Source organism: Glossina fuscipes, unplaced genomic scaffold (assembly GCF_014805625.2).
Source record: "Glossina fuscipes isolate IAEA_lab_2018 unplaced genomic scaffold, Yale_Gfus_2 155, whole genome shotgun sequence".
Taxonomy (NCBI): Eukaryota; Metazoa; Arthropoda; class Insecta; order Diptera; family Glossinidae; genus Glossina; species Glossina fuscipes.
This window is the reverse complement of record NW_023998498.1, coordinates 455054-526796: the sequence shown is the minus strand read 5'-3', so window position 1 is coordinate 526796 and position 71743 is coordinate 455054. Positions and strand designations below refer to the sequence as shown.

The window sequence follows — 71743 nt, the reverse complement described above, 5'->3', positions numbered from 1 at the left end:
AAAATTCTTTTGCAAAAAATTCTTTGACAAAATTTTTGGAAAAATTCACCACGCCTACGCAACATTTTACTGCATCAAAATTTGATTTCTTTTTTAAAAACTCCACAAAACATATATTTTATCGGCCACTTACCGATTCAGTATACACTTAAGGATACGTGTGTCTGTCTGCCCAACTATGTAGTATGCGTGGTACACATTCTCCCGTTCGTAAAAGTAACGACATCGCCTACAAATTCGTAAAAGGGTTGTACAATGGGTCGGATAACGGTTCATGGTTATAAAAATTCCATCGCAACCGAAGACAATTTTCTTATTTGTTTTTTTCTTACACATATTTGTTTAAGCGTGTGTCTCACATATGTCGTTGGTAGTCTCCAACCATGATACGATTATTGAACTTTTCGATAAGCATTCAAATTAGTCTGCCCGCACCCGCAATTAAGCGCATGTTTCTTTTATTAAATGTTTATAACTGTTCAATTTTTAAAGCCAATCTAAATCAGAAAGTGTAAAGCTGCAGATAAACTTTCAAAAAAACAAACGAATTGTTTGCATAATTCGTACTGTAATGTTCTGTTCATGGGTTCAAATGCTGATATAAATCATTTATCTGCCGTCCTCTGCATCTATTGCTATCTAGGCTTATTTTCATCAATTTTTTATTTTTTTTATTTTTTGCTTAGCCCTATGGCATATTTTCAGGTTAAGCCTGAATAGACAAATGAATGCATGAATTATTCAAATCATGTCTGCTGAAATGATTGTCTAAAATCACATTAAAACACAATGGCAGTTCTATTTGAAATATGTTTTCGCTCTAGAAAATAAAACGTAAATTACAAGTCGCTTATATTACAATATCAAAACAGTAATCAAACCAAAATTTAAATTATTTACTTTGGTATCCCTATTGTAAGAATAAGAAGTTAGCAAGAATTCTGTAAAAGCTGTAATACAGCGCATATGAAAAGTAAAATATTTAAAAAAAACAAGTAAGAATGGGATAGTCGGGCAGACGATTAGAAAGACAGCATCACTTCACCTAGTACAGTTGAACGTGGTCCAAGAAATTTATTTATTGATTTAGTCAAAAATGATTAATAAAATAAAGCTTAGAAAATTTCCTAATATCATTTCGAAAGGCCTTGGTACGCAATTTAGTAAATCGTTCACTTCAAGACCTATTACATAGCAAGTTCACAAAAGTCATCCGATCCGAGCCATCTTGAAGAGCCTTCGTTCTTGAATCGAAGCACGCCAGCAATCGAGAGAAATTACGCTCTTTCATTCTTGCATATGAAGTTCAATCGTTTAAACATAACCTGAATTTGTTCGCCGCAGGATTGAGGACGATTTATTTTAAACCACGGTATTCCCAAGAGGGAATAAATAAAGAGGCAGCACACATACCATCACCGAGAATTATCTTTTCTGCTGCAGAAACTTTTTGGGTTGGTAGTGAAGAAACCATCGATTGGCAACGGCAATGCACAAGACTACGCACAGCTGGCACCAAAAGTTGAGTTGTCGAGTTTTGCAACCTTTATCCAAGCAAACTCTGCAGATTACTTATAATACTCCTGTTACCATATACCACAAGTGTTGTAGGATGTAAAGATTGTCAAATTTATTTATTTAAATAAAGTTTAGAAAATTTTCTAATATCACTTCGGAAGGGCTTGATGCGCACCTTAGTAAGTCATTTATTGTTGATTCTCTTCCTCGCTTAAGAAGAAAAGAACAAAGTGAAAGCGATATTTGACCATGTGATCGAATTCCCATTTACCCATTTCCATTCCCATTATTCCATAAATTCCTTTTCGCTACTTTAGTAGATAGATTGCAACGAAAACAGAGAGAGAAATATGCGATGCAATATTACACAAAGGGCCGAATTGTCACTATGCAAGATAATGCTTTGTACTTGCAGGGATTGAAAGAGAACCGTGCATTTTGATTTATTCGCCAGCTAACCGATTGATTGCGCTCTCTACCGTCTTGCACCCGCTTGAATGGAAACATCAACAATTGTTCGAAAAGAAACGGGTCGTTTTTCATCAGAACAATTCAAGACCACGCATGCACGGATGCATGCATCGTATAACCTGGATGTCGCGACATCTGATTACCATCTACTTCACTCTCTGCAGAATAATTTTAGGGATGTAACGCTAGCTTTAAAAGAGCCCTTCGTGCGTCTAGTTCAGTTTTTGATTTAGAAATCTATACCAATTCCGTAATAGGATAATGGTTTTGTGGATGGATCCAATATTGACTGCATAAGGGACTTTTCATCAAACTTCGGTAACATTAGCGTTAACCATTTTTCTACTTTAATAATCTGTGCTTACGATAATAATTTTTTCTTGACACTTTTGAAAGCTTGAAACACCTACAGGTCAATTTCTACAAATTTGGGTTATCGCTCGACACCTGTATAGTCGATGTTAGAGCTGGTTATTGTAGGTGCTTAAGACGTCATTAAGATTTTAGACCATGTCGACTTTTCATTCATGTCATGAAACAAAAACTTCCGGTTCGTCAGGTGTACGCATTAAGTTATGCAACACAAAGCATTTAAGCAGACGGTGTGTAGCATAATAATACCAAATAAAACAACATCATTGTAAGACCATAAGCAACTAGATTGAGAAGAAAACACGAAATACAAACACATAGACAAGACATATACATAGATATAATTATGTATCGTTACCAGAGATCCAACTGTCGCTTAACCCAGTAGGAAACTATTCTCTTGGAAGATATACATTTTATTCCCATATCCAGTATTTGTTTTGGATAACATATGCGAAAATTTATGGTACTCTATTCATTTGCGGCCACTTCTTAAGTCACATGCACGCGTAAAAAGTTAATTATTAATATTCTGTCCAAATAATACAGTTTCCTTAACATCTGTATACTTTTATACTCTCTGGGAATTGAGAGCAATTTACCTGGCTAAATTGAAATTTCAGCTTTCCTGTTTAACCAGCTATCGAACGTCGAAAGTTTTTGTGTCAAGCATGCAAAATGAAGCATGGTTTTGTAGAAATCACATGCCAGTAAAATTCAAATTTTTCGATTTGTCAAGAAAATAGTTGACTAATATATTGGTCGCCCCTATTTGATCTCTTGAGAGTGGCTCTCATCGCTTGGTATAATGGACTCCGTTTTCTCAAAGGAATTTTTCTTTAAGCTTTAAAATGATTGAAAACGTCATAGCGAATCGGTAGTGCCTGGTATGTAAATAAGAAACCGGAATTTCAACTTACATGATCCTAATACTGCGTAGAAAGGGTATATGTGTCTGAAGTTGTATTTTACTTGCACATCTACGATATCGGTAAGCATACATTTTCTAATAACGAAAGTGGCGCCGATAACATCTGTTCTTCGCCCGAATGATACAAAAGAAAGTCTTTTTTGCATCATATTCCAGCTGCGGCTGACCAGTGGATCCCAAGCATAAGAAGTCATAGGTAGACATAGTCGCATCATTCTTAGCGACGGCAAAACTGAAATTTTTTATTCTGTGTTTGATGGGACAAGAACATTGTGGTCTATGATTAGCCTTTAAAATACAGAAAGAAGGTGTATACCAAGCACTACTAAAAGGCAACACAAGATGCTTTTATATGACATATGTCCATCCATTCTTACAACAAATTAACTTCGCTTGGAAGCACTCAACTGGAACCTACGTGAACCTATGCATTAAACTCGAGTTCTTCCGACTAGCACTTGTTTGCATCGATGGGACATGTACTTGCTTAACAGCGTTTCACATCTTGTGAAAATGTAAAAAAACGACTCGATGACTGGTTTGCCTCCGAAGAGCAAAGAGAAGCGCGACTTCCGTTGTTTAGAAACAGGGAGAAGTCAGGTGAACCCGTTGCTGCAAAACACAATACTTCTTCGCTTAATGCCTTTACCTTTAGAGTTTAGAGTTAAAGCTCTTGCACACTGTGATGACTTTTTGTTAGGCTGGTGCATTATCGTGATATTATGAATGGGCTTAAAGTATTTACTTAATAGCTTAATTTCTCGACGTTATCTTTGTTATGATACCACGTAACGCAAGCAGCTCAACCAAACCGATACAAGGAAGGTCGTCCTGTCTATATTTATACCATACGATTGAATTTTCGATATACGTAGCATGAATACTTTACAACATTTACAGAGATTTGCAATAAAAATCGAAGGAGAGGACAAGCTGAGAAAAATGGACTCTGGTAAACGAAATATGGGTCATTTTAATCCTTTAACTTTTTTTTTAGATAAAGCTCTTATGCTTTAGATGTGAAAATTTTAGTGCGCAACTAAAAACAATTGATTTTCGCAGGCTCCTTTCGAAGACATTAGGAAGCAAACGGCATGAAACCTCTCCAGTGAAACTTCTTTAATTTTCGCCGCATGATTAACGATATGTTTGTTCGATCTGGTATCGTTTAGTAGAAGATAAAGTGTTTTTTGTTAACCACCCCTACACGCTTTACCTTAATGTAGTTCTTCAATAGCATTAATTAATAGCAGAGAGTGAAGGCAATACTATTTCCAGATTTGGGCAGCTCCCGATGATCGGCTCTCTCATAGTAGCTTCAAACACGCAACATTACTCTCCGGCGGCTTCGAACCAGGTCTCACCATCGCTCACTTAGCTTCGTCCACTTTGAATCTAGGTATTCTTCCCACACTGTTGTTCTATCAAACCCATTCTTCACCGTGTGTTACCAATCCCTTCAAAAATGCAGCTATTTCATTTCCGTTCAGCAGCGACCATTAGATGACCAGACTCAGTTTCAAAATCCATTTGCTTTCAATTGAATTAGCAAATGTAGCAACGTTTTTTTTTTTAATTATCTCTCACGTAGCCTACAATATGGCTCAATAGGGTTAATATTGACAAAGTTAATCTTCGAAGAAGGTTTTTCGAACTTTTTCATTAATATTAAAACTGCTTTGCATACTGACCGCATTTGTTTAGTAGCCTGAAAAAATAAATTCAGAAGATAAAATAAAAGTGTGTTTAAGAATTAAAAGCATCGTTAGAGACATAAAATGCCTTTTATCATAAAAAAAAAGAGGAACGTGTACTTTATCTCCATTTTTTTAATCGTAAACATGATAAAAACGGACAGAAGATTCACAGAGTACATACATTGTATGGAGTATTCATTATGCGTTAGAAAGTCAAATACAATTCTAGCGTTGCCTTTTCGAAGTCAAGAAAACAAAAAAGCATTTGTTTATTATAACTTACGCATCGATATAAAACGTATTAGCAAAATTTATTTTATACATCGGTAATAATATGCGTACCAAAGTGAACGGATTAACGGACACATGTGATTTTATTGAAAATCTACTCGTAAGCATACAGGTCTTGTTAGCGTATATCTACGAGTTCACATGCACATTTGTGCATACATGAATAGACAACAACACGAGACCTTCAATTAATAAATACGCAGACAATTGCATTCCGTTATGCAACAAGGTTGCTAAACTCCAAAATGCATCTCTTTCACAAATTGTGAATAATGAATAGCGAGTAATGAATTTTGAAATTTTAATTACCTTAAAAATCTGGAAAATTTTTAGATTTTAAACTTCTGATAATTGTTCTCCAGTTATAAGTTTTAAAGAAAAGTGATCATAGTTCGAAGGGCAACTTATCAATAAAAATACCCAAACCAAGATCGCTTGAAAGGACCAAAGTCATCACAAAAGCAGCCGTCACAATTCTAGCGCAAGCTCTAACGGAAATTAGGTTAAAGATAGGTTAGATACATTTAGCAAGGTAACGCATAATACTCTGAAAGGCAATGATCAATGACAGAACATTGGCCAAGAATAGAGCTTTTTATTCGTTGAACCGTAGATAAGCTGCTTGGTCAGTACGCGTGCACGTTGAGTACTTGCTAAATAATAATGTCCTCTACAGACTTTAATATATTTTTCTTCCTTTCAAATTAACGGCGTGCAACTGTTTTCTTTACTTAACAAACGAACTTCATTTCTTTGCTTACTTCCTTTATCCAGAAACATTTCACTTAACTATTCTTTAACTTTCACTCTATTTTACATAATTCTTTAAAAAGCCAGAGTAATTCGTTCGTAATTATCAGTCTTCACGGTTAACATAGCAGTTACATCTAACCTTAACATAGCAGTTACGTCTGACCCCATTCTAAAATATTGAATATAGTGAAACATAAAATAATAAAATATTCTAAAATGACTGATAGCCATTTCTTACATAGCCGGGTAATTATTTTTTTGTAATCTAAACTTTGTCTATCCTTATCAAGATTTATTGCCTTGTCCTTTCTTCGTTCTATGCCACAACATGCTGCGCTTCGCTATTTGTATTGTACCATTAGGAATGTTAGACAGTGTTTTTACTGATTGAAGAGAGTTCGACCGAAATATTCTAAGAACAAAACCAGACCTTTAAAACGTTTTACGTGCAAGTTCCTGTAAATAGTTTTTAAATAGATCTTCCTAAGAATTGGAAATATTATAATGAAAATTACCATTCAGTGATACGAACTTAATCCGAAAAAGTAGTCACATGCAACCATAAAACATAAATGCTAGTTACAATAAAATAATGTGAAGTATCATTGCAAACAACGACTGGATGATTTTGACGTTTTTCTACATAAAATAACAGTGCTCCATTTAATATTATTGAGTTATTATTGAGAAATCTGCTGCTCATCAAACACTTTTAGCTTGTAGCTTCGGAAAGACGTCCTGACGGACCAAATCAGTTCGAAAACAATGAAATGCAAGATTTATTGGACGGATATCCAGCCTAAACTGTCAAACTTTACCACCAGTGGCATGTGATGGGAAAGATCCAGAACGAGGGAAAGTAGCTTCCGTACGAATTGACTGAAAATGCCATTTGGAAACATTTCAACATCGCGGTTTCATTGTTTGCGATGCAAAAAAAATACTCTTTCTGAGGCACATTGTGACTGGCAATGAAAGGAGCGTCCACTCTAGCCGCAAAAAGCCATCCTTGAATCTAGAAGAGGCACCGACGTCGAAACCGATGTGAAATATTCGTTGCCATAAAGTTTGGCTGTGCATAAGGTGAGATCAATAAACTGGCTTGTGTTACGAGCTGCGAATGAAACTGTTACTGCAAATGTCTATCGACGCCAGTTGAAAAGAATGGAACGATTTCTCGTTGCAAAAAGGTGCAACAATAGCTGTTTACAAACGCGGAGTCATCCTCTTGCATGAGAACGCTTGGGCACACCTTGTAAGAGTTATCAAGGAAACACTATTGTAGCTCGAATAGGGGGTTCTGCCACACAGAGCGTACTCACCAAATGTAGCGTCCTCTATTTACCACTTGTTCAAATCGATGCAGCATGGCTTGGCTGACACGCGGTTTCAAAATGCTGAAGAATGCTGTGAGAACTGGTCGACGATTGAACCACCGACAAACAAATAACGTTCTTTCGACAACGTACCAGCAAGTTGGCAGTAGATCAAAATGTTTTGATTAATGTACATTGTACCAATTTTTCTCAATTAAGACAATGATCCATTAGTTATCACTCATCAGCAAGAGCAAAGTTTCCCGCAAATGACGCACAGAGCTACACCCATCCATATCAAGTATGGAAACGTATAACTTAAAACCACTATTTTCAACAGATGAAGCCGCAATTTCATTCACTACTTACAACAATACTGCTTACAGTCTCTCTTTGAAAACGAACCCAACTATTTCATAGTACCAAGAAATGTAGAAGAATGAACAAGCATTTTAGATGCAATAAACAAAAATTTCTCTTAGGCTAACGATTATAACTGCATAAGGCCTTGCAGTAAGTTCCACCTTTGACACGTAAACATTGCTTACGACTGTAAGCACTTTATTGTCTCTATACTTTGTTTGGTTTTTTTCTCTTATCCTTTCGATCAGAGTAATATTGCGTTGTATTCGCTACATGTGTTATGCCAAGCACATAATTATTTTGTGCACACCTTCAGTTTCCATTTAATTAATTATTTTGTAATGATACGTTTTTTACGTCAACTAGCAATTGAAAAGCCATTGAGAATGAAAGCTAGTCATTACAATAACTTCAAAATGAATAGTAGCACCGTATTCAATGCACAAGTACCACCTCTAAGATTTCATAAAGAATTTGAACATTTTCAAAGAGGTAAACAATCATTTCATCAGGTTTCGTCGAAATTAAATGCAGATAATACGAATAAATACCGGACTTTGAATAATCATCTTAAATGGAATGTAATTAAAAGACAATTTCGCAAGATTCATCGTCATGATCACCATCAACGTGATCGCAATCGTCGCAATCATCAACAAGATATTGAAAAGGTCTCTGAGAATAAACACGTACAGCAAGCATTATTGTCACGAGATAAAATGTTGAAAATTATAAACAGTGCAATGATGGTGAGCTTGAAACTGCAGAATAATTGACAAACCGAAGTAAGATGTTTAATAACTCTTTTTGTTTTTACTTTTTTTTTTTTTTTTTGGCTCTAATCAAATCTACGCGTGCATGTATAAACGTGGGATAAAAATCAATAGATTGAATATTGGTTAATAAAACTGGTTCAGGACGTAATTAAATATCAACAATGCCAACTGCTATGCATATTCTTTCTAAGCACGTTGACGATAATATTTAATGCGTATAACTTGGTAGTCCTTCTATTAAAAACGTTTTATGCACCGAATCAAGTTGAGTTTAGTCCGCTCAAGTTGCTATTCTTTTATGGATATAACATTATGTGTGGTTTTGTTGATGCATTCATTGGCGTGGTAGCATATTCTTACGCATTTAAAACGGTAATTAAACGGTTTGGCAAAAAAGTAAATATCATTCATTTCTTCTAAAGAATATAAACAAATAAAAAACACGAACAAAGAGAGAGAATAAGAGGGCAAACCGAAATCCATCAACATTTCTTTCCTGCCAAACCTCTTTTGGGCTACTGCTATGTACTTACATAAAATTAATTAAATATTTATTTATCTATTTGCGTTTTTGATTTACTTACATTTGAAGATTAAACGCACTGCTGACATTGTGGATGAATTAAGTTTGAACGTTTCCGATGAAACCGTAAAACTGAGGGTAAATTTTTTTTCTTTTTTCTTAATTTGATCAGTGAGTAGTGTTTTTTTGTTTTGGTTTAATTCGAACATAATCAAGGTTTTCTTCTTTTAAAGTTAAATCATTTCTCATCTTTGATTCATAACTTCAGAGCTTATAGTATTTTTGCTGTTATAACTTTAGACGGTTCGTTAATTTTCAGAGTAAGTTATTCAGTGTTATTCAATTTTTATTCTCTCAATGCGTATTTGTAGTAAACTTTCAGATAATTTCCACTACAACGACATACATTATTATTTTATTGCAATACAGCGGAGAAGGAGATATCTGCAAAGCAACTGAATCTGATGACAAAACAGTGTGAATTAATTTCATATGAGTTACAAAATAAGCGTTATAAAAATACAAGTTTTTCCTCGTTTATGTTAGACTTCTGGAACCGTGCCCATTTGGAATTCTAAAAAAATTTTCAAATAAAGCTTTCAACGAAAAGCCAAACATTGCGCTAAAATATTATTCACCTGTTCGTCCATTAGGTTAAGTTACATTCCTTTTAGTGTTTAATTTCTTTCGATATACATTAAAGATCTGTGTCTTTGTGTCACTTGCGGCTTCTGTCAAATTTGTAGTAAGTATTACATTACTTTTGTTTATAATATGCGTGAAAGACGTGATAGAAGCATATAAAGTTGATCAGCAACTTTGAGTTGACTTAAACATTGGATTCGAAAGGTTAAAAAAAAAATCAACTTTCATATTCGATAATATTGGGTGGACATAGCGATAGTTTCAATTTACACGCAGCCGTGGAATACGCGGGAAACTTTTATCCTTGCATTCTTTGTGATGTATGAATAACGGGTGCAGCAATTATTTGCTTTCGAAGACAGGGTTGCGTTCGGTTCATACTATGTTGTGAAGACCGATTAGATCCGTTTTCAATGCCAATACAATATAATTACAGATTCTTTTTTGTCGAAATTTCAATGCAATTTCTTAAGAAGACCAGCAAAAACATTAACTAAAATTTATATACTTTGCAGCATCTCTGAAGCGTCCTTCGAAAGCTTAAATAGGACGAGAAATTTAGAAGTGAAAATTTCTGACTTGTAAGGATCTAAGTGTTGGTATAAGACTTTATTATTATTAATATCATTGCTATAATTTTAATTATACCCTACATCACTGGTCGTGTAAGAGTTTCAAGTTTCAACAGACGTACGCAACACACAAAGGAGTTGAATAGACACACCGATCCATTATATAAGCTTCTCTGAGGGTCTGTCGGTTCGTTTGTCCGACCGTTGTGTTTATTTGTGTTCGACCTATCGGTGGTAATTTTTGAAATATTTTGATGAAATGTACTACACTGATGTATTTTGGGCTAAAAACGAACGTTATTGGATATGGTTCACATTGCTCCAAATGTTTGACCACCATACAACCATACAACGCTTTATTTTGAGAAGGCGTGATATGAATAACCGCAGGGTATTATAGTTTGTGGAATAGTGGATCGAGGCTCACTTGCTTTATTATTATATTATTTTACAATTATTATTAAAAAAACTCACCAGTAGATTTTCCTTTCGTGTTTTAAAAAACTTAAGATGTCATGCAGTCGTTTTCAATGATATTTTGTTGTTTTGTGCAAACAGTTTCGGGATGTGCGCAGAATCAGTCGCTCTGAATGTTAATCTTTCAATTGGAGATTTTGTCAGTCATAAAACTTAGTTGTTTACGGTTGTGTTGTGGTTTTGCCCATATTTGCGAATTGAAGCATCCATTTTTTTAGGATTCCGTAGTGTGTTGCAATTGTACGACCAAGGCGACTGCTTACAAAAGTTCGAAGGATTTTGATTTTTTCGACGTGGCGGACATGTGATGGTGGAACAAATTTTACGATTTAGTAAGATGAAAGTGAAGTGGGCGATAGCACTGTCAGCTTTCTCCATTAACCCATTCCCTTTAATTTCCCTGTATCTGTAGAAAAATAGAAAAACTCGTCACACTTACTTAACATTAAAGAATATTGAAATTTCATTCTTTTATCGAAACACTTGCAGAGATAAGTTTCAGGGATCATGCAAAGTCAAATATATTAATGTTCAGTATTAAGGGGTGATGCGTATAAAACTCTCGCTCCCGGCCGAATATAATTTTCTTACCTGTTTGGTATCGTATTGTATTTATTACCATGGTCAAAGCAGGTCGGCGTGCTGGTTATTTACATTTGTTTAATGTAAAGCTAAAGTGTAACTTTGCATAATTTTTGTCATTCCGCTTAAGTCATACAAAAATAGATGTATACATGTATATATATATATATATATATTAGGCCCATTTACTTCTTGCTTTTTATCTTTTTATTTGATCGATACTTATGCTTGCAACACCCTAAATGATTAAATTGAAAGCAAGGAAGTGGTTGTCGTTTGTTTTTTTCCTCTTTACATCTTGAAAAGCGAATCAAAAAGTTGAACATCAGACCTGTCATGTAAAGTTAACAACGAATTACTCTCTAAAACAAATTTGATTTTTTTTTTCTTTCTTACAATTCTAAAAAAATCCCGCAAATTCTGTCTTCGTATTAAATGACATTTTAACGGACTTGCAATGATATTAAAAAACACCTAACAACCGTTAATGCATGACAACTAGATGCATTTTATCGTTTTGTTGCTTTAACAATTTTTATATTTTAAATAATTTATTCATCGTAATCCATTTCTAAAATTTAAAATCAAGTTTACGATGATAACAAATTAATAATAAATTTAATTTAATTTAATAATGAAGAGCGATTATTTTCTTTATTTTTTTTTTCTATTGTATTAATTTTTCGATTTTTATTTTTTTAACATTTTTAAACAAGAAATATAAATATTTAAAAAACCCAAAAACCTGTTTTATAGTCAGCGCCTTGTTGTTATTCAAGAAATTGAAAAAAGCTTAATTTCATTTGATTGTAACATACATAAGCAGATGAGCACTTCTATACAAGTTTAATCCTTACATTTACGCTTTTGAAAAATTAAAACGTCGTTCGTTGAAACACGGGGCTATTGAGCGGAAAATATTTTGACCCCACCCCCGCACGAGATGACTTTTCAATAAATTGATTAACTCTTCCCCTTTTCTTCCTCGGTTTGTAATACATCATGAAAGAATTTAATTGGCCTAAAAATTAATAAACTTACAAATGCAGCAAAAGAAATGCAACATGATGAGAAATTTTTCTCATCAAAAGCAAGTTGTAATAACTTTTCGTTATAAAGACATTGCATGCATTTTTCACAATCTTGTGCGCAGAGCTCTGCTAAGAAATTTTTTTTTTTTTTTTTTTGATTTTTTTTTTTTAAATACGATCAAGGTCAGTGTGGTCCCCTATGCGGGTAGCACGATGACGGTCACAAAGAAATGGAAAAGAGAAAGACATAACTTGCTGGTGGACGCAGCCTAGTGGGTACACGCCCATTCGGTGAGTGCGTACACCGATTAAGCACTGACTCTATTGATAGTTTGAAATTGAACCTGTGAACACTAACTTAATAATCGCGGCGTTTACCTACCCGGCTACTCAGGCAGATATCGTGGTCGTAACGTAAATATGAACACTTACTAATTTACAATGGTTTTATTTTAAGTTCATTCTCCTATTAGAGTTAACCGATAATTATCGAAGAGAACTGTTTCAATTGATGTTGTAGTATATAGTGGGCCATATTCACCTGTCTTCTCGATAAATTTCTACACTCCAAGATCAATCTTCGCGTTGTTTAATTTCTTAATACCCATAATAGAAAACCGATTTATAGTTTAAAAAATACCTCAGAGATCAATATACTTTCTCCACTAAAACATCAGTTTGTTAATTTTATCTATGAAATATATTTCTTTATTCAACTCAAGAGACGCACCTACGGTCAATATTAACATCCCAAACTTCCCTTCACTTGAAAACGGTTTGTGACATCGTCATACATTTATGACGAATACGGTAAATGTTTCTATAATTCTTTGCAGGAATCCTTCGACTTGAGTTTTTGAGCCAGCAAATGTAAAGGAAAATGATTTTTGCTTTTTTTTGTTGACAAGAGACGATTGCTCAGAGATGACGTGGTTCACTAAGCGTTTCATTTGATGTAAAGTAGCAAACCCAATCTATGATCGTGGTGTAACAGTCTTAATCCAAAGTAAATTATTTATCATTTGTAATAATATTGCGTACGGAATGATTGACTTAACGCACAGAATGACGACGATTAACTAGTAGTTTTGCAATCGCAATGAACCGTACTTGCCCACTGCGTTTATTAGATGCTTTGTAAACATGAAAACGCATCATGCGTTCATCAATTCACTCTTCATCTCGAATATAGTTTTAAAGGATAATTACATTTTCAAAACTTTTAGTGCCTTGCAGAATTCTTTTGTTACTCCTTAATAACGCTAGGTGGATTTTTCAACTTAAAGTACACGACACTTATATTCTAGCCTTGTGATCGTTCACTAGTCATGAAATAAGGCAATGCTTATTTTTGTTACATGCCGAAGAAACAGTCATAAAGAAATGCTCCGATATCAACATTATCGTGGAACAGGTTTGTGAAGTCCGTTGTGTGTTAAATGCCTTGTGATTGGCGATGGCTCTGTGATGTTGCTTGAAATACAGCTATTAGTCTAGAGGTAGAAAATGATCATGAAAGTTCTTTAAAATCGATGTACTTTATCTTGAGTTTTTACCCTTAAATATACGCATAAATGAACTGTCAAAACTAATTTTTATCAAAACGTGAACAACAAGCAAAACACTAGTCTTTGCGCGCATATCCACACATGTTTACGTGGATTTTATTACGAGTTTCGTAAACAAACTCAATGCAAATTTTAAAAAGTTTTTGACCTCAGACATAAGATGTCAGTTGCAATTGAAATATTTCTTTTAAAACCGTCTATAATTAACTATTTTAATGGCTTGGCGGAAAAAAAATTTGTTTTCTCACAAGTTAACAAATAAATCAATTACACATAAGCAAAAACTATAAATTTATGTATAGACGCACAAGTGGTCCATCTACGTTAGTCGAATAATCAAGTGCATAAACGTCCAATCACATTACGGACCATCGTCATTATATTGGGTTTTTTTTTTCTTTTTTTTAATTGTGAAACAAGCATGCGCACATACTTAGACAGGCAACTCAACAACCTTTATTATATAAAAAGCAATCGATTGCGAGAAGCAACAAAAAAAAGATCATCTGATATAAAATTTTTGTATTTATTTCATTATTCGTAAATATATAAAATCTTAAAAAAAAAACATTTTTTTTAAAAATATATCAAGTAAAGCACAGGGTCAAGCACACGCACACACAGAGTCTGTTCTAAAATTTTTTGAACAAAACTTGTTCAGTACGTTTTTATACCTCGTTCGCGATGCATCTTACGCTTCAGAAATAATTAATAATTTAAACTGTGAACGAAAACAAACACAATAAAAAGAAAAAAAATAATAATAATCGTACGCATGCTTACTAGAGAGAGTGGTTTCCACGCATTTACTTATCAGCGTACAGAATTCCGTATATAATATTTTCAAGTGATTCCCGTTGCAATTGTGTTAATGCGTTTTTCTATTGGCTCCGGTTGGTCTAACGACGTTCGTTTTTAAACAAACACTATTATCTTAGTAGTCGGCTACGTTGGCTAACTGCGGTGCGTAGATCTTGCCCAGTAACATTCGTCAGCTCCCTCAACTGGAGTGCAAATGTGTGTTCAATTTGTTGCAATTTTCTTTTTCCACTCATTCATTCGCTTTGCTTGCAAAGACTTATTTTTATTGTGGATTGTATTGTGCTAAGCTAAGCGACGTATAAGAGTTTTCCAAACTTTAACTCTTTGAGAATTTAAATTAGATTAAGAGAAAATTTTCAACTCAATCTCAACTCTAAACTTCTAACTCTCTTTTGCTCTCTCTTTGAAGATGTGTCTGAAATGTCACATTGCTACACTAAACAAACTGCTTCTTTATTAAAGTGTTTCAAAAAATTATTTTTTAATTTCGCTTTCAGTTACCTTTCCCAATAAATGTTTAAAGTTTGTGTTTTCGGCTTTTATTTTTCTTTGCAGTTAACTGCTAAACTTAAAATAAAAGAAGACAAAGAAAAAAAACATTTTTTAAAGCGAAAAATGTAGCCAAAAAAATAATAATAAAAAAAAAATGATTAACGAAAATTATTTATTCATTTATTTATTCATTGTTTAACTTAAAAAAAAAAAAAAAAAAAAAACTAAATATGGAGAACAACTTAAGTGCAATAAAACAGTATATGAACGCTAACTGTGCCCACCGTGGTTCAGTGTCGTCTACTAATTCATTCGAATTGCCGTTGACACCGACCAGATCACCTAAAAAAGTCTCGTTCTCTGATGAATTACCTCAGTTTACAACAACACCTGCTCCAATACCTAAAGAAACAATTGCAGAAGGTATTGAAAATTCCAAGGCGCTTATGCATAATGAAATAAAACATGATAGCGATGAAAGTTATCCGGTTAATTGCATATTTTTACAAACTCAAAATTATTTAGATAAATTGCATGGTTCCAATGATAAGTCTTTATTAAATGCCAACAAATTTACCAGTAGTTTAAGCATAAATTTAACCCAAGAAATACACAACGAAATAACTGCAAATACGCATCACAACTTGTACGAAAGCTTACCTCAACTAGCAGAATCGTCCGCAAATAATCCTTCTTCACCATCATCCTCATCGGCTATATCGTCTTTAAATGAGGATAATGCCAATAATTCATCTTCAACTTATTTGTCTAACGAATCGTCGGATACTTGTGTTAAACAATCGTTTGATTCGTTATTAGAAAATCCCACCAGAGAATCAGGCAAAAAAATGTTGAGCTCACCAACAGTACAACAGCAACTTGACATAAATCAAATAATTGATGAAGAAGAAGATCAAGTTGTTAAATGCACGGAACGTTACAATATTAATTTAAATAAGAATTCATGCAGTGCTATGGAATTGGAAGTGAAACGAGATAAAATCCGATGGCTTTTAATATCAGAATGTAGCGCTTTATTAAGTGAAGGTAAACATACTAGAGAAGGTTTTCGTAAATTATTTCTCGATCAGGTAAGTTTTCGACAACTTATTATAATTTATTAGTAAATTTTATAAAAAGGAAAAATAAGTTCATATTTTACAAACGGGCAAGCTCGACCCCGTGAATGCCCTGCGCCGCTTGCCCTAATACGGTTCCCAATTTATTTTTCTGGTAAGATGCTAAGACTTATATAGTGTTTCCATGTAAAGGCATACTCGCACTGAGAGGGAGAAGAGTCCAAATCTGAACTGACGTACTCCAAAGGTTTTCTTTGTCAAAATATTTTATCGTATTATTAAAATATTTAGAAATTGAATAAGTTCCCAACCATGATCTCCTTGTTATTTAGAAGCATTATATGGAGTGGCTACAAAAAACAGAGATATGTGATCCAAATGTGGTGCAGTTGATTTTTAAGTCAAATTACTATTATAAACTACTTTTCACCGTGGAATGTTAAGAAGTAAACCAACAAAGGCTTACTTTTCATAGAAACGGTCATATAAGTGAGCTTTTCAAACATCAGCCCCTTTGATTCATATCTTTCACATCAATTAAGTTTGCCGAAATATAATCGCTCGGCGGATTACAATAACAAGTTTTATAAATTTCAAATCTTTTTCAAAATAAGAGATCAGCTGGGAAGTGATCGCGAAAATGGGCAAATTCATTTTGAATACTGTTTCATTTTGGACCAGAAGACGTCTGTATACTAAATTTCAAATTGCGACCTCTACGTTAAATACAAATATAGATAGACTGACAAGGTTAAGAGTCACCTCAGAAAACTTTTCAGAATAGATCGATTCTATCTTAAGTCCATCTGGGTATGTCCGCACAAATTTAATATGCCGTGTAGTAATAGTGTAGGGCGTAATTAGACTCTAGAACGGCTTAAATTGAAACTTTTCACAATCTCAAACAAGGTATAACGTTATGAGAATCGTTAACAAAAATATGCTTTATATAGAGATCCCTTACTTGCATAATCCTTGGGTACTATTCATACAAAATATCATTTGAGATAGAAAACTAAAGCTTGAAGCAAAAAACTTAGGGCTAACGCATATGTAAATGGTTTAGAAGCAATACTGTCGAGTTGGCTTACCCGGATTCATTCTTTAATGCGGTAGACCATAATTTAATTGCCATTGGTATGTGACTTATAATAGCGCGCGTTGTTCGTTCGCTAATGACATAACCGTTAACGGTCGATCACCATTCTCTCACAGTTCTTTGTCGCCATGAAAGTGTTACAAGTATAGTGAACACCTCCCCACTCCCTAAGTGGGGACCGCAGATTAAGCTCGGAAATCCTGTTTAAAGACTGGTGTGATTTACTTATAACACGACTATAAAATATTAAAAACCATTTCCTTAACCATAATGTGCGAAACTATTAAAAACCATTTCGTTCCCTTGGTCGATTAGCCTCACAATGTTTCCATGCCTACATAACACATTATTGCAGCAGATGAACGAAATACAGCAACTGTAGGATACAAATTTAATGATGACCCAGATTATGTGCTTTCCCAAGAAATCGTCAATTCTGATAAAGTCGATATATGATTTTAGTAATAGCATATTAAAGGTTTAAAAAAAAAATTTTTTATATATTTATGTATAGTGTTGGTTGGGTATTATGCTGTGAAAATTTCAAATTTATTACATAAGAGAATAGCAAAACAAAAAACAACATAACGTGCATTCTAAAAAACTTAGAATTAACCTAAAGTCACGTATCTCTTTTCTGCATTTATTCATTTTCTATTAGCGAGTACAATAGCCGTCTATCAACATTTCAGCAAGATATTGCATTTCTTAAGAATGTTAAGAATTTCATAAAATCGTGTATGCCTATTAATCCGAATACTTATAAATGCGTCATGGATATGAATGAATTAAAACAATTGATGTAAAACGTTACAATAATTATGAATTTCAACACGTGCGATAACGTAACAGAGTAAATATTTCATTAATAAAATGCTCAGAATTAGAAACAAGCGAATTCTTCAATCATTAACTTTGGACCTATACACATAAGTGGTTAGGGTTCATGCCACAGTTTCTTAAATAATCGTTCCCTTGCTTTTTCTCCGAAACGTCTAAGAAATTGTAATGCCTGGCCTACATAAATACACCGTAGAATTACAATTTCTCATATCATTAACTCACATAGTGTTAAGACTCGGGAGGACCCCGTGAGCTTCAATATACAGATTTGCCATTTCCATTTCCCATTTTATCGATTATAACACATTACTCAATAAACCAACGGGATCAAGACCGTTTTCTTCCAAATTTTGTCATCTAAACGCACTAATAATGGTATGGAATATTCACTGTTCATGCTTTCTCCCCTTTTAAGGCAGTCGACGAATATTATCATAATACATGCGCATGCCAAAATACGGTCGCTATACCCTCTTTGACTCTACAGTGTAGTGATGAATCCATGTCGCATCCACACACACTACGCATAAAAAATTCTTTCAATTTCGCCTACGGGTTGTTTTCAATCAAAACCAAGCAAAAGTAGTACCCCCTTCGGAAAGAGCCTTCTCATCAACAAATGTTCAAAAATGGCAAAATAGTAAATACATTGTCTTCTGACACCATTAACGTGTCAGCTATCTCACGCAACTTCGGTTTTCGATCTTTCAAAACGATTTAGTGCATTTTTCTTATGTTTTCTGGAAATCTCCAGGTTTCGGGCGACTCAAGCAAGCGTTGAGCATATTAGAATTCATGCAGCGGCGTTTAAAAGCAACAAAGTAGAGTCACGTAACACTTACCAAGCCATTGCTTTGCTTGAACGCTACTTCTTCCTGTTCAAGGACAATGCTTTATCAACACACGAGGTTCAGGCTTCCTCTTTTCCTTGATCATTCCGAAAATAGCGTCACTAACACAACTCTAAATTGTGATCTAATCATCGGAATGTTATGAAATTTTAAAACATTTCTAAGTACCAACTACTAAAAATCATATGGATTTGTCAATAGCGACGACGTCTATGTGTCAACCCACAACCTTATTGAGCGATGTCTTAAATACACATAAATGAATTCTTCTTCTTTCATTTTAAGTATTTTAGCAAGTATTCTTACATATCTCAAGTAGTCGGTAAACCGGAATGATAAAATATTAAAGTTTACTTATATAAAAGCGTGTTTCGGCTTGTAATAATTTTGTTTAGTACACGCTAAGGTAAATAATACATCTTCTACTCGTATCCGGTTGTTCCACAACGTTTAAGGTTATTATGTCAAAATTACATGAGCATGTAAAAAACAAAACTAAACAACTTTTTTTAAATCTACCGACGAAACTAGGAGTTATATTTATCGAATCATTCCATTTGTAACGCGCTAAATTACGTCTCAGAGGCCTATTTGAAACTGTATGAGTATCTCAAGCGAAGTCACTGCACATCTGACCCCTTATTTCTGTCTTCCTGTTTATTGCTGAGACTCCAGAGAACAGGCAACAAAATGAAAATATAAAACTCTTCCAGTTAATTGAACATATTAAATCGAAAAGAGTTGATAACGCGTCCACACCTTTGGAAGTAATAGTTACCTGACTTCGGAAGATCAAAATTCAAATACGTTTTCATCATTCAAAAACTCGTTACGACAACTATAGATTAGATTATTAAATGTGTTTCCTTTGCTTTATTAGCAAAATGAGTGTAAGCGACTCACAAATAAGCCTATAGCTAAGGAAGACACCGTTTTTTCCGGTTATTCACTTTCTGTGAAGTACTTCAAAGATTCGACCACAACGCCACCGTGCGAGTGCATTGCACTCATACAGCCGGTTCATTTTTAATGCGACAATATCAGACGGACAAATGGACAGACAAACAGGTGGACGAACAGGCAGCCTAGATCAATTGAGAAAGTGACTCTGAATCTATCGGTATAATAAAAGATGGGCCTATCTGAAATTCTGCTGAGTAATGTATACATTGACAAAAATTTAATATACCCGTGTATCACAAGGCAAAAAAGGTGCAAGATACAACAAAAGAATTTAATTGATTTTGATATAAAAATGGGAAATTCTCTGACTGTCGCAATAGAAATGAAGGACACATATGCTGTTGAATGAAATTATTCCGAAAAATCTGCAAACATTGGATTAGTGTTAATAACTACAAATTAATGGAATAACTTTAAGTATTGGTGCTTTATTTAACTACAAATTTGGCATAATATGGTAAGTTACACGCGAAAATTTTAAATTGTTTTTGTTCTTCCACTGTTATGCGTCGAATTCAAACGTGCCGACAGCGGGGAGAAGAATTCGTTAAAGTGAAGAGAAAAATTGACATCAAACTGACGAAAAAGAAGGCAGGTTAAAGAGTGAATGGACGAACAGACAAGCAGATGAAAGGACAAATAAAGAAACATACTTAAAAACGTGCGCATTGAGAAGCAAACGGAAAACCGGACAGACAGGCGGGCAAATACGTGCACCCAGGGTCAACGATTAGACGGATGAACAAATAGAAAGAAAGAAAATAAAAGCACCTCCAGTCAATGGATAGACTGATATATGAATAGGCAAAAAAAAAGGTGCATGAATTGATAAACAAACAAAAATAGGAGCAAACTGATCAACAAGCGAAAGACGAGCAAGCAGGCAAGCTAACATAAATGTAGACGGAAATTTTTACTTATATCGAAATGCGTTACAAATGGAATATAAATGTTAACATGCACTTAAGCTTGAGATGTAACAGTTATAGTTGCTCATTTAAAACTCTTATCTTTTTAATCCTATGTATAGTTGACTTGAAATTTAAATGCCATCATGTAAATATGTAGTTACGTTATAATAGGAAAATAAAGAAGCAGACAGAAGTGCATCATGAAATTCAGCATAGCATCGTTATTTAAAAAAAGTTTCATTTATTGAATTAACTAAAATACATCAACAGCGTTCACGACAATAGAGGTACTGCGCTTCATTGCTTGAATCTTCCAAGTGAAAACAAAAGAAAAAAAAGCAAAAAAAAAAATATTTCATAAAAACGTTATTATTATAAATTATATTCAATGCAAACAATTTCCAAGAACTGGTATCACATGAAGGTCAATCAACATAGCACATTTTATAATAAAAAAAATTCACGAAATTCTTTTTGCCTTAAGCAGATTCCTGTTTTGTGTTCAACCATCCATTCCAGATAAGTAAAACACACACAATATATACGTAGATGTGAGTTTGAAGACATTACATTAAGAAGTTAAATATAAATATGTATACGTATGCACATAAATCCAAGGATGCCTTTGTGGTTGTTAAGTAAGATTGAATGATAGTTTATTTCAGTTCAGCGATTAGCGAAAACATAGCAGAAACGAAGAAAAAAAAATCTTTTAAAGTCGCACTCTATATACCTGAGATAACATTCAATTAGTAAAACATATCCAAAAAAGCAAAATTATACATGATTCCCTCTTAAAGCTACATACACAACCAGTTTATAATGTAGCTTATATTTAAATTGCATTTGCCTTGTTTTCTTGTGCGTACATAATTCTTCTTATTTTTATGTTTGTTTTTTCATTTCTTTTATTTTATTTGCAGGAATTTCAACAGAAATTTTTTCACCTGTTCGATTTAGACAATAATGGTTATTTGGTGCAAGATCGTTGGATAGAACATCTGAAAGGACGTTTGACGTAAGCTATCTTAAAACGCATTCATGTAAAGTTTTCTAATGCACGTTAAGATAAATTCTATGCAAGCAAGCAAACACATCCGTTCTACTATGCCTTGTCTACGATGGTTAAAGAGCTAACACACTTTTAAGTCATTAACACGAATATTCTTTTTTCCACGAGCTTTCATAAAACCATATATCCGATACAGTTAGTGTGAAATGTTGCATTCTCTTTTTAGCCAGCAAATTGATGGGCTGCCTTTTCATACTACGTACAACCATTATATATATAAATAATAAATGCTTTTTATACCTCTCAAGATACACCATTCACCACAAAATACAAACTTTGTACACACATAATTACACGTCACCATGCTTATAATATCGGTGTTGTTGTCTTACATTATTTACTAGTTGATTGAAAAAAGTGTTGGCGTTGTCAATTGGTTTGTTTCAACTCATGTTTTTTATGTTATTTGCTACATGTTCTGCATAGATAAAAAACTTAAATGGCAAATTGAAACGCCGCGCTCACATATTCACTCGCTCGTCTGTATATGCATAAACAAGCAAAAAAGTATCACAATAAAAAAATTTCAAGCACACACAATTACTGGTAGAGACTTTTAATGGTCAGGGCTACTATGTGGCCACCTACTGCGAGCTTCTATATCAAATAGAGTAAGGCATTCTATGCCTGTCCAGCTATATGCAAATATGTATGCATGTAAGCTCACGATATGCACGCCATAAACATATTTCCTTTTTTTTTCTTTTTTTTTTTTTGGTTTTAATTGTTACCATTGTTTTTATTGTTCGATATGTCAGAGCGAATACTGCATGTACTAGCTTTAGAAGCGAATATGTTAATAAATATTGACCTTTTTATCACATTCTAGTTCCTGATATAATTTTCCTATTTACAATAGTTGAACTATAGCGAGTACTGATTTTGTATATACACTACCTATATACATACACTTATATATGGATTTGTACGAATAAGATAGGGGAGCAATGTTAAAGATTAATATTTAATCGTATCCAGCCTCCCTGTTGATCTCGTTTTAAAAATTATGTTCGTCTCGTTTTATAATTCATATTGTCTTTGGAGCAGGAGAGAATTAAAACAGACGCTGTTCTATTTTTCATCCGGATCTTAACAGCTTCGGCAATTAACCGAGCCTTTTCTTTAGCAGCCATCTAGCCAGACTCCAGATTCCTCGTGACCATAACAAGCTCATCCTTACCTACTCCATCTATTTTCGACATAAGCTTTTTGATATTTCACCTTTTAAGATATTATTAGGGAATCTATAGTTTTATGGAAAAGGGCACTTCTCTGGTCTAAAAATATCTTCGTTAGTTATCTTTAAGCTCGCAATGATGCATTGCTACTTGTGACACGTAGCAGCGTGAGCAATTTATAAGTCCACAAGTAAAATATTATTTACATATAAACAAGTAAAATATTATTTACGTTTAAGATGGTGGAACTGGCTGAGGAAGCACCTATATGAGGACGTTATATTTAGCGTCGCGAAAGTTTATTGCTTCTAAAGAAATTTTTTCAGGATAATTTCATTGTCTTCATATTTTGAAACTCAATTTTAAAAAATGACAGATGAAAAGCGCTTTCTATAAGTGTTTGACACTTAATGTTATACGGAATGAGAATATGCCACTCATCGCCCCTTATTTAACACCCCCGCCTTTGTTTGGGCAAAGTAAACTGCTTGCTATGCTGTCGACTCTTCTCGCGATTTTGAACGGAAAATTTCCCAGCGAGAATTTTCTCCAATGTCCTTTCTGTAACAGACTAGAAGATTTTTCTCGGGGCTCCTAACAACAAAAGAAGAAGGCTGCGGGGAAAATCTTCGAGAAAACATAACCTCGACGAACTTCATGCCGCCTAGGAAAATATATTTTCGACACATTCAGTAAATAAATGTTCACTACGAAGTGAAAGTAGCTACGTCACTCGTTGCGTAGATCATTCAAGTCTTCACGAGGTCTACACCATGAGTTAAATTCACCCAAGAAATATTAGGTAATCTACGCTTCCAAGACGACAAAATTCTTATATTCATCTCAAACGCCCAATGCATCTTGAATTATTTATTTTATTAAGCTCAAGGTCATTTAGTTTAGATGCACGTCCAAAAATCTTAATTACAAATGTCTGAAAATTTTCATTATTATTTCAGGGATGAGCGGCAAATGGACTACGCCGAACAACTGGAATCAGTGGCTTATGTTATTTGCGGTGAAAATAGTAAATTAACATTTAAAAATTTTTACGACATATGGAATACTCGCGGAGTAAGTGCACACACTACACACATATATTCATCTTAATTCTCTTCTCTTACAATCAGGTCGCTACTATATATTTTAAATGAACTTTTCTTTTTTCTTTTTGTAGATCTTAGATAAGTTGTATCGTCTTATCGATATTGATGGTACAAATCTTATATCAACCAATCAAATTATGGAATTCATTTCTCACTTAACGAACTCCAGGTACGTGCTGAGCACAAATTCAAAATTAATTATTAATAAGATTAACAGAAGTAAAAAAAGAAATAGAAAAAATAGTGTAAGAATTTATGATCTATATAACATGTGGAATCATTTTACAAGTTATGTAACTAATTGATTCACTTAAATGCAGAACAAAAACTACAATGAAAGCAATGTCCTTATGGAATATAAGGAAAAGGTATTAATAGCACATAATATTGAATTGCAAAGTAAGGGAAGTGGTTTACGCACAACAACTATACTCTCTCTCTCTCTCTCTCTCTCTCTCTCTCTCTCTCTCTCTCTGTGCGTGGGTGTGTGTTCTTCTCCCCCTCCCTTTATTTCCAAGTATTGCTTTAAAATATGTTCAATAACTGATCGGTACATAACATGCCCATTAATCAAAAGTTACACTCATAATAATCTTAAACTAATCTATAATTTTTTATTAAACTATAACTAAGACGTGTTGTAAATATGTTTTGTACTTGTATAAAACTTTGTTATTCGACCATGTTTTGTTGATGTGCATCAATGTTTATACCCAGTAACACTTGTCTTACGTGGTATGGTAAGTTTGTGTGAACATATGCAACAACTGAAGGATAGACTCACCTTTAATAATACATACTCTCTAATCTTATGTGTCCGTCTGGCAGATTGATGTTTTTCCATGTAAGTTGTCTTCAACCTACAGGTCGTAACTTTTCACATATTTTGATAAAACTAGGCATACAGACGGAACTTGACACAAGAACGCCGCGGTTGGAAACGATTCGAAACGAACTGCTTCTCCGATCGAAAGTTGCATATTTTCGACAATCTAAATTGGTATGAAAAAATTGGGTCGGCTGTGGCAATTTTTGGAATCCCCTCTCATATAATCGTTCCAAGAATTAATTTCCAATATTTCATATTGAAAATAGGATCACTGGAACAGTAATTTGACGTAGAAACTAACTGTGGATCAGGCCAAAAAAGCCTAATTATTAATGTTTTGTGATGAATACTTGTCGTTGATAATAACTTGACAGAAAAATTTGAACCACACTGCATGCCAAGTTTCCCATAAATAGCTCTTCAATATTTTATGGTTATGGTATTTAAGTTGGATCATAGTAGTAAATTAACCAAAAAATTATCTGCAGAGAATTTCGATCACATAGGTCTATTTCTTTGAAATCCCAGCAACTATAGTGATTATCATGAAAGGCAAGTTCTTATATGGAGAAAATGATTAATTTCTAGTTTTTTATGACTGACAATTAATAAAATTTTTAAAAAGCAAATTAGGTTTGCTAAATTTGGAGCACGCTATGTGAAGTTTTGGGTATCCTCCAATATGCGGACTTTCATGAAAAATATGCCTTTGCTTGAAAATAATGCGTCATTTTGATGTTAATACCAAACTATTACCAAAACGTGTGAATAATTGTACTAGACGACGTTGTGCAGGGTATCTAATTCCTACCCTTGCCCGCCTTACTTGTTTTCAAATGCATTTTTTACGATTGACGCTGTTGCCTAGTTTGCACGTATATGTATCTAATGATGAAAAGTGAAACTGATCGCGTCATTCATGTCGTTACCAAATTTTAATGAAATGCCATTCTTTTCTCTTGCCGTTGATCTTAGGGTCACTAAATGGGAGACGAAGTAAATATATAGAATAGTACATATAGAATACGACTGTTAATCTCTGGATAAATCAAATAAAATGCAAGAAGCGCTTTCAAAAATTTTTATTTATTAAATTTAATTCATTTATTTCTTGTTGCATTATTTTGTTTTTTCCCCCTTAATGCTGCTGTTGATGACAACTATTTAGACCGCGGACAGGTTTCGACAAAAGCTCTTTAGCTCGTTTAGAGCAATTGTTTCGCAATACAGTGGGAAACGAAAAGGAGATACGACGCGAAGAATTCCAAAAGATTGTTACCTCAAAAAACGTAAGTACACTTCGTAATTTAACTAGATGTGTGCCTCTTAAGCGTCCACATCTAAACAACGTTATACAAGTAAAAAAAAACAAAAAACATGAACGCAATGTGTTTCATGACATGAAACAACACATACATATTGATTATAGATCGTTATATAAAAAAAAAAAAGGGGGCTGTCAAAAAAGTACCGAGAAATCTGTTCAAGCATAATTTTCAAAAAAAATTATCTCTAATAATATTTTTTACCGGAATAGTTTTTAAATTTACACCATCTTTACTCGAGCACCTTCACTTAACTTTGACCAAATGTCTTTTGCAAAAATCTTACAAAACCATTAATTGGCGCCTCCTTTCAAAAAACCGGCTTTTAAGGAAATTTGCTCCAAAAGTAAACATATCTCGCGTTACAACCGTTGTTATTATAATGAAATGAACGACATCTATATTGGATGGATCCCAATTTATCACCATATCTAAGATAATTGATGCTATAAAAGGAAAGGTGAAAAAACAGTTCCTGACCGCACTGAAAGTCAAACAAGACAATTGTTGCATATCGCTCCAAATGGAACTTCTTCTTAAAGGACACGATGGGATTAACTTAGTCCCTTACAGTTATAGATATTTTAGCCCGTTTTCCAGTACCTTTTTCACACCCTTTGTAATTATTTTTCTATTTCTTGCACAATTTTTGTTAGCCTTTCTTTACAGAACGTGTATTTCAAATTTTCGACAAAGATAACTCAGGTTCAATATCACTACAAGAATTCATTGACGCAATTCATCAATTCTCAGGGCAATCGGCTGACGATAAGATACGCTTCCTATTTAAAGTTTACGATATTGATGGTAATACTCCTATAATATTACTCTAATATCCATATTCTATTAACATTAATATCCATATCACGTTAACTTTATAAGCGTGCCAAAGAGTAATTTCAATTGAATCCATCGTTCGATTTACTTACGCACGGTTTTCATAAACCTCCGAGAGACAATAGTAAAAGAACCCTCGAATGTCAGTTCTGGCGATAAAAAAAATGGTACTAACAAATCTTCTAAGACTTAAGTTAGGTAAAGAACCTAAATCAGAGAGGGCAGTAACTACTTTATACCTTGGATCGAAACTGTCAAATTCTGTCAAAACATTATGTAAGACATTTGAAAGCAAAGTAGAATCATATTTTTACGAAACACTTCCGCCACATTTATACACATATGTCATAGCTTTTTTCCGAATCGTGAGCGAGCAATTGCTCCGGTTTTGTTCATTTTGAAAAAGAAAATTTGGAAGAGAAAGTCGATTTCGCTATTTTCATTCCTATAGTTTGTTGTCTCTGAGGCATATATCCCTTAGGTGCAAAGATCAAAGTTACATTGAAAAATCTAACGCACCACATCACAGAGTTTTCCATTGCGTCGAACTCCGATATAATTTTGCAGAAAATTGGCTAAATTCAAAACTTCTTTTCCTAAGGTCTTTAGGTTGAGTTTAATATATTTTTCTATTTTCTAAATGATTATAATATATTGCAAGGACGCATTATTATTTCCAGAACTCTTAATAAAATTGAGTGCGTGTTTTAAAATATGGTATTGGCCACCGAGCGGAAACAGTACTCAGACAGACTATAAGTTATCGATTGAAATAATTGTTAACTAGAAGAAGTAGCGCTTCGCAAGCACAGCTAAGCCATCTTCGAATATGTTAATATACATTCGAATACCATATTAGTACGATGTCCCGGACTGATTTTGCAATACGTGAGCAAGCTTTGCATTGCTGAAAATCTAATTTATCATCTCTTCTTTTATATTCACCACTGAAGGATGAACGTATACTCATTTTGTCCCAATGTTTACCATTCCTAAAAGAAAGCTTATGAAGTATGTATGTTGCTCATCAGTGGGAAATTCTGAATCATCTAAATGTTTCATCGCCTGTCCGGGGGTGTATTGTTGACACTCTCCTCTTCACAAAAATGACAATATCGACTTAAAATTTGGTAGAAACAATGGAACTTCTTGCACGGATATCGGTATTGAAAATGGACTAAATTAGTCGAACAAGACACATCGTGATAAATGTTTGATAAACGGGTATAAAATATTCGGCCTAAACTAAATAACATTTTTTTACTTGTTATATTCAACGCATCTTGTGGTACAAGAATATATTAAGTTTGTGCGAACGTATGCAACAATCTTTGAAAAATAATCCTCAGAAGTTAATGCAAAAATCATGTCGGCGGTGTAAATCAAACGATGGGTTGAACAAACTTTTCCTACAATCTGAGCACATTAATAAATAAGTCTTCCTTTCAATTAAATTGCTATCCTTTCATTTCTCTCCTTATTAAATGAATCACTAAAGGTGATGGTCTCATACAGCACAAAGAGCTGCACGATGTGATACGTGCCTGTATGGAGGAGAATGGCATGGAATTCTCTGAAGAACAAGTTAGTATCGCAATAATCTAAATATTATTCATTATAATCGATGTGACCTCACAATAACAGATAGAAGATCTGACGACAGCCATGTTTGAGGATGCTGATCCTTACAATCGTGGTGAGATTACCTATGAGGCTTTAAAAAATCAATTACATAAGCACGGAGGTTTATTAGAAAATCTAAGCATTACGTAAGATTTTCTATCGCTTTCAATTGGAAATGAGTGTTGATTGACATATCCATCCAATTTTATTTATAGCATTGACCGCTGGTTAGTGCCAATGGCTCAGGATAAGAAGTCTCTTAAAAACACAAAATCAACATTCTGGAATTCAATTCGACGACCTCATCAACTAACTAGAGCTTATATGAAAAATAATCATGTTTTTGTTTCATACTTGTTTGTGTACATCGCGATAAATGCATGTCTTTTCGTATCCAGAGCCATACAATATCGCGCTAGCAATACTTTTGTCATTTTAGCGAGAGCTTGCGGTAATTTTCTTCCTTTTTTTTAACTGTCCGAAATAACTAATCGTTTGCATATTACAGGTCAATGCTTAAATTTCAATTGTGCTTGGATTTTGGTTCTTATGTTAAGGCATTCCTTAACTTATTTACGTTCCCGTGGTCTTTCAAGTTACTTGCCTCTAGATAATCATATTTACTTACACAAAATGACCGGTATCGTGATATCGGTTTTCAGTGTCGTGCACACAATTATGCATTTATTTAATTTTTCCTTGATTGTGGTAAACGATCCAAAGATAAATGCGGCTAATTATAGCATTGCTGAATGGTTGTTAACTGATAAACCAGGCTTATTTGGTCTGGTAGCCGGCTGTGCGAATCCCACTGGAGTGTCTTTAATTGTCATATTGTTAATAATGTTTATATGCTCGCAGCCGTTTGTTCGACGTAAGGGTTCATTCGAAATTTTCTATTGGACGCATTTACTATACGTACCCTTTTGGATTTTGTGCTTATTTCATGGGCCGAATTTTTGGAAATGGTTTCTTGTGCCCGGTATTGTTTACATTATAGAGAGAATCTTACGTTTCGTATGGATGCGTGGGGAACATGGGAAAACTTATATAAGTTCGGGACTTTTATTACCTTCGAAGGTTATACATTTAGTAATCAAAAGGCCGCTTAATTTCAATTTTAGACCTGGTGACTACGTATTTGTCAATATACCGACCATAGCCAATTATGAATGGCATCCATTTACGATTAGCTCAGCACCAGAGCAAGAAGATTACATGTGGTTACATATACGAACGGTGGGTGAATGGACTAATCGTTTGTACCAATATTTCGAAAAAGAACAACAAAAACTACACAACGGTCAAGCAATACCACATAAGCAAGCAATACCTACTTCGAGTTTATTGCGCATTCAGGAAAAAAGTTCTACGACACCAATGTCGCCAACGCCGCAAACGGATTTCTTGGCGAAAAATCGAAACCATCTACAACCTTCTCCAACTTCCAATACAAATAACAATTTGAAAACTGTGCAAAAAGTACAAAATCCCTCTAATAGCATCAAAACAATGCCACAAAATTTTATGCCTTCAAAACTGGCCACAGAGAGTATAAGCGCTCGTGATGCCGGTGAACTTTCCCCATCGCCTTTGGCGAGTGGCTTACCCAATAACGATCGTATACGTAGTCTTAAGCAAACGTTGCAAAGAACCTTCTCACGCAAAGATGCCGAAACGAGAAACAAATCGCCATCAAGTTATTTAAATGGAGCTTTTGTAACGGATGAATACGATGTGGAAGCAAATCTAGAGAAAGGTAAACGTAAAAATTTGCAAAGGCTGTTACTCAACAAACCACCATTGGAAAAAAGCGTCTCTTTACCTGATATGGCGGTGAAAACTAAGAAAAGGGCTCATCTAAAAGCGTAACTAAATTTATTTGAAAATTTTAATTAATTAATTTATGCACCATATATATTTTTCTAAGATTGCACGCTTTAAATCGATCCGAGTCTGAGCGTTCTTTTGACGAGACACGAATGAGACGAGCCCGTCTACAAAGCCTAGGATTGGCTTATCTTAGTCCACAAAATAAATCTTTAGCTCAAAGTTTTCGTTATATGCGCAATAAACCCACAATCATAGCCTTCAAAGCTCCTAAGGTAGAAAATAATGAACCAGAAATAACAGAAGCTAATGGGAACGTTATTAGGCAAACTTATATGCCTGCACTTGAAGTTAAAGAAGGTAAGAAACATGGAGAAGAAAAAGCAAACATCACTATTAAAGCCTAATTCCCTTAGTTAACAATACAGAGCATACAATGATAATTGGTAATAATGGATTGAACGCCACTTATGTGTTAGCTAAACCTTTAGAGGTAAGTATAAGTGTCCCATAAACGAAACATAAAAGGCTAAATTACTTGATATCAAACTTTCCCTCCATCAAATCACACACGTCTACGTTTAATCCTACATGTCCAAACACAAAGTACACAAAGGATCTTTTCACAAGAGCGCCCTATTTCCGTTTGCCCGCTTCGAGATTAAGTGATGACACTTACTTCATTGTTTCAACATGACCTCGTTGACAAATAATGCGCTTTTATCAAAATGAACTCGTTCGGTCATGATTAGCACCAATTCATGCTGAACTCTAAACACGGGCGTCCACGACGGCATGAATTTGTCATAATAATCTAAGCAAATAACTTTTGGTATATTATTTAAACGAAGCGGCAGAATTTTTCCCAAAATTTGGTTTCAATACCACCCCACAATGTGGTATTTACCCAGCGATTTAATCGTATTTTAATTCTATCCTAACCTGTGCAGCTGCGCCTGGTGGTTTAAGGTAAAGCAAAAAACGGCCGCGATGGCACCAAATAAAATCTAGCATTTCACTTGTATTTACGGGACCAGGGCGAGCTGAGCACTAGTTCATATAGTCATAAAAAAAGAAACTTGCTTGAGCGCACTCAGACTATCGAATATCGACAGACTAAAACCGGGAGCAAAGCTAATAGTATGTCATCAGTTCAGAGTGACCATGCCGGCAAAATGGTTTCAGAAGGCCAAGCTTTGGAACCTGGGTAGACGTAAGGAAGTGGTATACGGTCCAAAACTACAAAACGGCGAAACCGGGGCTGATATATATAGCCCGGGCTTTCAAAAGGCTGGCATACTATATGCGCCTCTGAATGCTTTAAGAGACAAAGCAGGACATAGCTGATGTGCATTCACTCTGTCAGTCAAGCCGTACACTAAAAGATTTATTATGTAAATGTAAATAAAAATTAACTAACTTTGGTTAAGCTCACCAAGCTTTAAGTTCTTACATTAAAAACCGTAGGCCTGTTATATTCACGCGAAATTATAGTGCAACGCTATATGACTTCGTTTTACAGCTTTACGTATAAGTACGAATGTAGCTTTCAGTATGTTCGTCTCTTAAGTAAATATATCTCGTGCTGAACGCTCTAAGTATCAACGCATTGGTACAGCAGCCAAGAGCTATAAAAGCAGCGCGCAAGCAGCAATCTTTCCTTTAGTTGTTCAGCTGCAGTTGAACGAACGGGTAAGTCAAAGCAGTAGTAGTTGTCCCGGAACGAGGTCCGCAGGATAGCAATGTGCGCTTGCATCATTGTCTTATAGACTCTCGACCCGAAAGGACGCCCTAGCTTTGTGGCTGACCAGTAATTAGCACATAGGCGATGTCCGACCGGAACGGTCCTTAAAATAACAGTGTGCACTTGCCTCATTATATTATAGACTCCCGATACGAAAGGATACCCCGGCCTTACAGAACCTAGTAGTTCGTCACTTTTGGAACAAGGTCCTTAAGATGATAGGGTGTTCTCACAGAGTCTCGGCCCCCCTTTACACCTGGTACACCTTTAGGGACCCGGTAGACTGCCTGTTAAACCGCTAAAAAGATTGATTAACAGAGCATACACGTAACAGTTTTATTTTCACAACACCGTCGCACGCGAGTTATATTTCCTCGGTAAACACTCAATGCGTGTTGGCTTTTTCTTTCATCACGAAGTTACGTCGCAAATATGGCCATCTTCTATGTTTCTTGGATTCCATAAATATATATTTGATCTAAAACCAAAATACGAAGGTTCCGTTAATTCAGCGAACAAATTTTCTTGGAACGGACCACTGGACAGCCCTGAGTGAAATACCAGCTGAAAATACCCTCCATTTCAAGCTGAAAGGGCAAAGCGTAACACCTAGGCTAATATTGGAGTTACTTCAAAAACTGAATTAGCTAGGCAAGCACAATGACGTGCGCTTAATTAGATGCCTGGTAATTCGGCAACGGAACCTCTGACCGTCTAGTTAACAGACGGTCCCGAGAGCCCCTGAACGTTTCTGCGGTGTATCAAGAAGCCAAATGAAAAGGCTGCTATTGCACTTGACACAAAAAAATTCGGATTGCCATTGGAAGAAATGTGCACGACAACAGCAAGCAAAAAGGTTAGAACTAACAATGAGTGATCGACGCTTGGTCAAAGACTTCTTCGCGTGTCATAATTCTGTTCTGCTATTCTCCTGAAAAGCTTCGGTATCTGCTATACCAACTCAAGCAGATACTACCGGACGTATCATCATATTCTATGTGAATGTGAAGCCATCTGCAGAATCAGACATCAATTGGTTGGCAAACAATAATAACCTCTGGTACTAAACAAGGTGGTGGGATCCATAAGAATCTAAAAACTCGAGGTCTGGCGGTATGGGCGAGTAAAATAGATCATTTAATAATCCTATTTTAAACACAAAATTCGATATGGGGCGCTCTTAGTATAAACTAAAAATCCTTATATATTGTTCCGCATTCCACGTTTATTTCAAGTTCAATGCACTAACCGAACAAAGCAAAGGCAAATCATGAAAGCTATACTTTTGTTTTGATTTCTCTTTCCTAATTGAAAAACGCAATTTCAAAAACTTTAAAATCAAATGTAGCGTCAACATTATGAAAGCGTCAAGGATCACAGCAACACAAGTATGGGTATTACTTCAGAAGCATCGGGCGTTGCAAATTGTTTTAAGCGACCTTCATTTTTACGCTTATTATCAAAATCAATTAAATATCGTGGAAGCTATGGAAGCTTAGCTGGAAATGGAAGAACGAATTTCGCTGATAAGATTACGCTCGATGCAGGCGTTCTAGAGGTTTGGTTTTACACGTCCTACACTAAGAAGTCAAAATTAAAAATTAATTTCTTACTTTGATGAAAAAAAAATAAATAAATAAAATCATTTCATTATGTCTTTGTTACAATCACAAACTGTTTGATGCAATATGAAGCGTCAGTTTTTAACTGTTACACTATATTTATCATAGATATTCATTGATGGTCCTTATGGTGCTCCATCTTCGCACATATTCATGGCCCAGCATGCTGTCCTTATAGGAACAGGTATTGGTGTCACTCCGTTTGCCTCTATCTTACAATCAATTATGCATCGCTATTGGAAGGCTCGACACACCTGCCCGCGTTGCAGTTTCGAATGGGCCAGTGATATACCGAAAAGCGTTATGAATCTTCGAAAGGTGGATTTCTTTTGGATAAATCGCGATCAACGTTCATTTGAATGGTTCGTTAATTTATTGTCACAATTGGAAATCGAACAAGCAGAACTGGGTGGTGCTATGGAACGGTATGTATTATAACATATAAAATAATTATGTTATTTTAACTGAGTTTATTATGATTTTAAGATTCCTGGACATGCATATGTATATAACAAGTGCCTTACAAAGAACTGACATGAAAGCCGTGGGCTTGCAACTAGCTTTGGATTTACTGCATGAGAAGGTTTTAACTCTTCTAACAATAGGAATTAATTCACTTTCGCTTATATTCGTATTCGTTTCAGGGTAAACGCGATTTAATAACAGGACTTAAAACCCGAACAAACGCTGGCCGACCCAATTGGGATAAAGTTTTTAAGCAACTAAAAGCTCAAAAAAAAGGCAAAATAACCATTTTCTATTGCGGGCCACCACAATTAGCCAAAACACTGCGCTATAAATGTGACGAATATGGCTTTGCATTCCGTAAAGAATGCTTTTAAATATTTTGCGTTATTATTTCGCTTAAGTGACTTGTAAATTTTTGTAAAGTTCAAGCTATTGGGTTATAATTAATATAATATAACAAATAAATTAAATAATAACTGAAATCTGCTTCTTTTCGTGTCATGTTTGAAATGCAAATTATTACTAACTTACGAAAATGATATATGTAATGCTATTGGTGATCCCATCGGTTCCCATGATTAAAGGGAAGGGTTTCACGATAATAAACAAATTTCGCAACTCTGCCTTAAAAGAAATTTGAAAGAGACTCTCTACTAAGCGTGAGAGATTCCCATTTCGGTGGAGTCGTTAATAAAACAAAGTGAAATAAGTAAGAAAATTAAATTCGGTTACTTCCGAATCTTTCATAGCTGTCATCATTATACTATAAGAGATTGAAAAAAAAAACAAAAGTATAAATTAGCATACTCCATAATATTGAGTGAGTTTTTTATTTTAATAAAATAATTTTGTGAAAATTTATGTCGTGTCTCTGTTGTAGCAATGAACAAAAGGCAAGCAGAGCAAAAGTATTCTCACTTTTGTTTGTATAGACCTGCGGACATTGCAAGCGCGCTCTTTGGCCTGTTTGGGCAATTTTCAAATTCCTTTGGAAATTTTTAGGCGATATATTCATTTTTGCGAAGGGAGAATATTTACCACACGTGTGTGTGATTCGAGTTTGTGACTTGCCAAAAACTTTACTTTAGGATGTTTCCGAAGCTTCCTTCTGTGCGTTGTAAAGCTATTGAAAAACAAAATTAAATTTTTATATACTATAATATTGGGTAGGCATGGTTAATATTTCCCCTTTATGTAGAACAGCATCACTCACAGATGTTACATTTATATATTTGTAGATTTTTCTGCTATACGTTATGAGTAATAAGTAAAAAAAAAGCTTCTTATTCGTTTTGAAAAACAAAAATGTTTTCATTTTACAAATTGCTATAAGCAAATTGTCTTTCACCGACTTATCCCATGTTCAACACCAATTCTTGCGAAGAACTTTCAATGTTTTTGACAAGTTTCATGTCGATAGCTTAATTTTTGCGGCCTGGAGAATGTTTACATAGACGGACAGACGGACTTGCTCAAATCAATTAAGAATTTGATGCTGATTAAGAATGTAATACTTCGTTGAGTCTCTGAGGATTCCTACTGGACATTGCGAACGTTTCGACAGAATGAATGTACCCCTCAACCCTGGATGATGGGCTTTCAAGTAATAGTATCAGCAATATAACTTTCTAACCATTCCTTATCACAGCACCACTTTATGAAAGTTTTGAATTATTTATTCAAAACTTATGCGCACTGAGCGCTACACTAATATACACCCACACCAACAAAGTTAGACCCATCACTTATTACAACGACCGATTCAAAATCATTTTCTGAACTGATTCAAGTATATTCTTCGCTCTGCCCGCCTGTTGTCTTTCTATATATGGGCAATTTTCGACACGCTTTGTCCCAAAGACGAACCCTATCGAAAATAGGTTGAACCATTGACACCATTTTTACAACCACTCCCCACATAATGCCTTATTTCAACAAAATTATTATAGGAAAAGAATTGAAATTTTCAAAGTTCCTCCATAATAGTAATAGCTGAGTGATAGACTTTCGGCGCAATAAACTGATATAAATTTGCATCGATTGAGACGATGTTTCGAACCGGTCTTATGTAACAGTTATTATAGAATTGACACAAAATTGTGGTTCGACATAAAAATTAACTGTATCCAATGTGTTTATTTTTTGTGCCCCACTACGCATGTAGGTTCTCATGAAAAACAAGCATTTATATGACAAGATTTCTTTTTTTACAAATAATATTGATCCATAAGGTCAAATTGACATAGAAATTAGCGGTACCAAATTTGGATAATGAAAAGTAAGCCCTTACGTGGCAGCGGCATATAATTTTTACTACTTTATGAAGAAACTAGATAAGGAATAATAAGATCCATGCTTCGGCAGGCTTTTCTATGAGCCCAATACCTCTAAATCGAAACAACGTATTTTTGGTATTTTAGCACGCAAATTAGATTCGTGTTAGGCGATGTGGTGTATTTAAAGGTCGAGCTTGCCTGACTACAATATTTTTAATTGCTTTTATTTTGTTTTTTTTTTACAATAAACATTAATTTCTATTTTAGTAAATTCAATTAATACTAAATTGTACATATGCAACTCGAACTTATAAATTAAACTTATAGATTATTTAGCTCCATTTTCGTTATTACATATACAATCTTGTATACCGTAACATTTAAGTAAATACGTATAAGTAAAAAAATGTTTAATGCTAAACTGGAAAGATGGTTAAAATTTACTTAAAATCCCTTTTCCAAGTCGCAAAATTTGTAGGTGGTGTCGGTTGAGGTTTCCGTTGAATAGTAATAATTTCATCCTTCAAGTTACCCACATTGTAAAAATCTCTTAATTCAACGATAGCTTGTTCCTCGATCTGCGTAAGAACCAAGGATTTGTGACGCATACGTTCATAATATATACGCTGACGTTTTTCTTCAATTAATATTTGAGAAAAACTGTTAGCAGCTTCATTCACTTTCGAGTTGACTCGTGTCATATTGGCAAATGAAGTGGGATCCTTCAAACTACCGGTTGCAGGTGGCGATTTTATCGTTTCCTTCTCCTCAGATAAGGAAGTTGAAGGTGAATGAGGCATCGTTCCCCAAGCATTTGGTTGAGTGACTGCAGTTGTAGGCTTCGATTCTGTCTGCTGGTTTGTAGAACGCCACGAACAAGACGAATTCTGTACGCTTTCTGAAAATAAACGTTTGCGTTGTTTTTGGGAGAGTTTTTCTCTTGGAGAAGTTGCCAAGACAGCCAAATTAATATTATAAAGTTTTGAGCTATTTAAAATTTTTTCAGGAGTATTGAATGATGAAGAAATTGAATCACTATTTGAATCGGTCTGAAGTTTTACGAAGTCTCTTTTCAATGTATCCTCTTTTTTTAAAATCTCATTAGCCTTCAAAGTTTGTTCTAAGATTGATTTTTTCTTCAGCTCCTTTTTATCCGCAACTTTCATCCAATTTACTGGATCGCTGGATAATGCCTGTACATCTGCCTCAACTTTTTTAACAGAACTCTTTTCTGATTCTCTGGCTGATTCATTCAGTTGTAACGATTTCATCATCGTTGAGATAGCCTCCCGTTCGTATTGGCGTGCAGTTTGTTTACATTGTTTATCTTTAGATTTTTGTTCCAGCAACATTTGTATCATAGTTCGCTAAAATTTGAAACAGAAGGAAAAAGACAAACAACTCACTTCGCTTTAATTCCAATAAAAATTAGAACTATAAAAATTATAAAAACCAACCTCTTGCCCATCCATTCTATAATTCAAATCAACTTGAAAATCCTCTACAAAACTCAATAGCCACGCTTCATCTATTGCTTCGGAGTCCGGTGTAATCACCCGATAGTCAAAGACTTTCTTAAACATATTGCGATAATGTCCATTAATCCACTTGAGCGATGCTGGTTCACAGTTATGTAAACTCTTCTGCAATAAAACCCTCGACATATTTTGACATATGAAATCCATACAGCCTTCCTTCAGCACGTCACAATTATACATGCAAGCAAAATCTAACATTTCACCACATTTTCTGATAGAAATCTTCTCCAATAACAAAATTTCACATACTTCGCGTAAATTTTCAATAAAGTATTGATCACAAAATACAATCATGTTATAAAGAAAAGTTTCGCGATACTGCTCTCGACGAAAGTGTTCCGCATCCAAACTGTACAAAAAGTCAATAATAGCCTCCATATATTCATAAGGCACTGTGCTGAGTTGTATTGTATTCTGTTCTGCCCAAGTATGGGTAAACATCATTTCAAAAAATTCCAAACGCGCAACAAGCACGCATTTGTGAGCCAGTATTTCACCGCTGTTTTCGCAAACTATACTGATATCATGAAGTTCCGGAAAGTCCGTTCGACGCAAACGATTGAAACGGTATTTGGATTTGATATCAGGTCCAAAGTATTCTTCTTTATTAAAACTAAAAAAGGACAATGTAAAAAGGACACAAATAGAAAAAATATCTTCTGCATACACTGGCATCAAGTTTCTTCGTGATCGGGTATCTGAAAATTAATCTAATGTAGTTATGATGACTAGGGAAAATAGATTTTCAAGCTATGTCACTTTCAGAATGGAAGACTCTCTTCAATGTTATTCGAAGTATTGACAGCTTAGGCAATTATTAGGTGAAAATAATAATAAAGGACTAGATTTGGTTGGTAATGCTTGCTGAACGTTACGTTGAATACGTTCATTCGCAAGGAGACATCTAGACATGGTGTGGTTTATTGTAGGATTCTCTTAGCAAACTCTGTAGGAAACTATTTCGACTCTACTGGAGGGTCTCGACAATGTAATCAAACTAAGTTCTCGTTGAGCAAGAAACACAAATCTCGTTGCTTGCCCATTTCGCCAGCTTGTCCGAAGCATTTCCAAAGAGACCAATGCGACCGGGAATTCGCAACAAGGTTATATTTTTTACATAAGCGATGAAATTTCTTCTCTTTTTAATATTGTAAAGATCAAAAAAGTTTAATAGAACTTTTTCACATATCATGCCGCTATCAGCGAGGGTCAAATCATCGTCCTATTCCAGAGATTGGCCTTTCTTGACAAATTTAGCTACATTCACAGTTCTAGTAAAAGACAATATGCGAGACTTTCAGGATATTTCAAGTCCTTTTGTAATTAACGAACAGAGATCACAGCCAAAGTTAATTGAAGCTACTTGTGTTCTTTGTAATCCTTTCAGAACAGAACGTACCTTTTTAAATATTTTGCAAAATTATTTAGTTGAAACAGCTGCACAAAATTGATTAACAAAGTAAGAGTGTCTGTCAAATTATCAGGCCGTTCATTAGGATTCAGACTATTCTGAATATCCTCAAGATCCAACATTAAAACTTTAAGAAAATAATTGATAGTTTGTAAATTATTTTTTTGCTCGCACTTACATCGCACTTACCTTCTCTACTTGGCATGTAATTATTGTAAGCGAATTTCATTATGATTTCGAACATTTTGGCAGTAAGCTGCGGAAAATTTAGATAAATTTCTTTGTTTCCATTTTTTGAAATAATTGCTTTTAAGCCGGGTGCTCGTGCATATATTATAAACTTATGTGCGGGAAACTTATCTCCATCTACATGAAATACAATATCGTGAACGCTGTCATATTCGGAAATCCCATTGTAAAGTTTCTTAAATGTGTATTCCTCTTGTTTTAGAGTTGGTAATTTGAAATATTTCATATGAGATTCTTGTAGTACAGCAAATGAGGCGAAATCGTCATCGCAAAATATATCAACAACACGATCAATATTGGCTACAGGCTGCAAATCAATTCGTATCATAAACTCCTTAGACATTTCTGCAGAACGATGATCATTTCGATTCCAAATATTCGCTAAATCTTTATGATTTCTGACTACGTCTTCATTGTAATATGAAGGCATGGACACTTGTTGGCATTTGCCCTTATAAACATTACCTTGAGACATGATCAATACTTGATTGGCTTTATATAAAATTTTGTCAATTTGAGACAACCGAAAATTAGAAAATGTGCATCTAAATCATATATATAACAAAATATGAAATACTTGAAAGACAAATCAAGGAACAAAAAAGGACCAAAGACCTGTAAAAGTTTTGCGTTAGCTGATACCATAGGAAGACTACGTTAGTTTGGGTGAGCAATAACAACTTCAAAGCACCCACTGATCCCCGATCGCCCTGTATTACCGAAATGCTTTTCAACGATTCATAACTAAAATAAAATCATAAAGTTTATGAACAAATCGTTTGTCTCTTTTTTTGCCATATTCAGTACTTACTTAGGTGCTTTAATAGTTTTCATTTTATAATTGTGAAACAATAAGATCAGATTGTCTTCAGTTAAGACTACAGTGGCGGCATTGTTAGCATCAACTTGGTGTATATTGGTTTTTGGTGGTAATTTCATCTTTGATTAAAATTGTAATAAAAAGATAAATAATTATGTTTTCAAAAACACCGTACACGTTACACGTTACCATCTTAGGCAGTGGTATAATTTTAGTGTTCGCATCAAATCCCATTTGACCCACGTTAGTTCCCCAAGTGTATAAACTGTGTAAAGAATAAGCCAATGAATGACTATCGCAAGCTATAACTTTAATCAGGCCTTTAACACTGTTATCTCTTAGCGTTATGACTTCTTTGAAATTTGACAACTTATTGCCGGCATCTTTAACGCCCAACTGCTGTTCATCGTTGAGACCACAGGCAAACACCAGTGAATAATTAGTTAAAATTAATGAATGCCTGCGTGACGTACTGATACAAATCACTTCCTCATTAGAGTTTTTTAAAGATAGTTTAACCTTTTTCGGAGTAGTTAAGCTATTTTCATTGCCAGTCCCTAATGAGAGAAAAACAAAAATCACAAAATTTTGTTCCAGCTGTAGCTATGCAAAATACAAAAACAAGTGCGAAATTTCTTAAAGTAAAAGCTCGATATTACAAGATCTGTATCACAGGTCAACAAGAGTTTGTAAAGCATAGAAAGGCGCATGCGAGACCTCACAGCATATACATGTGAAAAGCTCAATCTATTTAACTACGCCTCTTCTCTGTGTTGGCAATATTTTTATTTCATTCAATATTTAAGAATATCACGATGGAAAATTGGTTTCAGTGCTTGGACTCCTCGTTGGCCATGACTGGCGTCCCACAAGCTGCTATGAATAACGAAAAAGAAGGTATCAACTGGTGTGAAATAAAAACTCTATGTTACAGTGCGCATGCAACCTCAAAATTTCGATAGATGAGGTTTGAAATTTGAATATCTAGAGATTTTTGAAAAAAAAAAAAAAAAAGAGTTATAAAATCTACAAAAGACATGGTTTACAATATTGGCCTCAAACTGAATATAACTTTTTACTTATTTTCTTAATGATGTGTGTTACGAAGATAATCTTCAAATATTTATAAGAATGAGAGAGCGAGCGGATAAGTGTTTGACTTTTCTGTAGCATAATAAATAAACAAAAAACTATGATATATAAATCTTATTGATAATAGTAATAAAAAAACATACCTAACCTGCCGCCTTTGCCATGACCTACTGTATATACCTGGCCTTTTTTATCCAGGAATAAACTGTGATAAGCTCCTAAAGCGACTGACATCAAGCAAATATGTTCTCTACGAAAGTATTCCAGCATTTGCGGTAATGGTTCAGCGCCCTGATCATTATTTACTCCTAAGTTATAGTTTTTATTTGAACCCCATACCAACAGGTCATTGCAATGTCTGCATATGAAAGCAAAATTTGTTCAGCATAAAGAAATGCGATTTCCCTAAAAGCTTGCTTTAAACTTACATATTTTCACTGGAAGAGAAATCAGCCAAATGACACACTTGTTGTAGTGGCGATCTAGTGTCGACATCTAATAATTCCCAGCTGGCACCGTAACGTAATAATAAAACGGCACAATCAATACAGCCGTAGAAAATAGCACGATGCAGTGGTGTACTACCTGATTCAAAGTCGCGGCCACTTATAATTGAACCCTAAGGGAAAGCAAGGCATTAAAATTTCCCTTTTGACAATGTAATCAGTTGCAGCCTTAACTAACCTGATTGAGAAGCCATTCCAATATTGTGTAACGATCCACAGAGGCTGCAATATGTACTGCGGAGCGACCCTAGAAATAACTTAATGCATTAAATCATATAACTTATTATTACGGACAAACTTACTAAATCATCCACAATATCAGCAAAATTGCAACAAGTTTTGGCCACATATGCAGCCAACTTTTCATCCTCAATAGAACGTTTCGTTAACGCCATCGTTATTTGATTACCGTGTAACCGAAAGTGACACTTGGATGTACAGTCATACTCGTAATTCTTAATATCAAACATAGCGCACAATTAGAAATTAATCTTCAGCGGTTATAAATGGATTTTATTTGGAATAAATAATAAAATAAATGAAACTACCGCATCACCAGTTAGATATGAAAAGCAATCAATAAATCTATCGATGTAGGTGAATAAATCGAAAAATTATCGTTAGTGCTTAGATAGGTTTGAAGAGTGACAATCAATTTAAAACGCTCTGAAAGAAATTGACTAAATGCTATGGATGCTCAATTGGAAGCTGAACTTGAGAATGCCCGACAATCCTTATTCGACACCTACAATATCGCTTTAACTTATGGAGACGCTGGTAAGTAAACTAAACGTTTCTTTGCTGATTACATTCAATGGAAACGCCGCCACAATTATTTCTAGATACTCAGGAAGACCAGAGACTTTTGGGTTTGGTTGCCAGAATGTGCGATATTAAAAATGATGCGATTCGCCACGCCGCAGCTTTAGAAGTTGCCAAAGACTCTCGTACTTTAGCAGAATTTGAAGAAAAATACAGAATAGCTTTAGAAGAGCAAGATCAACCTTTTAATCCTAAAAAAACTGCAGATTATAAAAATTTTAACGCAAGTTTGGCTCGAATGCACGAAGAATATTCCACCAACGCTAACGATGCGTCGACTAGTGATGATATGATGATAGAAGAACAAATTTGCATAAAAGATCCTTTAACAAAGTTGACCATGCGAAATCCAGTAAAAAATAGGAAATGCGGTCACCATTATGAGAAGAGTTCTATTATAAATCATATTAATGGCGGAGGACAGCGATGCCCAGTAGTTGGTTGTGCTAATAAAAGTTATATTACTAGTGCTGACTTAGTAGACGACCCTCTTTTCAAAATTCATTTACAAAACATAATTGAAGATCAAAACTAAATGTAATTTTCTAATCTAATTTATTAATAAATATAGATGTATACATTTGTATGTTTAAAATCTTTCATTCATTCAAAATTTCATTCATTATCAATCAGCTTGGGAAATATTTTGCGATGCACTAATTAAAGTATCACGAATATCCTTGGCCGACTGTATATGTACACGCACTGTATTTAAATAAGTAGGATAAGGCATAGGACCTGCTGGATTATCTTGCATATACGATTCCGTACGTAATGCCGTTACAGCTCCCGGCAAATAGTATTGGGCTGAAGATAATTGCTGCATACACTGCATAGCGGTTTTTAGGTGCAATTCGATTTGATCACAATACGCATAGAATTCTTCTAAGTGCTTATCAAAACGCGTTGCGTTAATCAGTGGATCCCGCTTTAGACTATCCGCCGAATTATTCTGCTGCAAAGTATATGCCGCTCCTCTGAACGTGTTCAGTAATGACTCTTTCATTGGAGCAAAAAGGCTTTTCACTTTCGATATATTGTCAATTTTTTCACTTTGCTGCTGAACTGCTGGATTCTGAGACATCTGTCCGGTCATTTGCTGGCCAGATTGTTGCGGCGAAGATTGCATAAGCGGCGACACTCCTGATTGCATCATTGAATTTGAGGGACCAACACCCGAACCGGCAATGTTACTAACACCACCCATTTGTGGCATGGAATGCATACTCATATTTGGGTTCATTGCAAAATTTCAAATCAGTTAACTTCTTCTGGTATAGGGTAAGTATGGCCTATGGAATCGGCAAGAAAAACGTAATAAACTTAAATTTTCCTTAATCAATATCTTTAAAGCTGACGTTTGAGTGAAATATAAACAGTAGCCAAAAAATCTCTGACGAACCACTTTTTGCTGTAAGCGCAAACACAATGATTGCATTTCGCATTTTATATAATGCTTCAAAATAAGGCGGACAACACAATGCTTAAACGCAACGTATAACGTAAAATCGGTCAACACGTAGCTTACATTGTTAACCAAAATCTTATGGCTATCGTTGGTTTCTTTGCATAAACGGTAATGAAGTGCAGAATTAGTAAAGCGAAAAAAATATTTGTCTAGTTTGTACTTTAATGGTAAATGACCGCTTTAAAACCATATGAAACATTGAAAGGTGAACCATATGATTTCGTCTCATAAATACATCACTGTTGTACCCGTCAAAAATATTGTACTCGGAAATTTTAAATATTTGCAAAAATTTGCAATCATGTACAACGCGTATCGCAAGCGGATTTCGCTTAAATTTTTAGCGTGTATACGTCTAATTGAATATATAGCTTTGCATATTGCACCGATGCGAACTTTTGGCAAGATTTATGAGAATAAAATAAGTATAGTAAATATTTGGAGTTTTAAAGCGATAACTTGCATTTCTGTTTAAAAAACGGTAAAGTTTTATAAGGAAAAAAACTTTTTGCGATTTATTATGGATATTTTGCTTCAAAAATTATTTTTTCAAGTAATCCTTCGCTTTATTATTCTATGCATACGATCAGTTGATCGTTTTAACATATGATTTTGTTGTAGTAATGCAACGAAAGCTATGTGTTTAACTACACAAAGGGTGTAGTGGATTTTTAACGACTTCCTATTCGCATTTAGATTAAAAAATGGAGATGGAGAGAATTCTTTTGATACCTTTAAAAAAACTCGAAAAAGCATAAATTCGCAAAAACAATATTTGAAGAAAGAACTTTTGGAAATGATTGAAGCAAAAAGGCTGATAAAAAAATGATAACTGATATAATTAGTTTAAATTCCCTCACAAATGTAGAGGAATACATTTCTTAAGTGAAATTTTGCGATTAATAAATTTAAATAATACTTACCACGGATTCTAGCTTGTAGTTTAAGCGGGACACATTTCCCAAAAATATAGTCATTATTTCCAACTCTAAGTTTAATTCAAAATTACTAAGAGTAAATTTAAAGAGAAAGTAATTAAAAAAAAAATAAATACAGTTTATAATAAACGCAAGCGACAATTTGGTGCTCCGCATTGGCAATATAAAACTTTGCCGGGTACCACGCCAACTTCATAATTATAATTCCAAGTCAGTTCAGTGCCGGCACGTATATGGCATGAGGCAAAAAATGCTACCCAAGGAAAACGTAGATCATGGGTATCGACGAAAACGTTTTGCACAAACAAATTCGGCGAACAAGAATGCTGAAATAAAACAAAAATAATTAGTCTGCTATTAAAATTTGTTACTAGTAACTCACATTGAAATATCGCCCTAAATTGCCAGTGATTTTAGCATCCATTACATAACAAGCTTCATCCTTACCGAAAAGTTTACGAATAGACCTAATGTAAAGGAATGTCGTATAAAACAGATCTGTTTTGTTATTGTTTAAGAGTCGCTTACGATTCCCTTCCGGAATCTTCATTGATATCGGCGTTCGGATTGAAACTAATCACTTGACGTTCTTGGAACTCATCTTCAAATTGTTGACTATTAGAACGCGCGTTTTTCATCTTAGCCTTAGAACGTGACATGTACGATTTGCTCGGCGTGAATTCGTCATCATCTTCTTGCTCGGGATTATACGGTTCCTTAAAATCGATAATAATAATGAGAAAATGGCTAAAAAGGAATACCCTTTATATAATATAAATCAAATATTTAACATTTTGATTACGTGGCGCTATTTTCAATCATTCATAAAATGTCTTGGCAAATATTCGAGATCGCCAATTATAGACAAATAAGTTTGAAAACTTTATTATGTTTTCGAGCTTGAGCCATTTTTACCAGTAATTAACGTTATGAACGAATCATGCCCATTTTCTTCATATTTCTTTTTTATTTTTAATTTAGATAAAATTTTGGTTTAGGTTCCGAAGTGAATAATCTGCATTAAGAAAATAGGATCATGGCCAGGAATTTAGATAAAATTGATATAAATCAGTCAAAAATCTTTTTTTTTATTTTGGATTTATAAATTGGAATGTACTCGTGATCCATTTACTAATTACAGATACTCGAGCAGATAACATGTGAGACAAATGAGAGCTTCACTTTATTTTCAACATCATAATGCAAATATCGCTTGGCCAGCGAGCAAAAAGTCTCCGACATTTCCAAAGGCGACACTTCACATTAGCAACTAGAAAGCTCTAAAAGATTTTCACGGTTTTCGTGTGTGTTATTTCGAATGAAATTTTTAGGATAACAAATAAATGCACAAACTTCCGACGAAAATCGAAATTTTTACTCGTTTCAGAATATATGTACCTTTTATGGGCATTTTTACACTTATAAAAGGATAATCGTGTGGTCCTCAATTCGGCGGGGAAATGACATCTGTGTAACATCCATGTATTTCAAACCCTCACCGAACTCTCTCTTCGCGTCATAGGAGAGCAAAGTTATACACCATCTAATGACTAATCATTCCTAGGTCAGACCATATCTTAAAATAATCCGAACAATCGACAATGATAAGCATATGCCGAATGACTGAATCTCATCTTCAAATGCAAAAATATTAATGACAATAGACAGACTTTTCGTTTTTTCGGTCCAACCTATATGATATCTCACATATGCTCACAATCCTGCACATCTCAAGGAACTAACTTTACCAAAAGTGTCGACCTTTCTTTCTAATATATCTTATTTTTATCTTCTTTGCCTCACTCAATCTTGCTCCTTCTTTGTCCGATTCTCTTGTTCCAGACTAACGATATTGAACTTGAACTTACGTACACAATATTTGCACATTCACAAATAATCTACACGTACTCTCTTGCTCCCCGATGATTTCTATTTCTGTTACGGGAGATACAGGCCTATAAATGAATTGCTTCCGTCCAAACGTTTTCAACATACCAAAAGAAGATAAAGGGATTCTGAAAACTATCAAACCCACTTTTTACCGTGAACATATCTATACCGAGGTAAAGCTCTGAATTACTTCTTTCCGCTTAGAATAAATACTTACTTCATCCTCCGGCTCTGGAGGCTCTACTTCAGATTCATAGCCTTCTTTGATTTGTTCCGCTACCTCAATATAATCCAATTCAGCAAAATATTCATCGCCTGCATCCAAACCTCCCTAAAATATTCATACGACATTAGCAATAAAAAGCGAGAACTTTAACAGTAGCATCTTTACCTCATTGGCTTTGGCTTCGGTAAGAAGATGCCCTGCATAGATGCAAACAAAACTTCCACGTGGTATATCATTAATGCAACGTAAACCCCAACCACGATTTGAAGTTTTAAATACTTGTAATTTCATCTGCAAAGAATGCTGAACTACACGGTTCAAGCAATTTGATTTACACTTGCAGCGAGCATTGCATTCGTATATGCCAGTTGGTACATGTTCGAGCAACCTTTTATATTGGTAGCCCACTTGATTACTTGGCGTATTCGCATTACCGTACTTAGCACCAGCCAATGTCAACTGCCAACAAGAACACCTGGATTTATCCTTCAACGATTTCAGAAAAAAAAGTTCACAAAAATCTGGGAAAAACCGTATATGCTATTACCGAGCAATCATCGTCACAATCGCAACCCACAAGAAAATCTTTCTCAGTATTAATATGTACACCCTCGGTGGGTATAACTTTAGCTGAGTATTTGCATTCTGGTGGTAAAGTGTTATCATAATAGTTTACCAACGGTATAGCCATCTTTTCTTGACCCCCTGAAATGTCACGCTTTTGAACAATAGCACTCTCAATGACATACTCTGCCAAGCAATTTGTTTCATGACTAAAATCAAAATTGTCTACATTCAAAACGTTGTTAGTAAGACGTAAATAATGACGAAGTTCCTTCATATTGCGTAAAATTTTTCCACATGGAGCTCTATAAGCAATTGCCTTCTTGATCTTTTGCCGCAAAATAAAACGTTCCCAGCCTGAAAGCAATGGCTTCGATAGCGGACTGTAAGCACTCAAATTGTGAGTTATATCAATCAAGCAAGAAGGCGAGCAATTATGCACCACAAATTTCCGCGGTGGTAAGTTACGTTTGGCTGTGTAATAAACCACCTAAGCGGGAAAAGTAGAGTAATTTTAAAAAAATATACATTTAATAGGTGCCGGCAATATCGATATACCTTTCCTTTCGGCTTATTTTCATCTTCTACATAAATGGTGGAATTATTCAAATGCTTAACAGGCATTTGCGAAGCCGTCTGAGTTATTTGGCCTTGAACCGAACTAGTGATAGACTCGGGTCTACCGAAAGATTTACGGGCAACAGCTCGTGCTTTTTCCGTTTGCTGTTGAGCCGACGAGTCCTCATCTTGCGTATAACGTATAAATGGCTCGGTACGCTAAGATGGAATAGTTTTGAGAAAAGCCAAAAATATAAAAAGTGCAAAAATTAATACTTGCCCTTGGTAATCGGGATACAGGCACATTCGTGTGTTTTTGCAGTGACTTTTGATACTCTTTAAAAACCGGACCTAAACGTAAAGAGCCTCGATATATCCATTCGGTATGACTACGCGTACCTTCGAATTGCATCAACACTAAGCTACAGTCAATGTCAATAACGCGAGCATGTAACCAATATCCATTTGATTGGGTACTCATGGACTGGCCCTTCTGAGTCTGGACCATAGGGCGATTAATAGAATATTGTGTAAGATATTTTTGTATGAAATCTCTAGAAGTTGGATGTACATCCTCCCAAACGTTTTCAGACACTTGGCATACTAAGCGTACATCTTTATGATACACATATTGAGTGTAGCCGTCGTCGTAAAATATCAAGTAGCTAAAGACAAAAACAATAATGAGAGTGATGTCAACTTGATTAGACTTGTGCAAAGCCTCATAGAGAAGCCCTAATGGAAATAGTACATTAATTGAAGACTGAAGCTTTATATACTTTCTTTGCAACGGAAAACGGGACAGTTAAAATCGGAAGGATCGGAAGGTTGGAAAGGATCCGAAAATTTCCTTTTGTAAATTTTCTCCCCTAACTTTCTTATCGCTCTAATTGCATACTGCTATTATCGAGCAGATCAAAGTATACAGTCGTAGCGACTAAGCAATCGAAATGTCTTTCATTTAATACTTGCTCGGTAAAGATTTCTATGTACATTCAAGACTCCGAAGAAAAACTTACCGAAATTTATTATTTGGTTTCAAAGGTTCAGCAATTATACCAGGATAGAAAGCACTTTGCACAGTGGTAACCTTTTCTTTACCGCGAGTCAAAGAAGTAGCATCAAAGTAAGCAATAACACGAGCTCCTTCAATATACAATGAAAAATGAAATTCCGTAAACAATTTGGTAAGGTTAGTTAGGCTTTACCTGTAGGTAGCCTTACTGCTGGAGGTTCGTAGTAAGCCAAATGTTTAGCAGGGACAGTTTTCAACATTTGGTATTGTGATTTTAGGAATTTTATCTTATACTGCTTGGCATTTTTCTGGGATGGAATATTGCTATCTACTTGTTCGGTTACTTTGCATGGTACCCACCTAGCAATCGCATTATTTTTAACTGCGTAGTAAGTTCCGTTAAGTTGTATAGAAATACGTTCAACCTCGCCAACAGGTGGTATTTGCTAAGAGATATCCATGATTCTTTAAGTTTAATTTTTTTGAATGTTCCGCAAGAAAGTTACCTGAACTTCTGGTGCATCAACAACGCTGAATGGCAACCCGCTATTTAAGTCCAACGGTTGAAGTTGTCTTAGCTTAATTTTAGGGCATTGATATAGGGCTTCGTGCATTTTATCGGCTTTCTTCTGCAATAATCGCATGTCCTTTTCTATGCACGAACATTCCACTTCCAGGTGCTTCAAACGTTGGGTGAGTATAGTTTTCGACCAAGTCAGTTGACTTTGTATATCGATTTTATTTAAAACGTTTTTGATAGTCTTATCTAATTCATTTTCGATAAGAAAAAAATCGCTTTTGGAAAAGCTAGGCTTTGAATTTTCTTCCGCACTTTTAGCCGTCTCAGTGGTATCCTCTTCATCGCTGCTGTCAATAATTTCCACAAATTCTTGGCGACCCGTGGGTATGTCTTTTGTAAGTAAGGGATATTTAGCATTTAATAGACCAGAGAATTCCTAAAAAAACAGAAATTTACATTATTTTCGGTGCATAGCTTGTAGTGCAATGGAAAACGAATTTCTCATCAAACATTCAATTACCTCATACATGTCCAAAGACTTGTCATAGCACTCAACACATACGTATTGCGATTTGAATTTTTTTTTATTAACCTGAAAGTAACTAAGCGCCCACAAAGGAGCCTGCAGATATTGCTTGTGATCGTGCGGACATTCATAGTTAATGCATTCTTTGTTGTAAAAAACCTCACAGCTTCCATTATCACTTCCGTTAGCATCCGTTGATTGTGCTACAACCTCAACAAATTGCTTTTCTGCAGCTTTTTCCAGCAAGCTTTCGTTTGTTTTTCCATCAATTTCAGTAGTCACTTCCGGAGTCAATTCTTTCATCTCAACATCCTGGCGTTCAATTGCTTCTTCGGGTTTAGAAGTTTCCATGTTTGTTAGAGCGGAGATTTGCTTTTCTTGTACTGAAAGATATGGAGGTTTCTCTACTGGTTCATCATCGTCGTCTATTTCAATGATTGGCACAGCTGGACCTTCCACATGTAAAACATCCTCATCTTTTTCATCCATGTCCATTTCGTCTACTACTTTGTCTGCTCCGGAAAATGTCAATTCTTCTGCATTTTCCGCACTTTTCGTTTTATCTACACTGTTGGCATTTTGTTCCAATACCATTTCGATTTGTTCATTCGCGATCATTTCCGTTTCTTGCTGATCATTTTTATTATATTTATTTTCTTCTTCAATGGAAGTTTCGTCTATAATTAACTTTGTAGATTCTTGGCTGTCGCACGTTTCTAAATTTTCCATTAATTCTCTTTCCTTGAGTAATTCCGAGTCACTATAAATTTGTGGTTTCGAAGATATTAGATGATCTAAATTCAATTGAGCATTAGATTGCTTACATTCTTCGCTCATAAATTCTTTTGTTATTTTATCTAGTGATGGCTCGGTTTCTATTGCGGAAGAATAGTCGTCTTTTGAGAACTCTTTTCCAACAGAATCAAGAAATGATTGAACACTTTCTCCAAGTTCTTTAATTTCTGTCGCACTTTCCACTGCTGAATCTTTATTCATTTCCTTTTCTTCAAAAGCGTCTGAAACGTTTTGAATTTCAAGATTTTCTTTTGCTAATAATTCAGTTGATTTTGTTTCATTTGCGATTTCCAACGATGAAATTTTATTTTCTACGGGCTTTAATTTTTCATTCATTTGATTGTTTCCTACGTTTTCTAAAGTAATTCCACTCGTTCCACTCGTATCGCCAATAATTTTCTGTGGTTGCGATTTTATATCGTCTGCCATTTTATTAATAAATCTTTAATTGTTTTCTTATTTGTAAAAAAAGTATATTTGATCCTTTATTCCTCGAACGCGTCCATATTTCGGAATGTCTTGTGAAAAGGTTGCCTAACAAATGAAATTTTTAATTTCGACAGCTTAGTTTCTTTGCCACATTTCCTAAATATAATTGCTTAATTTTTTATCTCCACATCGACAATCTGTAACGGCTTCACTAATTATTATCGTTATTAAACGACTGATATTAAGGTTTGCTCCTCCAAATCGCAATGCCAAGCTATGTACGAAATGAGATGTAGCTGTCTCTTCAAGAGAGGACGGCTTGAATCCTTTTTTCTGATGCAGTTGCAGTACATCTTCCAACGCTATTTCATCAACTTCTTCACATACAACGCTATCATTTTCTAACTTTAGCAGCCTGCGTTGCCAAACTTATTAAACTCAATGTATAATTATTTTCAAACATATCACCGTCTGCGGGATTATCTAATAATTCATTCATTTGACTATAGTCTTCATAGCTTTCCTGCTTTTTCCAAATGTCTCCCAACATAAGGGCTAATATTTATCATGCGGCTTTCCGCACCATTGAGATGCCGTGATAGGCGTGTTGCCAATTGTTTTAAATAGGTGGCATCACTTATAGGCCTACGCTATCTTACGTAAAACCATAATAATATTTATAATAATATATATATAGAATAATAATAATACGATAAAAATAGTAATATAATAACAATAATAACTAAAACCCCGCACAAGTTATCGGATTTCTAGACATGTTTTTATATTACATTTACAAAACTTTTTAATAATCATACAATAATATGATAACAATGTATACATTTATATGTATATATAATGTATGCGTATATAATGTTGTATGTATACATAATATGATAATGTAATAATATAATATATATATATATAATATCTAATATAATAATATAATAATAATAACTAAAATCCCGCATAAGTTATTATTAGATTTTAAGACATGTTCATGCATCACATTTACAAAATATTTTAATAATAACACAATAATATAACACCAATGTCGCACAACTTCACAAATTTTAAAACCAAAAAAATTTATATAACCAACAATACTTTTTGAAATCGACTAAATGTCGACAACTTCCTTAAATCTGGTTTTTTTCGTGATAATGTCATAAAATGCACAATAGCACAATAATAACATATAAACATTCAATTCAATAAAATTTTTCAAACAATGCCGCTATTCCAATTATTTGTATAAATAATAAAAAATTATCTCACGTTTATGTTGAAGTCGCGTGAGAGCTGGAGGATAAAATTTTTTTAATTTTCTTGATGCGGCCAAAAAATTTTTATTTTTGGATATTATCAAAAAATCTATCAATTTTTTAACGAAAACTTCACTTTCCACTCTTCAATGTTTTTCTTATTTTTTAAAACTATTTTTGGTTTATAATGGAAGAATGGATAAGGCCTGTAAATTGAGAGGACTATGCACTCGTGGCGTTCAATGTAGAAATTTTTCTGGTGGTTCGCATTGTTAAACGATAAACGGGTATCGGTAGTCAATACATTGCTAGCAAATTCCGGGTAACTTTCTCAAAAGAATGCATTATGAGCTTAGGCCGTCTATTTGTGTAAGAGATATAGTAAGAGAAAAAGAGTTAAAAGGAAAAGTGAGTTGCTTTGATAAAGGTAGCCAGCTGCTTGAGATGTGTACAGTTGTTAGCACGAAAAATTTCATATAAGTATTATATATAAGTTAAAAAAGAAGAGAGGTTGTCTAAAGATGTTGACCCTTCTGCATTCAAAAATTAGATGCTCAGCTAACTCTACAATGTTGCATTCATCACAGATATCATATGGAATTGCCTTGATCACTTTTAAGTAGACGTTATCATATGCGTGATTGCCCATGAGTCTGTTGAGTGCTATATGTTTCTATAATATATAGCAGCTTTTGTAACTGCTAGAGATTTCATTACATCTGGAGACCATCCTTCCGAAAAAAGAAGGCTTAAAGATTCTTGCTTTCGAAAGTCCCTTATCAGTTAGCAGATAGGCCCTGTTTGAAACTAGAAGTTCGCCCGAAATGGACCTTAGACTGGCTACAGGCGCCGAGAAGGAGATATCAGTACAACGTCTTACAGGCGAGTCTTGAAAGGTTGTATTTTTTTAATTATGTAATCCGGAAAGTTACATGAAGCGCAGTATTCGTATTTTATTTTTGATCAGGTTTTCCACACAACATTTCCTTTGGGGAAAATGCACGTTGCAAATTGGTCAGGAATTTTATGACTTTTTTTTTCAAACTGACAGTTTTTAAAATTTTTCAGGTAGAGTTAGATTGGCATTAATAATCCTGGGAAGGTATTTGAAAGACGTTGTTTGATTAACCCTTGTAGCATTAATGTAGGTATTAATAATTTTCTATAAGATCCTTTTGCAAAGTGCATCACATAAGGTTCCTTTGGATTGAAAGACTTATTTAAATCGTAAGCCCTTCCTGCCGACACAACTGAAAAGTCATTTTCGTAGACATCTAGAGCGAGCATTATGACCTTTTTCCCATCAACTTTTTTACTTTTTTTCTAGAAATAGTGAAGGCAATCTCATTTTAACACGTATTTGTAAATATATGATTCTGGTAAGCGCAAGACCGAGCAGAAAAGAAGTTTCAAGTATCCAGAAACTTCATAAGTCTTTCCATAACCATCTGGTTTATAACCTTTACCAGCATAGACAAAAGAGATAAGGCTCTAAACTTCATAAAATCTTCAATATTTTTGCCAAACTTAAAGATGGGAACATTCTTAATTTGTCGCCAAGCATTTGGGAAGAAGCTGTTTGTTCAACATTTATTGAAGGCAGAAAGTAGTGCAGATAAACTCAAGACAGAAAATGCCTTTATTATATTTGACGCCATCATAGCCCGCAGCAGAGGACTTTCTTCTCGATTCAAGGACTTGCGAAAGTTCACCCAACGAGAAACCGTACACTTCGCCCGCAAAAGGTTAGAGAGAGGCAAAGACTATATATATATAGACTATAGTTGCCTGTGAGCTCCCGATTTTTAAGCAAGTTTAGATAAAGTTTGTTGTTAGCATCATTTCATATTGGGTACTTATATGAATATGATGACTATTCTCTAGATGAATTTGACAAAGATAAATCTAAAGCGCTACCAGTCAAGGAAGCGTCATTAGAGTGAAGGAAGGTTGGCATGGTTTTGTTAAGACAAAAGACACTACTAAAACTCATGATGTCAAAGAGGGCTTTGCCCCTGGTCGAAATTGTGTCGCCAAACTGAGAATGTCTCTAGTTAAAATCACCAGCAAGAACTATGATTTGAAAGCCTTCAGGGAAGCCACAAAGTCGTTGCCTTTCATACAAATTTGCGTAGGCATGTTTGGTTTCAAGTAAAAGCGTGTCATCATACGATTGGGCCTGGGAGATGACGTTTTGAGAATGGCTATGACTATGGAAGAATAATACGGAGTTTGCTTAAAAATGTCTCCTTTTTTAATGAGGGTAGCCACACCTCCGTATCCATCGACCTTGCATTTATGCACCGAATGGTTTGCGACTTTCAAATCAGACAGGTCGGATAAGAAAATCTCACAATGCATGGCAAAGTCAACATTATTAGAGTTAAGAAAAAAAATCGAGAGAGTTTGAATTGCGTCTAAAACTTTGAATGTTGTATTGTAAGAAGGATATCATTTGGACTCAAAGGAAGGAACCAAATTCGAATTAGACCCACCTTGTCAAAACACATCATAGGTTGATTTAATGGCGAACATTTTAGCAAGAAGATTCTTAAGGTTTTCTTCATTGAGGCCTGAAGAGATATTATTGAATATTTTGTTCAGAAGTTTCTTCATCTCAGTGGATTTATAATTGTTGTAGAGGATTGTAGGTTTAGCAAGAATAGTTGTCTGACCTATTGGACTACAAGCTAGTGTGAGAGTAATGGTTTGTCGTTTTGGAATGTTACCTTGTTTGGGTTGAGGGAGATCTGATTTTTGTCTGGCTACGTAATTGAATGTCTTTTTGGTTAGGATTTTGTACTTCTTAGTGTTGCCTAAAGTCGGATTGTCATTTAAGGGTGGAAAGTTTTCCCCATAATCAAGAAATACAAGCCAGTGTGAGCATATTGGTTTGTCGTATTGGAATGTGGGCTTGTTTGGGTTGAGAGAGGTATGATTTTTGTATGGCTACGTAATTGAATTTCTTTTTGGTTAGGATTTTGTACTTCTTAGTGTTGCCTAAAGTTGGATTGTCATTTAAGGTTGGAAAGTTTTCCTCATAATCAATGATAAGATTCTTAAAAAAAATTTACAGAATACTTCTCTTTGCACTCGTGAAAGGAGATGTTTCGAATGCCCCTTAATTTCTTCTTCTCTTTTCTTTGGTTTATAGAAACCCGGCAAGCGAGATTTACCACAACTGAGATAGCGGGTTTCTTTGCTCTTGCAGAATTTGCCGATGTCACCAAATCTGCCACATTTGAAATATAACTTAAAAGATGTATGAAATAATCCACTGGGAGACTACAGAAATGAAATTGAATAGTTTTCGAGATTTCTTTTACCTTAAAATTATTTTTAATTCTATTGGTAGCGATGAAATTTTTGGCGTTTTATTTTTATTTTGTTATTTTTAGTATCGGAGGATATTTCAGGTTTGAACTCTGCATTTTTCATGATGTCGTTTTCTTTCATTAATATTGGAATATTCTCAATAATTGCAAATTTCTCGGTGAATTTCCTAGAGATACATACTTTTGCACATTCGGAGGAGAGGTTATTATTCTTTAAAAAGTTATTTGCATTCCGAGCGTTGTCAAAAAGAAGTTACCCTTTCCATTGCAATTGTCATGAGATGATTAAGTTCGCGCAGGTCGAAAATCTTAATATATTCGTTGACCGTCCTCGTTTTCATATATTTCAATAAACAACTAAAATTCACCTGACGCGTTTCTGTCAAAGTGGTTCAGCTACTCAGGAAGGAGCGCTTGATTTATTTGAGGCCAGACTACAGTCAACATTACGAAGAGCGGGAGGGGTTCCATTGTCATAATTACGGTACAAACATTATTATAATTACTGCGGAGATACACTGCCGTTTGTTTGTTGGTCTTGCAACAGAATTGTCAACATTCACAGACATGGCTTCATCAGGAGATTCAGAAGAGTGACTTTGGGCAAGGGTTTTTTCTTTGCATTATTTGGCATTTCATTTCCAACTGCCTCAGTCCCTGACGGAGGAGGCAACTTTTGATCTTCGTGCTAGCTTAAACACTAGAAAACTGTTAGCCAAAGAACCAATAGAGAGGATGACGTCAGAAAGATTCGATCAAACCGACAAAAACAGAGAGAAGTTTTGTGAGTTCAGACGATCGAAATTAAACATTTATCAGCCGGCACTTGGTGTCCTAGGTAACGAAAATAGCCAAAGTGGTGCAGCAGTTAGTGCATCACTGCGTGCAAAGTAGTGTCAAGCTAATGGAATTCTTCTTGATTTATTTTATTTGTAATTATTAAAAGTTAAAACTGGATCAGAAAGATCAGCTGCTGTAATAGCTTAAAAGATTTGCAAAAGATTTCAAAAAATTTATTTATAAAAAAAATTAGAAATCTAAACAAAAACCTTGAAACTCAGGCAGCGTTGCGGAATAATAAAAGTCGACCATTTCCATTTCTTTGTCTTTTTTCTTCCTGATACTGTCATAAAAGACACAATAACACATAGCAACACATAAATATTCAACTCATTCAAATTTTTCAAACAGTGCCACTATTCCAATTCTTCGTATAAAAAATTAAAAAACTTGACTCACGTTTATGTTGAAGTCATCATCAAATTTTTTTACTTTTCTTGATGCAATCAAAAAATGTTTCTTTTTATTTTTTGGGTTTTATCACAAAATTCTTCAATTTTTTTTACAAAAATTCCACTTTTCGCTCTTCAATTTTCTTTCCCATTTTTTTTATCTTCTTTAAAAAAACTTTTAACTTTTTATTTTGCAATATTCAGCGACAATTAGTTACTTCACAAGCTTACACTTTCAAAAATTTTTTTCTATTTACACATAAAAAATGGAAATGATTCGTGTTCATCTAAATGAAGCTGAATGAGATTATTATTATTATTATTTTAATTTTAGACTAATGAAATGAATTCTTAGACTAAAAAAAAGACATTGAGCACTAGCAACACAGGCTATCGGCTCTAATTAAAAAAAGAATAATAAAATGTACATTAGATAATGACCTTAGTAGTATTAATAAAGTAATGTATAGAATTGATATTCCATTCTGAAGCTGAGTGTAGAATGTTCAAAGGGTTAATCGTTCCAAATGCGATACTTCTAGCCAAGGAAAAGTTGAGGCAGTCGCAGAGAATGTGCTTTATAGTAAGAGTTTGTCCACAACAGCAGATTGGGGAAGAAGACTTCTTCAGGATCCATTGGTGAGTTGCAATTGTATGACCAAGGCGAATTCTCGAGAATGTTTGGATCTTGGTTTTCTCAACATTTGTTGGATAGAGAGGAGGAGTTAATTGAGAGTTAACGCAAGAGTAGTGTTGATGTTGGTATTGTAAATTTCCTTCTGCAATTTTCTCTTTAACTTTTCTTCCAATCTATCTTTGAAGATCCAACTTTTCCATGACATCATCCATAATTAGAGGAGCAGAAGCAGCATACTTTGCCGCTCGATCAGCCTGCTCATTTCCCAGTTGATGGTGCTCCATCTCGAAGTCGAAGGGTTCTGAATAGCTTGTAATACAGACAAACTGTCGGTAACAATGACAGTTTCGAGTTTGTTTTTATGGGCAAGGTTGGCAGCGTGAAGGATAGCTCTGGCTTCGGGTATGAAAGTTGAAGTACTTTCGTGAAATATGTGGTTGAGAAGAACCCGTCCCGTAGCATCTACCACCGCACTAGCAGGAGGCAGACCAGGAGATTTTGAGCCGTCTGTGTACAAAAGATTCCAACCAATTAAATTAAAACTATACAATTTAAGAAAAAAAATTTCGAAGACCCCAAAGACGGAGAAGGAAGGTGCTGGAGGAGTTGACTCGTTCCCGGCGCTTGCGAGAAGCAAAATTCTGGCACAGAAGGCGCACCCGTTACTATTGCGTTGACATTCACGGCAACATTGGTGCCAAAGCTGAATAATGAAATCTCAGGCTCAGGCCTGGTTGATCCTTTTCCTTATTAAGATCTCAACGTAAAAGTCGTAAGCTCCCCAAATTGAATAAGAAATTTTCTCATAATTTCCAAAAAATTTACTTAACGCCGAGTATATAAATATGGTTTTTAGTTTGTATATCGAACGATATCAAGCGAGTGGGTCTCATTCTATAAGAATGTTTTTTCCAACAAACCACTTAATTATATATTGTCACATCCAACTTTCGCTTAAGCCCAATAACCTTCACGACACTTCTGTTAAATGAGAAATTGAGGACGATTCAGTTAGTGTGAAAATTTGCATTATCAGTTGGTTTTTATTGGACATTAAGTTGGATTGCTTTAAATCGAGCCTCACCCAAGTGTACAAAATTAATCCCAAATTCCAAAATGCAATTAAACACTTCAAAAACCTTATTTTCTTATAAAAAAATGTATTACTCTCTACATTTTATTTTAGGGGTATTTCTGTAATAAAGTAAAAGTTGTAGTAATAGAATTTGAATCGAATTAACCTTAGTTCCATTATCGCATACGATATCACGTAACTAATTGTACAAATCCCCAATTCCCTATTAATGAAACATATAAGTTAGTAATCAAATCGTTTAGACTGGAAACTGCAGCTGAATCACTCTTCGCTGATACTTTCCCTTGGTCTTAGCTAATGTAGTGCACTCTATGAATGTATTCAAAAGATGTTGACGTGAAGCCAAATCGTCCGTCAAATGTCGGCAGAAACTGTTTAAAACCTAGATTTGCTTAGCAGTGGTGATTAGAAGGCAAGCATGAAAAGGAACTTTTGAGGATACCAAAATCTCCCCTCAGAAATCTCGTCAAATTTCTCTATGCACAAATTTTCGACTGAAGCATTTTCTTGGTGCAAATCGAATTTATGGTTCGTGTTTATTTTTTCAAAATTTGGAGAGGTAAATGAATCAATATAACCGCTTATTACTCACGTACGTCTTAAATCTCAAAATGTGCGCCGTATCTGACACTTGAGTGATCGGAAAAATCACATTTATCTGAATTTCACTAAGAAAGTATGCTAAACATATTCAACACCAACTTTTGAAGCCTAGCCAAACAGTGAATGGCTTACAATCAAACGGCAACTTGAACATAAAACGTCCGCAATATGTAAGATCCATTCAAGTAAATTCGTAGCAAAAAGATATATTAGTAAAAGCAGCTTCAGTTTTTCTGAATGAGAGAATTTACAATATCCGTTGCACTGTCTAGATACAGCTTCTGCTAATCATTATTTATTTCAAAAAATGCGGCACAATATGTTTTTGAGACCTATCAGGAAATCGCTGTAGATTATATTTGTGGATAAGTAAAACTTGGACTAGTAATAGATCATTTTCATGAACTTTGGTCTTGAAATAATATGTTTTGCAAAGGTAGGTACAAAAAATTATTCAAAAAATTTAAATTACCTACATAGGCGGGGTTCGATTTGTAGTAAATTCATTCTTAAACGTATCCGTTCTAATCCGCGCTTTTTCATTTGTCGTAAATAAATGACGTGTTTAGTTGCTATTTTCTGTCTATCGTGTAATTAACGTGTAAAGGTTTTTTTGTACTCTACACCAGATGTGATACAAGCTATATTAATTTTTTATTTGTCAAGTTCTAGCCCAAGGGAGATCTGTATTGAAAGTTCCTTTTGCGGCCACTTTTTGTTTTGAAAACAAAAGGTTATATGAAGAAATATGCAATTCTCGAAGTTTCTCGACAAAAATCGCTAAGTACTAGAATTTCAGCGTTGTTCAGTAATGAATAGAATGAAGCAATCTTCTAAACGTCCTCCTATTTAAATCTTCACCCGGAAATAGGTGGCGAAAGATGATCGCCACACAGTAATTTGATCTCAAACTTAGTCGTATCAAATTTGCACCAACTATGTCTACTTTTTGAACACCACCCCATAGAAGCATTCTCGTAAGACATAACCCCTTGCAGAGTAAAACGGGGGAATTTTTTCAGCTTTTTTCGTCAATACAAGTCGATGATACATATACATAGTTTCCACTAAAGCGAGCATATTTGAGGATACCGAAACATCACATAGCGTGATCAGTATTTAGTAAGCTTAAACTAGTGCCTATAAATTTTATTATTTTTAGTTTCTATCATAAAAAAATAGTAAATAGACCTTCTCTCCATATAAGAGTTTTCTTTTGAAGATAATCTGTACATGTGTTACGATCTATAAAATACACCTATGGGAGCCAAGTTTCCTACCGTTTATTCTCTTGCCAAAAGAAAGTTAAACCCATTTCTGAAGGCGTTACTATTCATCAGCAATATTATATGAAGCGGCATTTCAAGCTATGTACCAATGTGATCCAAATTCAGCAAAGTTGAATTCTACGTTAATTTACTATTATGAACCATAAAATATAGAAAATTTTACCTTTTTCACCATAAAAAGATTCAATTTCCTAGAATTTAGAATGTCGAAGTACTATTACTGAGTAAGTTGACGCAAACTTTTTCCAACAGCTATCACTGTTGGGCCAGAACATGGCATGGTGCCAACTTTCATCAAAATACCTCAGACGAACAGAGTCACTTTCTGAATCGATCGGTATAATAAAAAGTGGGTCTATCTTAAGCCTTTCTGGGTATTACGCATGTCTGCATAAACTTAAACTGCCACAATTAGTGTAGGGTAGAAAAATATATCTAAACCTATCGTGAGTAGATATTTGACAATAAAGTGAATTTTTGACGATTTTTTTTATATCAAATCAAGTAATCCTTGATTTCATAGTGGTATTATTTTCCTATAAGTAATTGGAAAAGAAAACAAATTAGTGTTTATCCGTTCTTCGTATTGTGCAGATCAATAAGACTGTAGTGACATTTCGTATATTGCGCGAAATCTCTCTCTCAATAGAAATACACTTTAAGCGCAAATTAGTGCTAATATAAAATGCACGTTGCTGTGACATTGCAAATACTTAGGGCAACTAAAGCTTCGAAATTTGTGAAATATTTCACAACTTTGCCCGAACCGAAAGAACCGACAATTATGTCTGCCGCTGTACCCGGACCTAAATCTTTAGAATTGAAGGAAAAGTTGGGCGGTGTGCAAATGGCTGAAACCGTACAATTTTTCGTGGATTATGAATGTGCAACCGGAAACTATTTATGCGATGTAGATGGCAATGTTATGTTGGACACTTTTATGCAAATAGGTTCGATGCCATTAGGTTATAATCATCCCAGACTCTTAGGAGTTTTCAATAACGCTAAGAATGTGAAAACTCTAGTCAATCGTCCAGCATTGGGTTACTTTCCGGGTAAGGATTGGGCAACAAAATTAGAAAATATTCTTAAAGAGGTAGCTCCTAAGGGGTTAGATAATATAACAACTATGATGTGCGGTTCGTGTGCAAACGAGCATGCTTATAAAAACATATTTATCACTTATATGCGGAAAAAGCGAGGTGAAGATGCTTGTTTCACTAACGAAGAAATTGAATCGGCTATGAGAAATTGCCCACCAGGCGCACCTAATCTAAGTTTGCTGTCATTTAAAGGTGCATTTCATGGTCGCACAATGGGCGCTTTGGCAACAACGCGTTCTAAATACATGCATAAAATCGACATACCGTCCCTGGATTGGCCAATGGCTCCCTTTCCAAATTATAAATATCCCTTAGACGAGTATGAGAGATGTAACAAAGAGGAGGATAAAAGGTGTTTAGCTCAAGTCGAAGATCTCATTGAGGCATATTGTAAGAAGGAGAAACACGTTGCAGGTATTGTTGTTGAACCAATACAGAGCGAAGGTGGCGATAATCATGCATCTCCGGAATTTTTCCAACAATTGCAATGCATTTGTAAAAAGAACGACATTTCGTTATTATTCGATGAAGTTCAAACGGGCGGTGGTGGTACTGGTAAATTTTGGTGCCACGAACATTTTGATTTACCCTCGCCACCCGATGTGGTCACATTTAGCAAGAAATTGCAATTAGGCGGTTTCTTTCACACTTCGGATTTTCGTCCTCGAGAACCCCTACGCATTTTTAACACCTGGTTGGGTGATCCCGCAAAAATTCTTCTACTCGAACAAATCGTTACCGTTATAAAAGAGGATAAATTATTAGAGCAAGTCGAAAAAGCGGGTAAAGTGTTGAAAACTGGTCTATTGCAATTTGAAAAAGATTATCCGCATTTAGTAAATTCCACTCGAGGCCGTGGCACTTATTTAGCCATCAGTTCCGGAACACCGGACTTACGTGATACTATAGTTGGAAACTTAAGAAAATTGGGTATAATTACGGCCGGATGCGGTGAACAGTCTATACGTTTCCGGCCGGCCTTAATTTTTCAGGAGAGACATGCCAACATCGTACTTGATCGTTTACGCAAAGTTTTGTCTGAAATCAAGATATAATGTTTAGAATACATATTCCCTTATAAAGAAGAAACAACTATTCAAGATATGCACCAGATAATAAATAAAATATGAAGTTATCTTACATTTGAATAAACTTATTGCGAGAGGCTATCATTACTCTTCACTTTTTCTTATTGTACTTATTACCGAAGGATGGGAGGTATATTTATCTTGTCAAAAAGTACATATATGCTTGATCAGCATCAAATTACAGATCGATTTGGACATGTCCGTTTGACCGTCTGTGTAATGTCTATTGCAATTCTGTTTTCCGCAAAAATTAAGACATTGGCTTTAAATTTAGCAGAAGCACTGAAAGTTCCTGCACTGTGGTTGGTATTGATAGTGGACCAAATCGGTCAAAGCACACGCCCCACGATACCACGTAAGTGTGTCAATATTGAATTTTTTTTCAATACCGGAAACCTCATAAGGAATATGTATTCTTGGTCGGTTACAAATTTGGAATGCACCAACATGTACGCCTATTCGTCTGTCCATCTGCCTGTCCGCGGAGGTGTGTAGTATTCGCCATAAACATTTGCAAAAGAATTTGGAAGCGACGTTTCCAAGGGCAAGCCACCAAAGCCCGCGCACGGGAGAGGACGTGCAATCTCCCCCTTTCTATACCTTTGTTCGAACATGAACGACGTTGCGAAATTGTTAATTGATCGCACTCGAAGTAGGTCAGCTGGGATACTTTCCCCCATCCCACTTTATTTCCGCATCTGCTTATAATATATACACAAAGCTTTGCAACACTTGAACTACGCTAAGTACATTACTCTTACATTTAAACGTAAGGTCAAAACAAATCTTGCTGCTTTGCTCTGTACCATTAACATTAGAAAAAATTATAGGGCATTAATTGTAAAGTTTTGCTGTGTGCGTACAGATTGGAAACTACCCGGCCTTTGAAAACCAAAGGCTTGGCGTTTCTAGCCCAACATCCCAACCAATATACTTTTTCTTTACATTATCGCCAGTAAAACGCCGAGTTTTAACATTGTGCTGTTCGCAGCTTTCATGTAGTCATCGCATCCTCTTCTACGTTTCGTTTTATTAGAGACAAGCATATAGAAACTAAAACATTTATATTGTATCCGATTAAATGGTCTTTATGAATCCGTTAACATTTTATAGTCGAAGGAGACCGGCTAAATATCTTTCAACACTTCAACTAATTCTGGATTCTAGCAAAGATGCAAATCGAAATTAACTATTGTTTCTAACAAACTTGCAACAGACGAATAACGACGGACCCTTCTACATGAGTGCTAAGGATGCAGTACCACTATATATACATATATGTATGTCCACATCATTAAAGCGATTGGTGAATATTTTGACACAAGAATCAGACAACGTTCCGTAGGAAACTACTCAGGCACTCTACGAATCTACTCTGCGAATGCAGAAGTTCTGCAAGCCAATGGTGGTCCAAAACTTAATAAATAAAAATTATGTCAGGCTTTCATATTATTGTATCCATTCCCTCAATATTTATAGTTTTTGTTTAAAATTTCAAATTACAGTAAAAGCTCCTTATTCGCGGGGTATACGTTCCATAAAAATGCCCCGAATATAGAAACCGTGAATACGAAATGGTAATTTATATGGTATTATAGGGGATACGTTCCTAGGTGACAAAATAAAAAAAAAACAAATATATAAAAAAATCAATTTAATTGAAGTTTTTGAACATTTTGAATAATTGTCTTAAGGCTTACGCAATGATTTGAAGATACGCAGCAGTCGCATTAGCAATTTGCCTATCAAAAATAAGACTTCGTTCCATAGACGGATCAATGTTCGTGAAGAAATCGCCAAGCTCATTTGCCATTCTTAAACCTTCACTAAGACTTTTCAAATTAAAGGTCACGTTTCCACTGCTAGTTGAAGTCTCTTCTTCAATGGGTGAATTTAACATTTCCTCTAAATCGTTTTCAGTCATCTTGCGATTCATGCAATTCGTGAATGTCACTTCATTCTATCTGTTCGAACACATCTCGTCGTGTTTGCAATCGAAGTTTGAACTTGCACAGATTCCTCGTCATTTTCCGCAGTCAGAGCAAGCCACAGTTTTTTCCAGCATGATTTCAATCTGTGTGGATTCAGTTCTTCCAATGATTTTTTTATGTTTAGGATGCATTTTGTTATGTCACATTTCTTCTTGCATTCCATAACATTCATATCAGGATTACATTCCATATTATCCAATATGACTTTGAAGGTTGGTCAAATGTAATAGAGTTTAAAGGCCTGGATTATTCCTTGGCCCATAGGTTGAAGTAAAGCCGTCGCGGTGAGAGGTACAATTTGTTGTTGTTGGATGCATAGTTTCAAGTTCGCGAGGATGACCTGGCACATTGTCCAAACTAAAAAAGCTTTAAAGTGTAAATTCTGTTTTTTTAAATAAGTTTCAACATCAGAAACAAAACAATTCCGGAACCATTCACAAAAAATCGGCGAATAAAGAAATTTATAGCCGCGAATATGGGAATTGGGTCGCATTTTTTTAATCCGCGAATAGTGAAACCGCGAATAAAGGAAGCGCGAATAGGGAACTTTTACTATATATTCAAATAGGTTTTTAAAAATCTCGTCAAAAGAAAAGAAATTTATTTAGTCGCTTATCACTACCAATAGGTTCACATTTTCATAAGTAAAGCCTCCACAATTTGTAGACTAATCGCATGCATTACCCATTCTGTCTACGGCCAATTCCTTGTCATTAACTGAATGTAAACTAATAAGCAGAAAAATGTCATGGAACTTATAGAGAACATTTTAATTACTTTGTTTTGCCAAATTTTCAATTTTATTGTACACTACTGGTCGATATTACTTTAGACGGGAAAGAAATATATTTTTAAAGGTTATACTTTGCTCGCTTTACTTAATGGGAACTTTAGGTTAACCGAACAAATTGATAGCTTTTTCACATTATTGCATAATTGTAATATATGCTTGCTTCGGTTTATTTGTCTTTAAAAAACCAATCTAAGTTTGCATTATTTATGCAGAATTGTTTTTAAAATATAGAACCTTTTCGACTCCAAAAACCCGAGAGATTAGATAGACATTACGGCTTGTGAAAAATTGCAGGCCTAGGAACTGATAGGCAAGCAAAATGCGAGAAACTGAATAACTCATGAAAATTTATAACTTGTATGCTTATTTCACAGGATGTAAACCAAACGCTGCGACATTAGGAATCAGGCGATAATAATTGCAAAGGCAACTCGATTAAACGGACCAAGTGTCAAATAGAAAGTAAACTTCCATGATAATATCAATGCGAAGCATGTATTTGTTTTTGTAATTTGGTAAAGGCAATGCCCGAATTATGGAGTCATATTTATAGTGTGTGAATGAACGATTTTGGTATATATATTGAGAATTTCGCTTTTTCGGGAAAGGCAATATATGAATGAATATAGGAAAGCCCCTAAGAGAAAAGCATGCGCAGAGATACAAATTGCAATGTCAGCACATATTAAACCTCGAAAATTTCAATAAATATAACGAAAGAAATTACATTTTATTAATATATCCGAAAATGATTCAAATAAAAAATGCATATGTCTATACGTTTACGTTAATAAAACCAAAAATACGCACTAAACACTATATAAACACAAAAAAGTGTTCGTTTATAGTTGCTGATCGTCTTCTTCATATTAATGATTTTTCTTTAAGGATTAGAAGCTACCTTCACGGAAAATGCATATCTGCTAAAAGTTGAATGTTCAAGGTTTCAGTTCGCAATGTTATCACCACAATCAATCACGATCGAACGAATGAATTTGCGGAACGAAGCCATGTTTGATATACTGCCTTTTTTAAACTCTGCAGTTTGTGTGTGATGCCCTCCGTAACTTTTAAATTTCTTTGTAAATACGATTTGTGTAAACTAAACAATATGAATTTAAACACAATGATTGCATTAGCAGCATTCAGTGCAGCATATATTTTTGAGAAAATTCCAACCTTGCTGCATTTATCCGAATTGTCAAGAAACATAGGGAGAGAGATAAAAGAGGGAATGAACTTTATAATGTATTCTCCGCATGTACTTGACCATGATTCTATGTGACGACTTCACTAGCTGCAACATCATCCGGGGCTCGACAGGAAACAACGGTCTTGCTACAGTTTTGGAAAAGACCTTCATTCAAAGCGATCTCATCATTTTAAAAGGCATTGCAATCATTAGAGCAAAAAAGTTGACTACAATTGTAGATTGTTTGGGGCGCTCGGTTGACGTTTTGCAAACTTTCGTGTAAATGGCATCTATCAATTGCAAGTGATAACTTTGGACACCGTCAAATTTAAATTCTTTTCGGCAGAAATCACGACATTCCGTAGCAGGCATGCCCGATTCTATCAATCTCAACGTGCTCCTTGTATATCTGGGCGGCTTTAAAAGACTTTTCATTAGCACGCAAAAAACCCGTTTTAAATGTCAAATATACTTTTGGTTATGTTTCCGAGTTCAGTGTTAAATTATTTTCTATTGATTCTTCTAGTAGACGATACATTAATTTTTTTCTTTGTAATTGCTGTGAAGATAGATAGGAAAGAAGGCACTCTTTAAGTAAGCAAGAAGCTTTTCATCCATAGTCTAAAGTAAGCAAGAAGCTTTTCATCCATAGTCTAAAGATAGAGAGGGTTTTATTATCAGAAATTTGTAGAGAGCAGTCTCCAATTGCTCCCAATTCCTTAGATTTTGAGGAAGCTTTCCATGAAGTTCCTGATAAAGATTTACAATTTTTTCGATAAATTTCTTTCCACCGGTTGTTGTAATTCCGCTAAACGTTCCATTGTAAAAATTAGCAGAAAATAATAAATAGTAAAGCTAGGCGATTCACGCGTGAAAAGACCTCCACAATTTATGTTCTCAGCATATAAATTTAACAAATCGTTGCAGTGTTCCTAATCTAATTCGAAAATTTTCAACACATCGAGAAAGTTTTTCATAGAAATAGCGCGTCGTGATGTCACGTATAAGAGAACCGAATTTAAATTAAAATTGAATTACTCCGTTTTTTATATGACTTCTTAAAAACAAATATGTAAATAATGTTTAATGTAAAGGAAATGTACAGCAATCTTGACTTATTACAAATAGTAAGTTTTGAACACTCTAAGAACTTCTTTCGAAACATCAATGCGCTTAAAAGACCTACCAAATTCTCATTTCCCAGAATTGACTGTGATTTTTTGTATCACTTATTCTCATTCAACAGAACTGATTGTGTTTTTTTCACCACTTATTGAATGCAAGCCTCTTCTCTTTCTATTCACAACACATAGTATATTTTTTATAAACCATGTAAAGGAAAAAACTAGCTAACGGCTTTCTGTGAAACAAAAGAAATTTGACAAGCGCAAAAAGAAGTGATTCGAATTGAAAAATTGAGAACTTAAACAAAATCTATCACAGAAAATTAGGTAAAAAATTGCGAAATAAAAATATAAAGACCCAGCTATAATTTATATATATATTTATCAAATTAAGCGTATTAAAATTGTTAACTATATCTCAAATTTTGTTTATTAAAGTTGTTAAATATATGTGGAATTTTGTTTCTTTAAAGTTGCTAAATATATCTCGAATTTTGTTTATTAAAGTTGTTAAATATACGTCGAATTATGCTTTTTAAAGTTGTTAAATATATCTCGAAGTTTGTTTATGAAAGTTGTTAAATATATCCGGAATTTTGTGTGTTATAGTTTTTAAATTTATCTGGAATTTTGTTTATGAAAGTTGTTAACTATATCTCGAATTTTGTTTATTGAAGTTGTTAAATATATGTGGAATTTTGTTTATTAAAGTTGTTAAATATATCTAGAATTTTGTTTATTAAAGTTGTTAAATATATCTCGAATTTTGTGTGTTATAGTTTTTAAAGATATCTGGGATTTTGTTTATGAAAGTTGTCAAATATATCTCGAATTTTGTTTATTAAAGTTGTTAAATATATTTCGAATTTTGTGTGTTAAAATTTTTAAATATATCACGAATTTTGTTTATTAAAGTTGTTAAATATATCTCGAATCTTCACGTCACGGGCACAGCTCTTTGCGCGGTAGAGCGTTCATAAATTTATACAGCCATGCTGTTCCGCATGACAAAGAAAAAATTAAAAAATTAAAAAAAAAAGATTTGAGCTTGAAATAAGGTAAAAAAAAGAGGAATGATCCAATCAAGCCATTAGTGAGTTCACACTTTGTAAGTCCGTTTGTGAGGTCTGTTGTCGTAGTAGTAATCATTCCACAACCATCACCAGCATCCTAGCTTTGCTCCTGCGTATACGCATCCATAGCCGGCTTCAGCGGTGGAGAATGCCGCTAGCCACACATTTTTGGCCAAGCAGCTTTACTTTTAATTTTTATCCTTTTTGTCGTTTTAGGTAGTTAGATTATTTATTAATACTAAAAATTTCTTTTCATTATTGCCTAGACTTTTCCTTATTTAATTTTGTCACTCGAGAGCATTTCAAAGCTGTACCGAACCTTATATGCATCTATAAACTCACCCCTTCTGCACACTTATGAGGCAAATGTGTATAAATAAAATCATACAATTGCTTTGCTCCTATAACAAATGTTTGTATGCAATTGTTTTATTATATTTCATTATTTATAGTTGGTTAATAAAAGAGAATAGCTTTTCTCTTCTAGCCTATTCTATCAAGCGCAACTTTCGTTTTTTATTTTTGTTTTTTGCCAAACAATTTTCAGTGTATATTATTCGTATTGTACTTGCCGGTATTTAGATTAACAATTTTTGATGGATGAGGTTGAGAGAATTTAAAAAAAGGAAGAGAAGGAGGAAGAGAATACACAATGCACAAATAATACTTATCAATTTTGGAATTAGGTCACAAAGTTTACAAAAAAAGCACTATTTGCGTGTATTAATTATCTAATAAATCTAAGTAATTCTTTTACTTTTCAATTACTTGCAATAATTTTTAAAACAAAATTATTGCTTTTTATCGCATATCACAAAATTCTTCTTTGCATTTTAGTTCACGATCTGCATGTTACGAGATTTGCCTACCAGCTCTGTCTCAAACAAAATCATTTGTCTCATCTCAATCGGTTTTTGTTTCTGGGCATAGCGGCAAGCCGCTATTATTGCCAAATGTGCTGTCGAACAACCGCAGGTCGTTATTAAGATCACATTTACTCTATTGCGATGGAGACGTAGTTAAATCAGACCGGCAGAACCCCCTACTTTTGTACGCGGACGTTACAGCTCGGACCCATCGATATCGCTGGCGATATGGAATGTGTACGTCAAATAGGACGCGGATCGGCCAACTGTTAATACGCTAACCACTGCAGGCAAACGTGTGGCTTCGAACCACGCCCTGAGAGTAGGAGACTCATGCTCTAGCGACTGCGCTATCCGGGCAGTGCCTGAGATTCAGTGGTGTGTGGAAGGGTCTCAAACGAAGAATATATCTTTGGCGTGGCATACTCCTAGCTTCCTCCCTGTTTCCGTACTGAGCTCGTACAAGGAACTCCTTATCGCCTTAGTAACTGGACATCAAACGTTTGCTGGTGCCAACTTTGAGTTATATCCTTCCGCAGTATTGCTAAGCCTAAAATTTCTTCTATACACTATTTGCGCTACTTTAAATTGAATAGGTCTATTTCGGGTGTTGTAGGTCCGTTGGTTTTTTTCATTTGTCTCTTAGTGAGAACGTCTCTCACAAATTCTAATTTGTTGCTTCCCCATAGGCGTGCTTCGTGAAGTCAAACGCCTGTAGCTTGAGACTTCATCTAGCTAGTCTTCCCGAACATTTCAACGATTAGTTTGGCCGCCAAGCACCCCAACTCTGTCACCGTGTAGTTTTTCTATGACTTTTGACAAGATATATGCAA

At 34.8% G+C, this 71743-nt stretch overlaps 6 protein-coding genes and 1 long non-coding RNA gene across 9 annotated transcripts; 3 read left to right on the top strand and 4 right to left on the bottom strand.

Moving 5' to 3' along the window:
- Positions 1-14798: 14798 nt before the first annotated feature.
- On the bottom strand, positions 14799-21967 carry LOC119641631. The gene is made up of 2 exons (XR_005247865.1): positions 21894-21967; positions 14799-15275 (listed from the first exon to the last, which is right to left on the bottom strand). It is a non-coding gene; the product is annotated as an uncharacterized LOC119641631 (long non-coding RNA).
- LOC119641630 lies at positions 15399-34954 on the top strand. Of its 2 annotated transcripts, XM_038040407.1 has the most exons (16): positions 15399-16291; positions 21870-21964; positions 24156-24270; positions 24374-24471; positions 26300-26420; positions 27113-27263; positions 28792-28877; positions 28938-29062; positions 29132-29367; positions 29425-30784; positions 30847-31106; positions 31163-31239; positions 33839-34048; positions 34221-34537; positions 34599-34695; positions 34757-34954. In XM_038040407.1, exons 1-16 carry the CDS (start codon positions 15431-15433, stop codon positions 34952-34954), a joined length of 4407 nt encoding a protein of 1468 aa, XP_037896335.1. In that variant the 5' UTR covers positions 15399-15430. The 2 variants fall into 2 exon arrangements, with proteins under 2 accessions (XP_037896335.1, XP_037896336.1); XM_038040408.1 differs by lacking the exon at positions 33839-34048.
- Positions 34955-37074: 2120 nt separating this feature from the next.
- LOC119641632 (inhibitor of Bruton tyrosine kinase) lies at positions 37075-43036 on the bottom strand. Of its 2 annotated transcripts, XM_038040409.1 has the most exons (11): positions 42775-43036; positions 42651-42719; positions 42395-42585; positions 42110-42324; positions 41064-41431; positions 40866-40993; positions 40670-40798; positions 39995-40599; positions 39794-39932; positions 38314-39007; positions 37077-38223 (listed from the first exon to the last, which is right to left on the bottom strand). In XM_038040409.1, exons 1-11 carry the CDS (start codon positions 42940-42942, stop codon positions 37297-37299), a joined length of 3633 nt encoding a protein of 1210 aa, XP_037896337.1. In that variant the 5' UTR covers positions 42943-43036; the 3' UTR covers positions 37077-37296. The 2 variants fall into 2 exon arrangements, with proteins under 2 accessions (XP_037896338.1, XP_037896337.1); XM_038040410.1 differs by lacking the exons at positions 42110-42324; positions 42651-42719; positions 42775-43036 and having other exon boundaries at positions 37075-38223; positions 42395-42544.
- Positions 43037-43082: 46 nt separating this feature from the next.
- LOC119641605 (E3 SUMO-protein ligase NSE2-like) lies at positions 43083-43829 on the top strand. The gene is made up of 2 exons (XM_038040377.1): positions 43083-43249; positions 43315-43829. The coding sequence occupies exons 1-2, from the start codon at positions 43162-43164 to the stop codon at positions 43827-43829; spliced, it is 603 nt and encodes a 200-aa protein (XP_037896305.1). The 5' UTR covers positions 43083-43161.
- A 71-nt stretch (positions 43830-43900) lies between these two features.
- Positions 43901-44925, bottom strand: LOC119641646 (mediator of RNA polymerase II transcription subunit 29). Its single transcript, XM_038040432.1, has one exon. It carries the CDS (start codon positions 44535-44537, stop codon positions 43920-43922), a length of 618 nt encoding a protein of 205 aa, XP_037896360.1. The 5' UTR covers positions 44538-44925; the 3' UTR covers positions 43901-43919.
- Positions 44926-45701: 776 nt separating this feature from the next.
- On the bottom strand, positions 45702-52516 carry LOC119641642 (histone-lysine N-methyltransferase eggless). Its single transcript, XM_038040425.1, has 12 exons — positions 50994-52516; positions 50460-50909; positions 50147-50399; positions 49958-50084; positions 49219-49603; positions 48939-49157; positions 48364-48870; positions 47982-48302; positions 47808-47921; positions 46229-46416; positions 46083-46167; positions 45702-46026 (listed from the first exon to the last, which is right to left on the bottom strand). Exons 1-12 carry the CDS (start codon positions 52221-52223, stop codon positions 45820-45822), a joined length of 4086 nt encoding a protein of 1361 aa, XP_037896353.1. The 5' UTR covers positions 52224-52516; the 3' UTR covers positions 45702-45819.
- Positions 52517-62365: 9849 nt separating this feature from the next.
- On the top strand, positions 62366-63838 carry LOC119641604 (4-aminobutyrate aminotransferase, mitochondrial-like). The gene has a single exon (XM_038040376.1). It carries the CDS (start codon positions 62366-62368, stop codon positions 63836-63838), a length of 1473 nt encoding a protein of 490 aa, XP_037896304.1.
- The last annotated feature ends 7905 nt before the right edge of the window (positions 63839-71743 follow it).

What these genes read in the sequence shown, in the direction of transcription:
- LOC119641642 (XM_038040425.1), bottom strand. Translation starts at nt 52,223, where the DNA reads ATGGCAGACGATATAAAATCGCAACCACAGAAAATTATTGGCGATACG. An exon ending in AGCAGTAAGGCTACCTACAG is followed by an intron (nt 50,085 to 50,146) that starts GTAAAGCCTAAC and finishes TGTATATTGAAG; the next exon opens with GAGCTCGTGTTATTGCTTAC. An exon ending in AAAATAAGCCGAAAGGAAAG is followed by an intron (nt 48,871 to 48,938) that starts GTATATCGATAT and finishes TTTCCCGCTTAG; the next exon opens with GTGGTTTATTACACAGCCAA.
- LOC119641605 (XM_038040377.1), top strand. Translation starts at nt 43,162, where the DNA reads ATGGATGCTCAATTGGAAGCTGAACTTGAGAATGCCCGACAATCCTTA. An exon ending in TTTAACTTATGGAGACGCTG is followed by an intron (nt 43,250 to 43,314) that starts GTAAGTAAACTA and finishes AATTATTTCTAG; the next exon opens with ATACTCAGGAAGACCAGAGA.
- LOC119641630 (XM_038040407.1), top strand. Translation starts at nt 15,431, where the DNA reads ATGGAGAACAACTTAAGTGCAATAAAACAGTATATGAACGCTAACTGT. An exon ending in GTAAATTATTTCTCGATCAG is followed by an intron (nt 16,292 to 21,869) that starts GTAAGTTTTCGA and finishes TTTTATTTGCAG; the next exon opens with GAATTTCAACAGAAATTTTT. An exon ending in TGTTAGCTAAACCTTTAGAG is followed by an intron (nt 31,240 to 33,838) that starts GTAAGTATAAGT and finishes AATCAAATGTAG; the next exon opens with CGTCAACATTATGAAAGCGT.
- LOC119641632 (XM_038040409.1), bottom strand. Translation starts at nt 42,942, where the DNA reads ATGTTTGATATTAAGAATTACGAGTATGACTGTACATCCAAGTGTCAC. An exon ending in TGGCAAAGGCGGCAGGTTAG is followed by an intron (nt 41,432 to 42,109) that starts GTATGTTTTTTT and finishes TTCTCTCATTAG; the next exon opens with GGACTGGCAATGAAAATAGC. An exon ending in TTTGCAAAATATTTAAAAAG is followed by an intron (nt 39,008 to 39,793) that starts GTACGTTCTGTT and finishes GTCCTTTTTTAG; the next exon opens with TTTTAATAAAGAAGAATACT.
- LOC119641604 (XM_038040376.1), top strand. Translation starts at nt 62,366, where the DNA reads ATGCACGTTGCTGTGACATTGCAAATACTTAGGGCAACTAAAGCTTCG.
- LOC119641646 (XM_038040432.1), bottom strand. Translation starts at nt 44,537, where the DNA reads ATGAACCCAAATATGAGTATGCATTCCATGCCACAAATGGGTGGTGTT.